Source organism: Meriones unguiculatus, chromosome 4, assembly GCF_030254825.1.
Source record: "Meriones unguiculatus strain TT.TT164.6M chromosome 4, Bangor_MerUng_6.1, whole genome shotgun sequence".
NCBI lineage: Eukaryota > Metazoa > Chordata > Mammalia > Rodentia > Muridae > Meriones > Meriones unguiculatus.
The window spans coordinates 15,447,512-15,519,301 of NC_083352.1; the positions used below are offsets into that span (position 1 = coordinate 15,447,512).

Sequence of the window (71,790 nt, forward strand, 5' to 3'; positions counted from 1 at the left end):
AGTAGACTCCTCTGGGAAAAGGGACTCTCAGTTGAGAAAATGCCCCTGTAGGCAAGTTTACAGGGACTTTTTCTGGATTAATGATTGATGTACGAAGGCCTAGACAACTAGAGGCAGTGTTGTCCTTGGACAGGTGGTCCTGAATTGCTAGGAAAGAAGACTGAGCAAGCCACGAAGTGGTAAGAAGCACTCCTCCATGGCCTCAGCTTCAGTTTCTGCCTCCAGGTTCCTATCTGAGATCCTGCCCTGACTTCCATCAATGATGAATTTGATATGGACATATAAGCAAAACAAATCCTCTCCTCCCCTAAGCTGTTTTTGATTATGTTTTATTGCAGTGATAGAACACAAACTAGGAAAACCACAAATCTGCCCACTCTGATGAGTCACCCTAATTCTCGGCAAGGGACTTAGCACACTCTGTGAGCAGGAACAAGGAATATTTAATTCAGGATTGTAACCCGGATGCCGTCAGCTGTGCCTCTCACTGTCTGCCCAATGCACATCTGTTTAATGGAGAGGATAAAGTTACCCTGGAGAATACACCTTACTTGAATGTTAAATGCTTTTGTTTAAAGAGAACCTTCCTTTCTTTTCACTACTGGATTCTCTTGGCAGTGATAGAAATGTCACTTGTTTACTCTCTGGTCATATTATGTTAAGTGAAAAATCTGCACTGGCTGGGCATGGTAGCTTTAATCCCAGCTATAGGGAGGTAGAGGAAGGCTGATCTTTTGAGTTCAACCCAGTGTAGTCTACGTAGTGAGTCCAGGGCAGTCACAACTACCCTGTCTCAGAAAGAAAGAAAAAAAGAAAAGAAGAGAAGAGAAGAGAAGAGAAGAGAAGAGAAGAGAAGAGAAGAGAAGAGAAGAGAAGAGAAAAAAAGAAAAGGAAGGAAGGCAGGAAGGCAGGAAGAGATACACAGGCTGCTTCATCAACTCATGAGCTATCTGTCTTCCCTTCAAGTGTCTTTGTGAAGCAGTTCACATTAGGTCATGTTATACATATCCCTGGATACTGCTGAAATTCAACTTAGGGCAGTAAATGATGATGCTCTGTCCAGTTGCTGGATCATCGACAGCCAGATGGCCTGGAGGCTTGCTGGGCAAAGCTGCCAAAGACACAGGAAGAATCTACTTCATTAGACACCAAGCTGAGAACTGTCCAAAGACTCCTACCACAAGCCTGACATTTAACAGTGGTTTAGTTAGCTGTTAAGTTTCTTCAGTTATGCATGAAAGAAATTTGTTCTTAAGTTCAATATTTCAGATTTCAAAACAATAGGTCACACATTAATAATGTACAGAAGCAGACCACAACTGTTTGCTTTAATCTGCTCATATTGTCTACTAGGAAGACTACAGGAATTCTCCCATCACATCAAGTTATGCCCAATTCGTCTCCCCATCACAAGTATGGCAGAGAAGCCTCTTCATGACCTCTCCTGAGCTCAATAAAAAATAGAAAAAGAAAAGGCACACACCTGACAGCTGATTTATTTGCTGAGTTTACAGAGCAAGGGCCCCATCTGTTGGTACTGGCTGAAACAGGAAGTTAAGAGAAGGGTATGGTGATGAAGGGAATCCTGCATTGACTCCTCCATGTCCAAGTAATACACATGTTGCTCAGCAAAGCCTACTGCATGGAGCATGACTTCATTATTCTCAGGCAGGAAAGGAGATGGAGTTTCTGCCACTGTCCATGATCCCATGTCCTGAGGCTTGTCTGTTTTATATTAACTGAACAGCTCCAGAAGCAACAAGAGGTGCAATGGTTTTATACCGGATCAAGTGCTGCGAGCCCTCCTCCAAGTCAATAACATAGTCTCTGGAAGAGGAGGAGACGTTTTACATATGGAGTTTAGCTGATTCTCCATGGGGAAGACACACATGTACTCACCTCTGCTCGTCCGCTTCTGGTTCTACTAGTATGTTTTCTTGTCGTTCTTTCACTCTCAGAAACACATATGAATCTAGATCTGGTTTGGGAACTGCCAGGAAAACAAAAATGTAATCATAAAACACCTAACATGTTCAACGAAAGTCACTGGGGTTAATGTCATCGAGACTTGTGATATAAGGGGAGATGTGAGGGAGGTCTGGCTCTTTATAGAAACTACTCATTCAACAAATGACATAGACTTACGACGTGTAGAGGATTCTATGTAGCAGTTTCCTACTTTGAAAAGGGTCTATTCTAAGAACCCCAGTGAATAGTACTGAATCATATATGCACGTACCTAAAAGCTTTAACAGCACTAATCATAATAGAGTAATTATACTGTAATAAAAGTCAATGTGGCTTCTCCCCACCCTTATGCTTGTGAAGGTACAATGCCTATACGATGAAGGTAAATTACTTAGACATTGTGAAATAATTGGGCCACTGCTTTTCCACAAGTACTGAGGTATACTGTCAGTTATCTGGCAAGATTTCATAATACTGGTCAGAACAGTGCAGAATTAAAAAGTATTTCTTAGGTATTTATTCCATGTATATGAGTGTTTGTCTGAATGGATGTATATGTACCGCCTACATGCAGTGCCCATAGAGACCGTAAGAGGCCATTGGCTCCCTTGGAACTTGAGTTCATAGAGCAGGTCTGAACTGCCATGTGGATATGGAACTGAATCCAGGTTTTCTACAAGAGTAGCAAGCACTCTTAACCAGTGGGCTATTTCTCTGGTCCTAACAGTGCAGGATTTAAAAACTTACAAGTTATTTTTAGAATTGTCCACTTTGTACTTTTAGGTCATGGATGACCAATAGGTAACAAATCTTGAAAAGTGAAACCACAGATGAGTGGTTAGATATTACGGAAGTTACAAACAGGTAAAACACGTCTTTCCAGATGAGGAGGTAACTGAGCCATTAGTGAAGCCTCATATTTGTGGTGGACGCAGTTAAGGATGTGGAAAAAAGCAGCAGGTGTGAGCTCTAAAGAAAAGCCCAGGATTTAAGCAGACGTGATGTTGGGATGCCACACAAAGGCTGAGGTAGAAACGTACATGACGATCTAGGGCCTTATCTAAAGGAAAGCTTGGTTCACATGGTCACAGTGACTATTAGACAAAGGACTCTGCTCTTAACCCTGAGGACTCTCTCAATGGTTACAGCTAGGAAATGCTGCCACCCTTCTACCACCACTGGCCAACATCTGTCAGTGTGTGTCACAGATTGGACTGTGTTCAATGGCTCTCTGCTCCTGGAGTTATGGCAGACTCAGTGAAACAGTTGATTTAGAATGCTACATAGTGGTTTGTTCCAAGTCCCACAGGCTAAAGTGTATTCCTTTGAAAGTCACATATGCAAGTTGTCACTTGTATTTAGAATGAGACCGTGGAGGAAGGTATTGAAGTTTAAATGAGGCCATTGGGGTGGGTCCTAGGTCAGTCTGACCAATGCTCTTCTAAGAGGATATGAAGACACAGAAGGTCCAAGTGATTTTAAGAGGAGGCCGGAATGCCTGCTTCTTCCCTTTGGCCATGTAGGACACACAGAGGAATCATGAAGTTCTTACTAGTGACTTCATCTTGGACTTCCAACTGCCACAACTGTGAGCTGTTCCAATACACTAGGATGGTGTTCCATACCGCAGGACCCCTGCTGCAGCATGTGCTGGGGCAAGGGGTAAGCGATCAGGGCGCTGCTGTATGCGAGGCCAAGGAACACTGAGCTCAGTAGACAAGGTGGGATCTGGTCTCCTAGACAAAGGTTTAATTTGGTCTGGCAGTTTTGTCTCATTAGACTTAACTATAGCAGGCTGAGGGATAAGTATTTCACTGAAAACTCTCAAAAGCTCAGCTGGCAGATTTTCACAATAGAGCTGAAAAACACTTTCTAGGGGCAGAAAACTGTTTCCTAGCCTCCTATATAGCCACAACACTTTGACACTTATGAAACCTGTGCGACCTGCTTCCCCAGAGCTCAGAAAAGCCCAGGATGGTCCCAGATGCTCAGAAAGTTTATGACTGAATAAATGAAGAGTCTGTATCTGGAGTAACAGCTATAAGTCCAATCCAACTTTGTGGACACAAAAGTAATGCTGAAACTTTAACCTTGACATATATTTTTGATTACTTTTGTTTTTAACCAGAACCTTTCCTCTTTCCTTCTATTATCTTGTTCCTTATCTGCATACCTATTTTTCCACACTGATGAAAGAGAACAAACTCTCAGGTATCTCAAGATGTCTGGGATGGACATTATGGTCCTGATCTTCATCTGGAAAAGGCAGCTCTGCTTACCTGCCCTCAAGAAGTCCACTTTCTGCAGGTTGGGAGGCATGTGTTTTAAGGCAACATTTTTAAAATAGGTCTCTGTGTGATCCATATACCTGCAACAAAGATGTCAAATTGCTGTGGTGTGCACAAATAGGAGCCACCAAGATTATAAGGCTTTGATAACTGTGTATGAGGCCCATGCTTGAAGCCAAGCACAGAAGCACAAAAATTTTACATTTCTTGTTCACTTACTCTTTGGCAAAAGCAAACTCCTCTGGAGAAAGGATGGAAGGTTCCCCCACTGGGCGCGTTTTCTCCTTCTCTAGAATGTGAGGGAAAAACTTCTCTATCTGCGAAGATAAATAAAAATCATGAAAGTTCATCACTCAGGGCTCACATGCTTGCTGCTCCTCCTCCTCCTCTTTTTTTTTTGGCAGTGTTGGGGATTGACCTCAGTGCCTTGTATATACTAGTCTAGTGCTCTGCCACTGAGCTACCCAAGACCCAGTTTTGTTTTGTTTATATGCTTGTGTGTGTTCATGTGTGTGTGTGTGGAGGGGGCTAAAATTATATATCTGCATATACATATAAGCCAGTAGATAACCTTGGGTTTCATTCCTCAAGCATCATTGACCACATTTTTGGAGATACTGTCTCTTAGTGGCCTGGAACATGCTGAATGAGGTTGTTGCTAATCTTAAAGCTGACAAGAAAGGGTTACAGAAATTGCTCAGTGGTTAAGAGCAAAGGACCTAGGTTCAATTCCCAGCACTCACATACAGCTCACAACAATCTGTAACTTCAGTTCCCAGGCATCCAATTGTACCCTCTTACCTCCATGGGTACCAGACACGGACACTGTGAAAAGACTTATACGCAGGTGAAACTCCCATGCATATAAAATTATCAACAGCAGCAACAGTAAAACTGACAAGAAGCTAGGAGTGTGGCTCAGTGGCAGAGAGAATGTCCAGCATGTGCAAGGCCCAGTCCCCCAAGCACTAAGGGGTTAATAAATCACACAAACAGCAAGCTTCCAAAAGTCCAAACAAAGATACATTCCAAGACCCCCAAAGGAAGACAGTTCAAAGAGGAGAGCTTTTGGTAAAGAGCTTCTGAAAACACAAATGTATCTGATACTAAGGAAAAGCGGGGCTGTATTTAACAGTTAATGTATAGAGTGTCTTCCTAGGAGCTGAAACCTGTACAAAAGCTAAAAAAGAAAGGTATATAGAAGACACAGATATAAAAATGATATTAATAGTACATGGATTATCAGAAATGAGATATATAGCTTGGAAAAAGCTCAACATTAACAAGACTTTTACAACCAAAAAGTTAAATGCTACAAAAAAAAAAAAAAAAAAAGAAGTATGTTTTGTTAAAGGAAATGGCCTTTGGAAGTAAGCAATTGACAACGGCCAGCAGGGAGAGAGGAGAAAGAGGCAGTAGTGACTATCATTTAAAACTGGATATCTATTTTTTAAGTTTTTCTTGTATACTATTTTGTAAAGTTCCCTAACAGTCAGGCATGGTGGAAAACGCCTATAATTCTAGCACTCAGGTGAAAACCAGAAGAGCTCAAGTTTAAGGCAGGCCCGGCTACACAGAGACCTTGTCTTAATAAAAGTAAGATCTGATATCTTTGTGCTACCTTTGTAGACAGACTATAATCCTAGCAATGAACTGGCAGGACTATACATGGATGAATAAAAAAATACTGGTTTATGGATGGAAACAACTCTGTGGTAGGTAGCCTATCTACCACCAGCATGTGTGAGGTCCTAAAGTCAATTCCCAGCCCTGGGCCAGGAGCTGGGTCTGCAGGTGAAGGCACTTGCCATGAACACTGAGGACCTGAATTTGATCCCCTGAACCCACATGATGGACAGACAGAACAAGCAATTGTTGTTCTCTGACCTCAACAAGCACACTAATAAACACTAAAAAAACAAAACAAAACAAAAAATATCCATTGAGCTGGGCATGGTCACCGCTGCTATAATCTCAGAATTTCAGAGGCTTAGGCAGAAGGTTCTTGAGTTCAGGTAAGCCTGGATTATAGTGAGAACTTTTTTCAATCAAAAACCGGAGCTGGAGATGTAGCTTGGTTGGAGAGAACACACAGGCACTGAGTTGGATCCTGCCACTACATAAAACAGTGTGGTGGGAGCACCTGCTTATAATCCCAACACTTGGGAAGTGGAGACAGAAAGATCGTGAGTTCAAGGTCATCCTCGGCTACCCGGCGAGCTTGAAGCCTAAGCTTTATAAAACCCACTACGACACAAAAATCCACAAATAAACACATGTAATAAGACCACAGATGCAGCTGAGCGGGTGCCTCACACCTTTAACCCTAGCACCGGGGAGTCAGAGGCAGGCAGATCTTTGAGACTGAGGTCATCCTTGTCTCTGTTTCCAGTTCCAGACCAAGCAGGCACACATAGCAAGACCTTGTCCCCAAAATACCCCTCCCCTCAGTCAACAGACCCCACAGAAACAGTAACAAAAACAGCACATTATTCAGTGGGTAGGTGTCTATCTGAGAGAAGCTTCTGCTAAAATACTCCTATTATTGGCTCAGTCTTATTAATGAGTCAGATATAAATTTTTACTGTATATGCATTGAACTGTTGATGACAAAGTATTAAGAGATAGCTAATATTTTGAGGGACCAGATCAGGAATCAGAGTCCAGGATAATGGCCCTACTTAATAAGATCACATTTAATGGGATGGGAGGATGGTTTAATGGTCAAGACTATTTGCTGCTTTTTTGGAGGCCCCAGCACTCACATGGGAACTAACAACCATCTGTTAACTCCAGATCCAGGAATCTGATGCCCTCTTCTGGCCTCTGAAGGCACTATGTATTCACATGGCGGACATATATGCATCTAAGACACTTAAATACACAAAAGGCATTTAAATAAAAAAAGATAACACTTAAGAGCTTAATCAGTAAAGCCCTAAATTGAGGGGTCAAAATTCAAGCCATACAAGGACATCATGGTGCCAGGAAGAAGTGACTATAAACACTTCAGAATGGATTAAGAAAGTGCAGAAAGAGCTGAGATGAATCTAGTTGTCAGCTTTACTGATGTGATCCTGAATGGTGTTCTTATCAGTTCTAAATCCAGAGTAATGGATGTGATTGTCTTATCCCACTGTAGTATAACCACTTCTATGGAATAGGACATACAGCCAGAGTCACACAGTGAGACCCTGTCTCAAATAAACAAACAAACAAGTAAATGAATAAATGTTTCACAGTTTCATTTTTGTAAGTCAGGTCGCCACGAACTATAGTAGAATAGCAAATAATCATAGTCCATTTGACATATGCTAAATAATTGGAACTGGTTCTCACTAGCCAGGCAACTCTCTCTCCCAAAGAGCTCTGTCTTCAGTACTGACTCACTCTAACTCCAGAAGGCACCATCTAACATCAAATAAATTAGATTTAAAATGTTAAAAATTTCCTGGATTTATCCAACCTACAGTTTCATCTACACTTCCCAGAACGTACTTTCCTCACTCCCTGGCTATGGGGATGCTGGGCTCTTAGAATCTTCAGGCCCTCGACTTCTCCCCATGCTATTCCAAACGTTACTGTATTAATGCCCATCAAACCTTCATAAGTCGACATCGCAAATAGCTGCTAAGGACGTAGCGGATCCTCTCCATCTCCATTCGATGTATACTGACCTTCAGATCACCCTTTTTGGCTCTTCTGAGATTTTCTTCCTATTATAAGAGAATTTCAATCATAATGTTCAAACACTAAAACACATAAGCACTGGCAAAGTCAAGGAACCAAAATTTATGCAGTTATAATTCAAAACTACCCATTTTAATGATGACCATTTCAATAGAATCTGAATAAGGTCAGCCACAAGGTTCCAAGATTCCAATCATTGTAAAGGAGATGATGTAGCACATAGCAGCAATGTCTAAGGGTCGAAAAACAAAACAAAAACGAAAAAGAAGGAGAAGGAGGAGGAGGAGAAGAAGAAGGAGGAGGAATAAGGAGGAGGAGAAGGAGAAGAAGAAAACAAAGAAAGAAAGAAAGAAAGAAAGAAAGAAAGAAAGAAAGAAAGAAAGAAAGAAAGGTCTAAGGCTCTAAAAACCAGTATCAAAACACTAGTTTGGGGACTAGGGCGATAGCTCCATGGGTAAAGTGTTTATTATTGCAGACACGAGAACCTGAGTTTGTATTCCCAGATCCTGAGCAAGGCCAGGTGTGGTCGTGTGTGCCTATAATCCCAGCATTCATGCAGTACAAAGGGAGACAGAGACAGGAAAAATCCTAGAAGCTCCAGGACCAGCTGGGCTGACAAACCCAGCAGTGAGCGCAGATCCTGTCTCAAGGTGGAGGAGGAGTACTGACATGCCAAGTTGTTATTATGACCTTCACACCCATGCACATATGTGCCTGAGAATCACACACACAGCTAAAAGAAACCAACAGCCAACCCTTATGAGGCTCTTATGAGGCTCTATAAGACACAGACATTGTAAAGTTGCTCTGAAGGTGGTAATAACCTAAGCCTAGAGCATTCTAAGACAAACTTAATGGTCAACAAGGGTCAGGCAAGTTAAGGATGTCAGAAAAGAGAGCTGTCAGGGATTGTAGAAAACAGAACAGCACTGTGAATGGGATGACACTTAGCTGCTCTGGTCAAACCATCTCATGCAGAGATGTAGAGCCGGGGACAGACCTGATACTGCTCACAGGAAGCTGGCATGCTGGTGTTTACAGGGCTCTTAGGCTGACGGGAGGACCCAGGTTTGGTGCCCAGCACCCACATAATGGCTAATAACCAACTGTAACCTCAGTTCTAGGGAATCTGATACTTCCCTCTGGGCTTTGTGGGCACCAGGCATGCATGCAGTATACATACATGTAGGCAAAATATTCACATACATAAAATTAATTAAAAAAATTTTATGGAAACTTTTATAGTTTAAAACATAGATGCAATGGCCAATACTGGTTGTCACCTTGACCATATCTAAAATCAAGTAAAACCCAAGCAGCTGGGCATGCCTATGAGCAAGTTTCTTGATTAGATCATCTGAGGTAGACCGACCTTAAATCTAGGCCATACCTTGTAAGGACAAGCCTACATAAAAGGGAACGGGAAAAGGAAACTAGCTTTTGCCTGCTTGCCCTCACTCTCGATGGCCAGTTCATCTATCCTGCTGCTGAGGCATTACTTCCCTAGTAATAGAACACTACTTCTCTAGGATTCCAACATACATTGAAGATCAGCTGAGGCTTCTATCCTGCTGGACTGAACCACTTATTATCAGATTCTTGGCCTTTCTGTCAGGAGTCAGATATTGTTGGACTAGCCAGACCACAGCCTGTAAGCCACTGTAATAAATATAGATTTCATTTTTTCATGTACCTTAAGAGAACCCCAACTAAAATCTTGGTAACTTTTTTTTAAGTACTGGGCTGAGTCAAACAAAAAGATTTGTCTCATTTCACTATGCTGACCAAAAGCTTTCTCTTCCTCTGCAGCCCAGAGACAAGTAACTCTTACCATGTGCTCTAGCTGTTCCATGACACATTCGACAATTTCAGACTTGTTTTCCAGTAGCTCAGGGGCAAACTTTTCATTCATCCATGCCTAAAAAGCAACACAGGAAAAATAAGTGGTAACTCACAATGGAGCGAAACACACTAGAGACAGTTCAAGGGCCATGAAAATCACAACCATCTTACAGAGAAGACTACCAGCTGGAAGATTAGGAATGCTCTGAAGACAATGCACGGTGACCTTTCCATTTCTTCTTTTAGGAAAAGGGCTTTTAGTCAACTGAAAAAAAAATATTAAAGCACTGCTTACTTCTTTCATCATTACATTAACTTGTAGGCGATGGCCATGAGGGTCTAGCCTTGTCATCGAAGAGGATCAAATGGGAACACATTACTACTCCCTTTCCAAAGGGAGCATCATCAGTTTTCTTCCTTCCTTCCTTCCTCCTTTTTTGAGGCAGGGTCTCACTGTGTAGTCCTGGCTGGCCTGGACTGGCTATACAGACAGGACTGGCCTCAATTTCACCGGTCAATTCCCTACTACTGAGCTATACTCCACAATAATAAACATGTTCATTATTGCTATGAACTGAATTTTGTTTTTCAAAATCTGCATGGTGGCTGGTTCTGACTCAGTAACAAGTTTGTTTACTATTATGGGAAGGTTCTTGCTTTTATCCTCAACCCCCCCCCAAAACAAAACAAAACAAAACAAAACAAAACAAAACGCAAAGATTTTCTATGTTGTAATCTTAATCTGGTGCCTTGAAATCTAACTATTTGGAAATGGGGTTTTAAAGAGGTGAGGTCGATGAAACAAGCTCATGAAGATGGGACCTAAATCATTGTGACTGGCGTCCTTCTCAGAAAACAAAATCTTATTTCAGACACAGCCAGGAGAGAAGACCAAGTGAAGACACCGAAGATAGCCACAGGAGGCCAAGGAGAGAAGCCCAGAAGAAACCGCCCATGTGAGTACACTGATCTCAGCCTCTTAAAAATGGGATAAATCCCTTGGGAAGACACTCAACCTGCATTTGAGTATTATTAAACAAATACAGTCACTGAAATGAGAAACCGCACTGTAGGAAACACCTAATAAACCTTTCATTTAAAATTTAATTCAAGTACAATTACACTCCTCCCTCCCTTATTTCCCTCCCTCAAACCCCAACCATATCCCCCAAGGCACTCTCAACTTCATGGCCTCTTTTTAGTTTGTTATGTATATATTCATATCCATATATGTATAATATGTCAATAGATGAATACAACCTGGTGAATTCATTTAGTGCTGCTTGTACATGCTTTTAGGACTAACCATTTGGTATTGGATAACCATTTAGGGAACTCATCCCTGAGAAAGACTAATTCTCTCTCTCTCTCTCTCTCTCTCTCAGCAGCTGATAATTGCCTGTAGCTCATTTAGGGGTGGGGCCTTGTGAGACTTCCCCTACTGTGTTGGAATGTCAGCTGGTGTTGTCATTCATTGCTCAGGTCTTGTTTACTCAGTCATATTATTGAGCTTTGAGGGGTATGGCTCCCCTGTCATATTTGGAAGACAATCCTGCAGATTTCCTGGTCCTCTGGCTCTTCCTTCTCCCTCCTTAGTTGTCCCCTGAGCCTTAGTTGTAGGGGCTGTGTTGTAGATGTATCCATTGGAGCTGGGCACCCATGACCAGCTGTTCTCTAAACAGCATTCAACAGTATGTGCCATAAATGCCCCAGAACTTGTAGGGCAATGCACTGCATGCTTTTACTGCCTGCACATAGATGGCAGAGACAGGTGATCTCTGAGAAGTCAAGGCCAGCCAGTGCTGCATAGTGAGTCCCCATCAAAACACACACACACACACAAGCATTTGCAGAACTCCTAAACTATCAGTTTCATGAGAAGATATTTAAAGAAAGAAAGAAAGAAAGAAAAAAGCTAAGTTATCAGAGCACATGAAATAATCATTGTTGTTGTGACTAAAAAGTATGTTGACATTTTCTTGCCAAAGCAGACATTGTCCAGTGGGATGGAGGGACAGATTGCAGTAGAGAGGTGCATGCTTCTGTCACACACGTTTATGTCCTGAAAATATCAAAGAAGAGCCTTGCTTTGTCGAACGTTTTACTAGATATGTCCAAAGCTGTCTTTTACTAAGCCATCCCTGAAGACAGAAAAGAGGAGACTCCTAGGGAATGACCTGCTCTCTGGCTTCCTATTTTTATGAAGATGTTGCAAACACTGCTCTTTAGAAACGAACCTTCAGTTGCCTTATTTTCTGAGCCCTGGTATTGGACATCTGGAGTAAGTTAGGGGGTTAAGAACAGGGCATATGGGTTCTATTTGGGGTGCTTACCTGCTCCAGCCTTTCAATGAGCTCTGCAGGAGTTAGGACCACCTCTTCACTACCCCCATCAGAGTCCTGTCCATGGAGATCCAGAACCTCTGACATCGTTTCTGAACCAGGAACCTACCGAGAATAAACCAACATCCTGAAAAGTTTCCCCCACTTACTTGCAAGAGAAGGCTTTTAGGGAAAAGTTTACTGGGACTAGACAGGGCCCACTGACCAGGGCTGGAGAACTCATGGACTAATTTTCAGTTGTTGCAATTAGTCCCTCAAGGATTAGGTTAATTGTCAGCTTCTCTCCTCAGCCCTTCCACTGCATGGGTCTGGAACTGAGCACACATCATACTAAACCTCAGATGGTCCTTTTTGCCCTCAGTAGCAGCTTTTTGCCTTAGTGGCCCAGGTGCCCATTTCCGTTCAAATGTGAAACATGCATCGCGTTACACTTCTAGTGAGCAGCTACAACTGCCCCAGGTCGCCTGCCCATCCCAACGCTCACCTCACAGTAGGCACTTAAAGCGGCCACACAGCGCGGGAATTCGTCTTTCCCACCTCCCTCAGCCCGCACGTTCACGGGGCACCGCGGGCCGAGGCTCCGCGAGAGGCAGGCGCCGGAGCTCACGCCGAAAGACCGCTGTCAGCCGCGCCCCACGGACCCGACCTCCAGCGGTGCAGCTCCCGCGCTCCTTTCCGAAACACAGCGTCGACCGGAAAACGTCAGCACGCTGGGGAGCGCTAACCAATCACACCCAAGAAAACCCGGACAGGCCCCGCCTCCCGACGGCCCCGCCTCCCGCAGCCCCGCCTGCCGGAGGGCGGGCACTCGCCGAACCGCAGAGCGTACTTCCGGGAGGCGGTGGCGGAGGTGGGGTGTGCAGTCCGGGAATGGCCACGCGGGGTCGCTCGCCACACAGCGAGGAAGCCAGGCAGTGCCGCCTTGCGGCGGACCGGTGCGGGCGTCTGCTTCTGTCTGTTAAAACCCGGCGCTTCTCCTGTGAGAGCTTGCCTCACTAGTTCCAGACAACCCAGCTACACCATTGTTTGGAAGCCGGTGAAAAACGCAGATTCTCAGGCTTGACCAAGGCCTCTGCCTCAAACTCTCCGGGAAGGGGTTTCAGCAACACTGCGTGCGTGCGTGCGTGCGTGTGTGTGTGTGTGTGTGTGTGTGTGTTATTGTATGTACCTATTTGTGTGGCCACATGCCACATATGTGTGCGGATGTGCAGACGCCAGAGGCCAACAACACTGGGTTGCCTCTCTCCAGTTGCTTTCCATCTTACTGAATCCAGGATTCTTTCAGTTGGCTGTTCCCGATGACCAGTGATCTTCACCGGTCCCCCTCAGGCGTTACAGACACAGTACTATGTGGTGCTAGGGATCTGTGCAGCAGCTGTCTCCGGTCTGTTAAGGTCTCACCTGTCACTCTGTGAAACTTAGGATGCTCCCACCCTCCTCAACATTCAGTATGGGTTGGTTCCATTGCCAAGCCTATTGTACTATTGTATATATACGAATCTATGAACTAATAGTACATATGTGTACTATAGTATATGTTGAAACTACGTATGGGACTCTTGTTGTCCTTCCTTTACATTCTTTTGTGTAGAAACGTTCTCTAATCTTATTTGAGTTATTCTTTCTGATAATGAAAGAATGCCTATTTTGGTTTCTGTTCCCGACATGGCTGGGGTTATAAGTGCGTAGACTTTTTTTTTATGTGTGTCTTAGGGAATTGAACTCGGGCCACAGTTGCATAGCAAGCACTCTTACCCATTGAGCCCCTTAAGTTTATTTCTCACAGATGTATCTACTTCATTTTCGCGTGTGTATGTGTTTGCACGTGGATGTGGGTGCCTCCTGAAGCCAGAAGAGTGTATCGCATCCGGACGGAGCTAGAGTTACATGTGGTTGCGAGCTGTTGAACATGGGTGCGGACGAGCAAACTTCAGTTCTTTGGAAGAGCAGCCAAGAACTGAATCCAGAGCAAATTTGGAATTGAGAGCAACCGCTCCAAGTCAATGACTATCTGTCCAGTTTCTAGCTTGCTACATTTTTTTAAGTGTCAGACTTCCTAATTAGTTTCAGAGGTGGAATCATATTGCAAGCTGTATGGTTTTATACACCTATAAATTATGCATCATGACATTAATACCTGAAATAGTAAGAAATAACAGGATTAATAGAAAGTTGTAGAAATTTAAATTTTTCATAGCTTAAAGACTTTTGGCATTTTACCTATATTTCTCACTAAAATAATTCATATAGACTTGGGGGTTATAGTGCGTGGCACAGTACAATATTAGCACGTACTCTGGGTCCAGTCCCCACAACTAAGTAAAACAAAAATCTCTTTCTACAGTTTATCACCAATATTAAAAAGTTGTTATTTTTATTTGATAAAGGATCTCATTAACTCTGGCTCACCTGGAACTTGCTGTGTAGATCAGGTTAAACTCACAGAGACCTACCCACTCTTGATTCCTGATGGTTGTAAACATTTTATCGTTCATCCCCTATTTTTTTGAAAGGTGAAGAATAGGATGATTATATTCTGGACCACATATTGGTATTTTACTGTCCAATTAGCATAGAACATAAAAGGTAAATTCCATCTGTGGAGCAGCGCAGAGTGATAGAAATTACTGTACTTATCTTCAGTTAGGAAATTATCATTTAGCTGGAAATAGTGAAGTTGGTCCTTATGTTGTTATTATACTTTCTGAGATGAGAGCCAGAAGCCTTGGCTATTTGGTATATTACAGTAGACCCTGTAAACAGCTGCCATTCTAGAACTGCTCAAGCATAAGCTTCTGACGTGACCTATGGAGCCCCAGGAATGCTAAAATCATCCTGGGCTCTGGCCTGAGAAAGGGCCTTGTCTGCAACGTTTATGTTAAGTGAGGAATGCAGCTTTACCCTGAACACTGGGCTGTTCTTTAATTTCCCTTACTCGTAAGCCAGAAAAAGTTACTTCCCTACACTTCTCCGTTATTTTCATCTCTTCGTCTTTAACATTCCTAGGAGTGATCATTGTGGACATGGCTATTTATATAGACAAGGTGGTTTGCTGCATACACACACACACACACACACACACACACAACCCTCCTAGTCTATGTTGTTCTGGATGGTCTGAAACTCGCTGTGTAGACCAAGGTGGCCTCAGGCCTCAAACTCACAGAGTTCTGCCTGCTTCTACAGGCAGAACTATGGGCAGTTCTATGTGGGAGAATTTTCTAGACATTTTCAAAAGTATAGAAAATCTTATTATTATTATTACAAATACAGGAGCTGAAGTGTAGCTCAGTGGCAGAGAGCTTGCCTGATATGTGAGGCTCAGATGTGATTGCCCCAACTAGTGTTGCTTTTCAAATACAATTCTTCAAATATCCGCGGTATTTGTACGAACTAGATTATACACAAGTGTTACGAGTTACACAAAGTTGGGATGAAGGTGAGTTGCACATGCTAATCCCCCACTGAAAAGGGGCTGTGTCTCCTTTAGGTACATTCCTTGGCATCCACTGGATGCCAGGTTAATAATTACCAAGACTTTTTGAATATGAGTTACTCTCACTGCCTAGCAATGACCTACTCTGAAAACATGAGGTAAGGGGACATAGACATGATCAGGAATGAGAGGGCTAGCGGCCCATGTGTCCACTTTTAGGTCTCCTCTTAGGTGACAGCCCGGAAAGTCTCACAGCCTGTAGCAGTCTGTTCTCGAACTCAAGACCCTCTAAGCACTGCGGGCACAGCCCAGTCACACCTAGCCTCAGAAATTCTTAAAAAAACGAGCTAATTTATGAATCTGTGCTGGGGCTGACCCCTTGGGCCTCATCCATTCTCAGAGCTCTGCTAGAGTCATACCCCAGCTGGACTCTGAGGGTCTCAGGGTTCACTATTAAGTCAAAGAGTAACAGCACAAAGCTAAGCAGCTTACTAGGACCAATACTGGGCATGGTAGTTTGGGCCTGTCTGACCATCTCAGCTGAGGCACAAGGACCACTTGAGTTCCTGTGAATCTTTTTTTGCAGACATGGATTGAACCTAGGATCTCAAATAAGCCAGGCACTCTACCATTAAGCTGTGTTTCCAGCTCCCGCAGGACTTCTTGGTGGTAGACAGACTTAACAAAAATTTTCAAATGAGGTACTTGAGTTAGTGGTAGAAATAACATACCACCCATAACCCTTACTTGGATAACTGCATTCCCCCCAGTTTATTTGGCATGGGGGATCAAGTTCAGGCTCTTAGGCTTGAAATGCCTTTATCCTCTGAGCCATTTGTCAGGCCCACGTTAACTCTACCTTACCTTGAGTAACCCTAGAGCCAGGCAGTCCAGAACCTCATCTTGGCTATGGGCAAAGTATTTTGTTTTTTGTTTCTTTTTCAAGACAGGGTTTCTCTGGGTAGCCCTTGCTGTCTTATAACTTGCTCTGTAAACCAGACCAGGCTGACCTCAAACTTAAGAGATCCACCTGCCTCTGCCTCCTAAGAGCTGGGATTAAAGGTGTGCACCACCAGAGCCCCACTATCTTTGCATTTCTAAATTTTGCTCATTGGAGTGTATGACTCTTATGTCAACACAAAGATGCTGAAATTTTCCTGCTGGGAAGGTAAGCTCACAGTAAATATCAGAATACACTGTATGTTGTATTCTTAAACTGTGCATGCGCCTGCTTAGCGTGCAGGCAGGAGCCAAATTACAACTGCAGGAGTTGGCTCTCCCATCAGTGGGAGTGCGAGACCGAACTGAGGGGTCAGGCTTGGGGGCAAGTGTGTTTGCCCACTGAGCCATTTCACCAGTCCTATTTTGTATTCTCTGTACATCTACTATCTTTTTGAAAAGTCATCAGATGGTCCAAGATACTGTAGGAACTCTGGAAACTCTTTCCCAATGAAAGCTAGATAAGCAAGGGTGGGCAGGCTAGCTCAGCAGGTGAAGTCTCCCGTCAGCAGTCTCGAGGATCTGTGCTCCATCCCTGGTGCCATGGCGGGAGAGAAGTGACTGACCTCCGCATGCACGCCATGCATGCTGCGCACACCCCCACACCACGTTCACACACTCTAAATAAAAACTTAGATATGCTCTATCAGTTATGCCAATATTGCCTTCCAAATAAAATGCCACACCGTTTACCTTTATCAAATCACATCAACCATGACACAGAGTTTATTTAAGAAAAGTTTTACTAATGTGTTAATATTTCAGCAAAGTTATTGCAACAAGTTTAAAAGGCATACAGACTAGTATAGGCTTTAAAGGAACAAATGAGATTTATACAATTAAATTATTACACAGATCTATGGGGTTTATTGAATAGCTACAAGGCCCAGAAAACAAATTAAATCTAAAAGATTAAATCCAGTATTAGCACCTACAATATCTCTAAAAGTTAGACTTTTAACTGTTTCATTCATTCTATTTCTTAACTTTCTCCCAAATACAGTGCTCTCAAAACTCCCAAAAGATAGGACATAAGTGATCCCAATACTAAGAGTGAGAGATAATGAAGAGCTGGAGAAACTGACTTCAACTTGCAAGTTATGTGGAAGCCAAAGCTTACTTACGTCGATCAAAAGATTTCTGAGCCCTGGATACTGTGTGTGAGGAGGCTATGAGTCAGGGTTTATGAGCAGATGACAAATTAGCAACAAACAGTAGTATTCCTATCAGTTTTTTCCTAAGTTATATTTGTAACAAAACTAGCGTGAAGTGCTTAGCACACTTGATTATTACACACAGAGCAGGGCCAGGCATACTGATGGCTGAGCATCTACTTATTGTGCTTACTTATTTGTGTAGTGAACAAGCAACACACACAGCAGCCCCCGACACTTGGAGGTAATGCGCATGAACATAAACGCTTCCAAGAAATAACCCCAACTGCATTAAATACTGCTCTAATAGTAACTGCAATACTAAAACAAGTGACATGTGATTCTCTCAAGGAGCTTCGGCCTCTGAAATCAAACAGCAGAAATCAGTCTTAAGACTGCAGCACATCAAGACTGGCAAGAGGTCCGGGCGGTGCACGAGCCGAACCACAGGTGTAACCCCCCAACGCCCATCACTAATTTTGGGAACTGAGCTAAGACATAACTGTGGAATTGTAAAGCCACCTAGGAAACTGGCCCAAAGGGCATGAAGAGACCCCGAGATACTGCTATCAGTAAGAAAAACACTTTGTTTTGGGTTGACCAATTTCCTATTTTTTTAAATGGCTTTGAATTTTAAAAAGTGAAGTACTTCCTTGTTTTTCTTGGAAACGAATCAAGATTAGAGTCCTACACAATTGGGAGACACAAAGTGGATGCCAAGTGACGAGTGGTCACTCTAGGTGTGGCACCGTGGCTCTGGCAGCAGATACAAGAGAATAACGCTCTGGAGAGGTAGGGACACTCTGCCATCGGCCAGTGGACAGACGAAGGTCCCAGCTGGAGGTGGGATCTGTAAGTGAAAAGTAAACATTTTAGGAAGGAGTGCTAAAATAACCTCTAAAACCGCTTCTTACAAATGATCTGAGCTGTGCTAATACCCAAATGTTTAGCAGATTTGTGGTGACTAATTTCTTAGAATGTGCTGTCATGGAAGTGCTAACAAATGTCAGCTACTTTTATCATCCACTAATCTATTGTGATGGCAATTATATTTCACCTTTTTTAACCTTCATTTCTGTGTACCAGTGTTCCCCAGCATGTATCTGTGTACCACCTGTGTGCAATGCCGATGGAGGCCAGGAGAGGGCGTCACATTCTCTGAACTGGAGTTACAGCCAAGGGGGTGCTGATATTGGACCCCAGTCATCTGGAAAAGCAGCCAGTAATCTAAACCACTGAACCATCTCTCCAGCCCCTATTTCATCTTTAATATAGATTATCTTACAGTGAAAACCTATGTATCTAATATAGATACATATTACAAACGGCTGCTTAGTGATCTTTTAAAAATAAAGGCACCCCATGGTTTATGATTTCATGCTATATTAATTCCCCTTTAATAATACCTCAACCTAAAGATACCTTGCAAAAGTGGCCACCTTATGTGGCAAAACTAAGTTAAGTTATAGTTTAATGTTCTTCTCCAAAATCCTAGCCAACACTGGCTCTAAGCAACACAAAACTACACTGTATCCAACAAAAAAAGTCTGCATTCATGAAACTATCTAGAAGTTCCTAATACAATTCTTTCTCACTTCAAAATTTCACAGTTGTCTTAATATAGATACATTAGGCTCTGGGGTACAATTACTCACAACTTTATACCACCTCAGAAAAACATCTTATCAAGGCAGTAACAACTACAAAATGAGTCATGACAAAGGGCTGTGCCACATAACAAAAACCACAGAATTCCCAGTGGCTCATCTGAGAAATATCAGGCTGGAAACTGCACATGAGAAAATGTATGGACAAGTAACACTTTGTGAAAGAAATAAAACATATGGCAGTCATTACTTAGACCCGGCTTTCAAAACGTTAGGTGACACATTAACTAGAGCTAAAAGGCTTCAGTCCTGGAATGCTGGGTGATTCATCAGATTCAATAAATGAACAGGAGACAAAATGAGTTTTGTTTTGTTTTTTTTTTAAGCCACTGAAGAGAAGGGGGACTAGCGTTAGGACGCTGATGCTCTGTCCTCTCTGTACGTTCCTGTTGCTACAAACACTGAGATGAAGTATGGTATACAAGGGGCCTTGAGCTCAAGCAACACTGGTTAGCGTATGACCTCGATCACTACTCTAATTGTATCTGTTGCCCATTTGTAAGACCTCATGAGATTCCTAAGTTCTGTCAGCAGAGGAGGAGCCTGGCAGAGGAGGAGCCCTGAAATGGTGGCTGCTGGTTTTGTTGCCCTAGAAGATGTGTGCTTTGTACATTCCGTCCTGTGCTGCCTGTTAATCAGTACCAGACAGCCATGAAGCACAGCACAAGATGGAACTGAAATGGATGGGGACAGTCAAGTACCATTTCTGTCCTTTAGAGAGCTGGACAAATACAGGTACAGGTACAGACTGAACTATATCCAACTACAGGTTTGTATTCCAGTAACTAGTTTGCTTCTATTTATTAAAAGGCATCACCTGAATACACAAGAATATTAACATTCTAACTAAAGTATGAAATGTTATGTCATACCCTCCACGTAGAGTTCCTTCCAAAGGCTCTGAAGCCACTCTCCCTCCTGAAATGACTCTGGGCTTCCTTAAAGACAAGGCATTCAGACAAGAAAATCTCTGGGCTAGTTCATATATATACATACATACATATATATATATGTGTGTGTGTATACATATATATACATATATATGTATAATACCTAACATTTAGGAGGCTAGGCCACCTCAAGCCAAAGAAACTGCCAAAGTGTCACAGTATCAGTCTGAAGACAACACAGAGGGGGGAAACTAAAGAAGTGTACAGTCAAGTAGGTTTGGGCTACATACACTTTTAAAATACAGAGTGAGCCTGTGATTAGCTTAAGCTTACACAATGAGTAAAGTACCCAACATGATTCAACCCATTATTTACCAGGCAGGGAAAAGTCATGTATAACGAAAAATTTTTAAACTGCAATAAAAACTGTGTGATTTCATATTCACCTTTAATTCTATGGTTTATCTTCCACTGCTCACACCTCTGTCTTCATAGATGGTGATTTCAATCTAAACAGCATAGCCGTTAAGAAAACACACTAGAATGTAACACACGAACAAGACAGGCTACAGCAGACTGTGTGCATTGTTCTGTTTGAGCAGACTGTTTGCTTATCTCTGAATTAGTAAAATATTTCCCTACCTCAGTTAAACAAGCTTTTTCTGCTTTACAGAAAGTTTTAGTAAGTTATCTGCATTGATGAATATAGCTCTTCTTTTGTTTGTTGGTTTTTGAGACAGTGTTTTTTTTGTTTGTTTGTTTTTGTTTTTTTGTATTTTGTAGCCTTGGCTGTCCTGGAACTCTGTAGACCAGGCTGGCCTTGAACTTATACAGATCTACCTGGTTCTGCCTTCCAGTGCTGGAATTAAAGGTGTACGCCAACATTTCCCAGTTGAGTATAGTAACTTCTAAAACACTTTTTAAAAAGAATTTGTGAAGTATTTTCCTTTTATTACATTTATGTATGTGTATATTGTACCTGCATGTATGTACACACATGAAGTGTGTGCAATGCCCATCACAGAGGTCAAAAGAGGGTATAAGATCCCCTGGAGCTAGAGTTATGAATGTAAACTGCCACATGTGTTGGAAATCAAAGCCAAGTCTTCTTCAAAAGTAGTTACTGCTCTTAGCTATTGAGCTATTTCTCTAGCCCCTGAAATGTATTTTTTTATTTGTTACTAGGTGATTCATAACTGAGAATTCATAGAGATTGAGGGGCTCTGAAATTATATGAAAATGTTTTTTGTGGAAGAGGGTTCACAACCACTAAAAGAATCAATGCTGCAGAGTAAAACAAACGGCTAAAACTCAGCCACAAGATCTAGGATTATGTCACTAGGTAAAAAATTATTTAGCCATTATTTCATTTGGCAAGTAAATGAGGTTTTTTGGTTTTTGTTTTTTTGTAATTTTATGTACTAAGTCCACTTAGTAATTTCTCAAGACCTACTGTCTCTAAAAATATGGGCAATTATGTCAAAGGTGATAGAATTATAATCTGGCAGCTGTAATAGACTTCAGCCAGCCAGATGAACCTGTGTATTGCAATTCATTTGGATGAAGTCTCACTACACACAACTCATAGTTTCTGCAGCTGAGATACATTACTTTTACAGCTTCATTATTACCACAAGATGCCCTCAGAATCAAGAAAGATGGTAAGCAAAGTAAGCAAAATACTAACCAATCCAGAGACCTATACAATGCCAAGTTTTGAGAGACATGGCTTAAGAACATGTTGGCAAAAGGGTGCTTATGGTATATCATTCACATGAAAATTCTGAAGGCACATATAAGAAGGGGTAGGAGCTACATTCTCTCTGGCCAGGGCCAAACAGTACCATCAGGATTTTCTTTTTAGAAATATTTAGAGCTTCTGATCTGGACTAAAAGATACAACTCGGAGTCCTCTTTCAATGGGGTCTGTTAGGAGGAGGCCTTGAGGAGCATATATCTTCTCATTCTGTTCTTGAATGTATTTGGAGACTTTCTTCAGGACCTGCCAAAAGGAAACACCACAGCTTTTTATAGATGTCACTTGAAGCAATAGCTAGATCTCAAACTATTCAGTCAGTGAGTTGGTTTCAATGCAGGTCACACTGATTGTTATAAGGCAGCAGAGTCTGGGCTACCTGGCTCTTATCAACTGCACAGAGAAACAGTGCGCACTGCACGCTGGACTCCAGTAAGGTGCAAATGCACACAAATGTACACTGCAAATGCACACAAATGCAGTGAGAACCAACCCTGCCCCCTCACCTCTCCTGGTTCCAGGGAATAAATCATTTGTATACATACACATTGTCCTTCTCCTGCTCATAAAGTGCCATCAGTTCACATGGCCTCCTCTAATATGAAGGACTGCTTTGGTATTCCTGCTTAAGAACTATTTTTTCTCCCATTCCTGTGTTTTCAGCCATTTAAAGTGATGACTTGGCTTATAACAAAAGGGAGCTCTGTCCTTTACTGGGAGGCTTATTTTTTGGTAAAGCTCACAGACGCCACTGCTCTTGGGGCTTCTGATCACAGGTGTCCTGCATCATCTCTATGCTTGCATACACTGATAATCTGTAGTTTGCTCGTTTCCTAGACAGGAACTTCAAATTGTAAATTTAGTATCAAGCTTGTAAAAGTCAAAACAAATGTAGACAAAACCCAGATAGGACAAAGAGGAGCTTTGAGAAACAGCCAAATCCTCAGCTTTAATAAGGCAATTCCAAGAGAGTGAGAAAAGTGGCTTTATCTAAAGCCAAGGAACATTACTTCAGGCTCAAAGTCATAAGAGCCCTTTCCTGGCTCTAGCACTCTAAGGGAGTGTGACTCAGCCTTTAAGTTACCCTACACTTCCTTAGGTTTATGCTATGAGAAAATGATGAGGTTACAACTTGATCATAGCGTAAAGAGGAAAAGCAATGTGTGAGAACAAAGCAGCACTGGATGCCAAGCACCAGGTGTACAGATGTACCAGGAAAAGAAATAAAGGAGGCACATGTTACAACTGAGATATTGTAATATAAACTAACTTAAAATAGAAAGCTCTTTGTGGTGTGAATAGTTTTCTTATTGAAGGGAAATATACAAATATTTAAGTATATGTTCTTTAGATTCTATTTTTGAGGATAATCTCAGGTTTATTCCTTTTAAAAATTTTTTTAAAGATCTATTTACTTATTTATATATATATATGAATACTCTATCTGCATGTACACCTGCATGCCAGAAGAGGGCACAGATCACATTACAGTGGATGTATTTATTATGCACATAATTGTTCTGCCTGCGTATGTGGGCAGCAGGCCAGAAGAGGGCACCAGATCTCATTGTAGATGATTAGAAGCCACCATGTGGTTCTGGGAATTGAACTCAGGACTTTTGGAAGAGCAACCAGTGCTCCTGACAATCTGGGCCATCTCTCCAGCCCTAGACTTACTCTTTTTTTAAAAAAAAAATGTTCTGGACAGATATTGGACCAATCTACAGTCTCTCCCCTGCCCACTTTTCTAGTTTTTCCAAGACAGGGTTTCTCTGTGTAACTTTGGCTGTCCTGGACTTGCTTTATAGACCAGCCTGGCTTCGAACTCACAGAGATCCGCCTGCCTCTGCCTCCCTGAGTGCTGAGATTATAGGTGTGCACCACCGTGCCCAGCTTACCCTATTTCTAAAAATGATAATTTTAAAACCAAATTACCTGAAGCAATGTGTATATCAGTATCTCATTTCAAGCTCCGAACAACGTGAGCTGTGCCTGGTCATTATGAGCAAACCCCTCAGGCATCATCTTCACAGTCTGTCTATGACCCTAAATTAATGAGTGGAAGGAAGCAGCCTGCAACAGGGCTCAGCTCAGGACTTTCAATCGTTTTTCCACTTTCTTTACCTCAATCACCAGAATGGGAAACTGGAAGCCAAGTCTCCCTCAGCCCCAGTCCATTAATACTAGAGGGGACAGAGATATGTGTACAAGGCTGGTTTCAAGAACCATTAGGACAGCTTCAAGATCGCATTAGGACAGCTTTCCTCCTCAGACACAGGTTACCAGCAAGGAAATAGCATTCCTTTTATTTGATTCAACTGTAACTTTGTTGGGTGAAGTTTCTATTTAAATTTGAGTATCATTTATGTGTATCTGGCTATCAGTTCAGAAATAAATGATACATTCTCATTCTCTCTATTCCTCTACCCCTTCCCCCTCCAAAAGTAAAATTCTAAATCTTGTACTATTTTGGAGATGGCAATACAAGTTGCTTTGGGACTCTTCATTCCTAGTAACAGTAAGCTTTTTCATGAGTATTGGATGTTGGTCTGATGCATGTTACTGGTCCTCAAGATCTGGTTACACCTATCCTTGTTTTGTAAACCTGCCTAAGACATCCCTGACTGGTTGATTAAAGAGCCTATACCTGAGCAGGGCAAAATGAGGTAGGCGTGGCTAAGGTTCCCAGGCTTTTGGGTTCAAGAGAGAATCAAGGGAATCAGAAGAGAGGAGGAAGGGGGATGCCATGATGGGTTAGTGAGAAGGAACAATGTGGGACTGGAGAAAGGACTCCAATGATGGTGCAGAAAGGCCCAGATTAAAAAAAAAAAAAAAAAAAAAAAAAAGAAAGCAAATCATATGAAAGAAGAGGGAGTTAGTATGACCTGCTCGGATGTAGCCCATGGTAGCTCAGTATCCAAGTGGGTTCCCTAGTATGGGGGACAAAGATTATTTCTGACATGAACTCAGTGACTGGCTCACTGACCCCCCCTCCCCCTGAGGGAGGAGCAGCCTTGCTAGGTCACAGATAAGCACATTGCAGCCAGTCCTGAAGAGAGCTGATAGGCTAGGGTCAGATGGAAGGGGAGGAGGACCTCCCCTATCAGTGGACTTGGAAGAGGGTAGGAAGGAGATGAGGAAGGGAGGATTGGATAGGGAGGGAAAAAGGGAGGTGTTTACAGCTAGGATACAAGTGAATGACCTGTGATTAAAAAAAAAAATGAAAGCAAGTACCATGAGATTATGAATAAAACAGTTTAGATGAGGATGATTAAGGTGGATGGCACTGGATGGGCTGAGACGTGACTGGTGAGGTAGAAATATCTGCACAGCCCAGAATAAGGCAATTATAAAATCTAACAGGTGTCTGTGTCTTATTATTTGTGACAGTGGGTTAAATATTACTTCAGTAATAATCTTAGGGCTAATAATAAACATTACATAGCACAACACTTATTTTTTTATTTGCTACAACATATGAGTAGCCATCCCAAAATGCACCTGACACTTCTGTCCCAACAGACCTTAAGATAACATTTTATTCATGTTTAAATTAATTTTTTATATGTATGTGCATGTGTGTATGCCTGAGCCAGGGCACACGTGTGAAAGAGCACAACTATCAGGAGTCATTTCTCTATTGTTACCCTGTAGAATCCAGGGCTCAAACTCAGGTCATCAGGCCTACACATAAGCTCCTCCTCTGCCCACTGAGTCATCTCACTGGCTCTTACACTTTAACTCAATGTCAAACAAACCAAAATATTTAACAAAATTACCTTATTTCCAAACACTCAATACAACCTCAACATTTACAGAATGAACATTGTCAAACCTCCAGAATACACAGGACAGCTGTTCTTCCTAAGAATGTGACACTGCGAACAGGCTGCTAGAAAGACAGCATAAGTCAGGCTGAGTCAAGAACAGGATCTTGGTATTTTCAGAAAATATTCAAGTGTCCTTCTAATTACAACCCACAGGCAGAAGGGTGCTTTCTAGTTGGTAAACAAAGCAGACAGTGAGGAGAACCTTCTGCAAGCTCAATTGTTCTCTAAGAGATAGCAACAGTGGACAAATAACACTAACGTCTTTATCTTCACTGAAAAAAAATGAATAATATATTATAAGCAACAAAGTACGTAACTGTTCAAGCAAGTTTTAAAAGGATTATTGACAATTTCAAAACTTCAACCCACACGACAAAGTGTAAGCATTATATTTGGTTTGCTGCTCATGAACTAAGAAATTTTAATGTTTAAAACACTGAGTCTAAATAAGTCAGTTCTGCCTTTTAATAAAGAACTAAAGGACACAGGATGGGGAGATGGTTTGCTGTGCAAGCCTGATGACTTGAGTTCAGATCCCAGAACTCATGGGGAAGCTGGAAACAGAAGCAGAAGCATCTATAATCCATGTACACCTTGCCAGGAGACAGGAAGCTTGAGGGCCAGCTAGCCTGGACTATGCAGCAGTGAACAATAAGGAGAAACTGTCCCACTCAAACACAGTGGAAGGACAAGGCCTGTACCTCAAAGTGTTCTTGTGTCTCTACAGTGCTCTGGCATGTGCATGTGTGCACATACAATATATAAATGTATAAAACATTCAAAAAAATCTACTTCAAGAAAATGTCTACTAAACATTTACTATATGTGAAGCAATGTATTAACTTGAAGATCTCCTTTATAGTTGAGAGTGTTCAAAATCCCATAGCTAGAATGACTTGTCTGGTACCCAATTACTAATTTCCTCTTACAACTGTCACTCCAAAAGATGAACTGCTACCATCACTGGCAGAAATATGCTTCTTTAAGAGCATCGTTGGATGACCATGTTTTTATCCATGAGAATTTAACGTCCCCTCCTCTTCTAAAGTTAGTTCCCCCCAGAATTCTGGTTCTATTATCAGCACACCCTTTGAAATCATTCACTTCCTTCCACCCAAATGCCTGGCTCCTAATCCAAGCAGTCTCAGCTTGGATTTCTGTGCAACCATAACTTGCCTGTTCATGCCCACTCTTGGGCTCTTTTCCCATGGGCCCAAAGCCCAATTAGAGTCAGTGCTGCCCTATCTATGCGCTGCATAAAATCTGAGTGGCTCCTGCTACAGAGATAAAAACTTACACTTCTAACCAAGTCTGTCTGTTGAAACAAGTGAAAGAAAGGTGGAGGAGATAGAGCTAAAGGTATCCTGATATCAGGTTCAGGAGAATCTTGCCTGATCTTGTAATAACTGGGGAAAGAAGGAAAGTCACCGACTTTGGAGTGGCAGGGGAAGTAAGGCTTCGTTGTACAAAGACAGTGGAAGGCAAGCTGGAAAAGCAAAGAGCAAGGAGAAATGAGTCAGGAGACTTCTAAACAGTCTAAGAATGAAATGGAGGGGCAACAACAGAGATGATGGCAGAGAACATCATGGCAGTTTAACATAAGGGAAAACAGGAAACAGTGTAGTTCTTCACAACTCTCCCCTCTTCATTTCTCATGCCTGAGGACAGGGCTGAAAAGACAGGGTGGTACTGAGCAGAATGGGGAGATGGGAAGTTTATATTCTGAACATCTCAAGTGGACAGCCAGCAACTGGTAGGCAGCTGGTAAAAGAAAAGAACTCATGTTGGAGGGTAAGATGGAAGATGGAAATTTTGGAAAAAAAAAAAAAGACTCTGAAAAAGCTGCAGACAATGAGGACAGATTTTCTCTGTTCACTTTACAAGTGGAGTATGAGCACTGACCTGTCATTCCAAGCACATAGGCACATTTCAATCTGTTTCTAAAACACTTAGGACCCACTATGTGCTCTGGACATAAGAGCAATAACAAATCTGAATAATCATTTTGTAAATGTTTCTAAAGCTTAAAGCAACTGTTCCTATAAAAAAAAAAATTCATCTTCTTTCATGATTTTTAGAGATTTTTCTGAACACGAATGTAGCTGTACCTTCTCGTAATGAGTCTCCATGCATAAGAAGATGGTATACGCTGTTAAACAAGCCAAACAGCCTTCAAGATATGACTGGCCCCCCAGCTTCTCAGCTTCCGCGTAAAGGTTATTTAGCGTTCGAACTGTCTCTTCAAACTGCTGTCTATCAATCTGTAGGGAAGAAAGAATTTATTCTAAATTATAAGACAATAAATAGATCAGATATGGTAGGATACACTGTCACTCCAGCATCTGGGATGCCAAGGCAGGTGGATCACTAGCGAAAGGTCATTCTTGATGTGAAGGTTTGAATAAGAATGGCCCCAGCCCTGATGAAGGTGTGTCAGTGGTGGTGGGCTTTAAGGTTTCAAAGACTCTTGGCACACTAGTTGCCTCTTTTTCTCTGTCTCCAGCTTGCAGGTCAGATGTAAGCTCTCATCTATTGCTCCAGCACCATGCCTGCTGCCATGCTCCCTACTGTGACAGTCATGGAGTCCACTTAACCTTTGAAGCTATAAGCAATCCCCTAATTAAATGCTTTCTTTCATAAGTTGCCTTGGTCATGGTGTCTCTTCACAGTAATAGAAAAGGAAGTAAGACATTAGCTATATTAAATGTGAGATCATGAGACCTTGTCTAAAAAACAAACCCCAAAAGATAAAGAAAATAACTTTTCATGTGACTAAATCTGGAACTATGTTACTAAATTGCCTGGAGTTTAACTATCCATATTATGGGATACTGGATATGTTAAAGGTTCATAATGCTACTTCTCTATACTAAAATTCTAATGATATTCTTTCTAGTCATATATTTTTGTATCTTAAGCACTAAAAATGCTATGACCAGTTTTTTTATACATACGCCCTTAATTGGAAGAGTATTTCTTATTTTTCCAAACAAGGTCTCACTACATAGCCCAGAATGGCCTTGCACTTGTGATTTCCCTGCCTTGGCTTTGCAAACCCTGGGATTAAGGTATGCACAATTTAGAGTATGCAATCTTAAAACAAGCATCTAAATACTGTAATTTAGTAGGCAAAAGGGAAAGGGTATTTTAAGCAGTGATCAAATGGTAAGTTCTATTTTCTCAGGCTTCTCATTTGAAGCAGTTATTTTGTTACTAGATACTCATACTATGGAGAAGAGCAAAAGTCTCAAACTGACACAGTGCTTCACATTAAAGCCATTCCTAACATAAAGTCTAGTGACATTACCCTATGTTCATACTAATACATTTGTCATTCGTCTCACAGTTATATTTTGGTTAAGGACAGGCTGTATGTGTCCCAGAAGACTGTATCATTAGTTCCATGGCAAATACGCAACAAACACATGATACTCAGAGGAGGCAACCGCCTTTCAACCCATTTCTCAGATCATGTTCCACTGATGCCGCTGCCCTGTTTTTCACTTTAGTCATGCCTTTGCCTTTTTCTTTCTTTTTGTTTTAAAACAGGGTCTTATGTACAACAGGCTGGCTTCAAACTCATTATGTTGCTACACACAGGATGCCTTTCATGTCCTGATCCTTATGTCTTCTCCTTCTTGCCAGGATTAAAGGTGCAAACATCACACCTAATTTTATTTGGGGCAGGGGATGGAACCCAGGGCTTCCTGCATGCTAGCCAAGTACTCTAAAAACTGAATTATATCTCCAGCCCTAGAGATATACTTTCTTCTTCTAACAATGTTTTGCAGACTTCAAATTTCTCTATTTTATCCTACAATTTTAAATGTCCATTCAGAGTAGAGCATTTCATCTCACAATATCATTCTGACACAGGGCCTCAAACATGCTATGCAAGTACTACCAACAAGCCACATCTCCAATCCAAGAAAAAATAACTCTGAAAGCAAATAGTATTTTATGATCCTGTCCTTGAGCTCTTAAAATCTCACAGATCAGAACCAGTTGTAATCACTGTTTGCACTTAGTTTTTATGACAAGGGCTAGAAGGACAAGAACACTGAGAGGAGGGGCAGTGTTCCTCCAGTTTTCTCCTACTTCAAGATAGGCTCCAGATTGGCCACTGAGAGCTGGGCACAGTGGTGTAGACCTTTAGTCCCGGCACTTGGCAGACAGAGGCAGGTGGATCTCTGAGAATCTGAGGCCTGCCTGGTCTCCAGACTGAATTCCAGTACAGCCGCTGAAAACCTAAGCCACAGTGTTCCTACCCTGAAAACAAAGAGCAGCTCAATGATACCTAAATTAACCCTTCAGGTAGCCAGTGGGCATTTAACAGTCTAACTTTCATTGTTACTTCAATTACCTACAATGTTATGACCTGATAAGTTCTTTTAAATTTTTTGCATTTCTTTAAAAACAATGAGATCCAACCCAGGATTACCTTATTTCTTCCAGATTAGAACTGCCCTTTGGACTAGAAATATTAATTATTATCATGAGAGTCCCATGGTTTGCAAGAGAGACAAATCATAGGCCAGTTTAATAAACAAATCTAAAGCCAGCAATTCCTTTTATAGCTTATACAGATGAGAAATAATAAAGTTTTTTAAAAACATATTACAAGAAAATTGAGTTTTTATGAAGCCCTGGGCTCCAAACTTAGTGCATGCACATATGCAGTATATGTGACTTTTAAAAAGTTAGTATAAAAGAGTGTGGTAGGATGGGAGCAATTAGAACAGAGACATTAACAATTATGGGCTCCATAATGTTCTGAGCCCATGATGTGCATAAACAGTGGCCCCATAAGACTGTAATGAGGCAATTCCTACTGAGTAGTGACATGGTAGCCAGCAGCTCACTGCATCCCTCTCTGTTTGTGGTAATATCAGTACAAATAAACCTAAGCTTCCAGCCTTACAGAAGTACAGCATATGTAGCCAATACTTCGCAATGGCAGAAAGTGATTATGTTACTGATCCACTATATACAGTCTTTGCTCTCGTTTTCACCATGCTTTTGGACTGCAATCCTGGAGTTATACACCTAATGTTTGGGTAAATATATTGTTAGCATAACAGGGTTGCCTTAGTGATTGGTGTTATTAAGGGACACATGACTGGAATTAAGTTCAGTTTTTAAAATCTGTTTTAGCTAAGCATATTAAGATAATCATCATTTCTCCTAAGGTCTTTGGACATTAGTTCAGAAACTGTATTGGAAATTGGAGATAGGCAAAAATGGAGCCAAATTAAAAATATGGCCCAATAAACACCATTCAGAATGGAAATAGGAATGATTTTCTCAGTTTTGTTGAAATACATACTCTGAAGCCTTAAAGTGATTACAAACACAAGATGACAAGTCAAAGGATTTTCTGCTGACTAGATTAAGTAGAATTCGTCTCTACAACAGTTCATTTTGGTTTTCTTCTGTTCAGAAGACAAAGAGTGATTAAACACTTGCATTTTGGCTAGAATGACAACAAAGCCTCATTTGAAGAACTACTGCATGAGGTAACTAAGCTCTTAGGCATCAAAGCGTCACATTGTAACAGGCAGGGAGAAGTGCACTTGTTAACACACACAATTCATCTGCACTCCCAAACAGCATAGATGAATTTTTAACCTATGACAAATGTGATATTCCCACAGAATAAAAGTCAGGTCTACTGGCAGGGCAGGACAACCATTAATATCTCTAGGTTAGTAGAGAAATAAAGAAACCTTTCTACTTCCCATCACACAAAGTAAGGAAAGCCTAAACTTATGTTCAACATATACACATAAAGCTTTCCAAGTGGTTTAAGCTGAGTGTTGAACTCAAACACTAAGAAAGCCAAAGGCACATGCCATATAGCGGTTAGTACCAAAAGGAACTCTGGGTTATCAAGTCAAAGAAGTACCATTTTTGGATGCTAGAATTTAGCAACATCAACTTCCTGTAACAGTATATGGAGCGATGTCACTACATATTGTTTTTAACTTAATATTATTAAAGAAAGGTTATCCCATTCACAATGAAAGGCTAATCCTGATGTTGCGTGTATGTGTCTGGCTCAATCCAGAGAGAAGTTTGACTTTTAAACCAACAAACAAGGGCACAGAAATGGCATTTCACCAACAAACAAATCAGAACCACACTATCCCCTTCCTCCTTACAGTCCCTGAGATAGTCTTGATACGAAGTCCATACTGGACTACAACTCAGGGTCCCAAGTGTCCATGACCACACCCTATTTATACAGTATCTTTTTAAAGCCTGTTTTATCTTTCGCAGCTTAAGAAAGGCAAATGGGCCATGAACTTGCCTACGGCCAGAAATCAAACTTCAGGAAAAGTAGCTAATGAATGATTTTTCCAGCCCTGAATTATGGCCTCAGGATCCCCACCTTTTTCAAGTCATTTTGGAGCATGGTATCAAGCTGCCCATGCTGGCCTTAAACTTGCAATCTTCCTGCTTTTGGCTCTCAGTACCAGGATTACAGGTCTAAGTATCTAGTGCTGGGGCCAGAACCCTGAGCCCTCAGCTTGCTAAGAACAGGGTCTACACACTGAGCTACACACCCAGCCTAGAAACCAACAAAGTGATTTCAAACGGCTGGTATCCATTTCCCTAGCACACACTCATCTCCACCCACCTAGTCCACAACCAGCATTTCTTAGCCCCACCCACACCATGCTTAATTACCTCAAAGTTCCTCATCATCCCAGTTCAGTTTCTAGAAACTGACTTATTAACAGGAAACAGAATCTGAGCAATATGGCTGAACAAATGAATCACACTGGGTAGACACAAGAACACATACTCACTGCATTAACATTTACAGTAAGAAAAGTTGTAAGCAAATCCTGTCTTTGTTTACGAGGCTGTCCAAAGGACCTATGTCCCGATGGCAGTTTTGATGTGCAAGGTAAACAGGAAGTTCCCAGGGATTACGACTGGGAGTTAAGGGCTCAGCTATGAGTTCCTTAGCCGTTCCTGCTCAGGCCCATGTACATTTTTCAGGTTCCAAGAAGGCCTGTCTGCCTACCTTGCACATCACTAATAAACCCCTCTGGCTGAACAGGATGACCAGCACAGCGACCACAAATATCAGTCATGAGAAGGATGACGCTGTCTTTTGCATGGAAAGGCGGTAGGGTATAAGTTACCACAGGCTGTATGAAGTGGCCTGGAATCCCAGGAATTAGCACCTCATCAAGGTGCCAGTAATTGAGTGCGTGTGTGCGCGCCTCATCAAGGTGTCAATAATCGCTCGCGCGCGCGCGCGGGTCCTGTTAGGGACAGTCCTCGGTAGACTGCGCAGCGGCAGGTATCTTAAAGTTCTACAAGATCACTGTACTCTGTGCATTGGCCTTAGGAGTCTTTCTCCAAATACTAGATCTCTTCGAACATCTTTTGCTAGAATATGGAGGTCTGCTGCACCCCAGAACCGTGAGACAGCGGGTGGGATGGTAACCTACACTCCCTCCCCAGGGCAGGTTCCAGGGAGCCAGGCTGCGTACCCTGTTCTCCAGCTCCGCGGGGAACTTGGTCTGGAACTGGCAGCGCGTGCCACTGCTGTAGTCTCGCTGAATGAACACCTTCCCGGACACCGGCGCCTGCTGAGGCCTCATGGCGAGGACAGGACCCGCCGCTCTGCGAGTTCGGGGATGACACGGGTCAGACCGGCCTGGAGCCGGCTCTCCGGCCCGCCAGGCCCTCGGAGTCACCCACCGCCCAAAGATGCCCAAGGCCTTCCCCCGGCCGTTCCCCTTCACTCATGGCTGTAGCTGAGGTCCTCCAGCTACCCAAGCCCAGGACCCGCGCCCCCCTACATCCTGGTTCGGCCCTGGAAATACAAACCCGCCTCCTCGGCCCTCCAGCAGCTGTCGCACCACCTTCGCCGTCACTTACGTTCTGTCGCAAAAAGCCTTGCCTCTCCTAAACTCATTCTGCGCCACAAGCTTACGCCCCGCCCCCTAGAGCCGTAAAGCGCCTTTGCGGCTGCGCGCTGCGTTGAGATGCGCCGTGGCTAGGAGGCTTCCTTCTGTAGGCCGGTGAAGCGCTTCCGGGAGGAAGAAGTAGACGGGGTGGACGGTCTTTGTAGCCTGAAGTTCCGGGGAAGACGCAGGATTCCTTGTTAGTTGAGGTGAAGTGGTTTCTGGTCACAGCAGTATTTCCCTTCTCGACTATGCGTTCCAGCTTTTGTGTGGGCTACCCGAAAATCCCAAAACCACAGCAAAAACAACCGTCGTTCTCCAAATCCCTTAGACACAAACGGCTCACCTACATAACAACAAAGCAGGCCACTGGGGATGCTTTTGTCCCTTGGCACACTTTTGAGTGCGAGGGGGAGGATAATATTCCTGTTCTGCATTCTCATGCATCCCTCCTCCAACTCTTCCTGGAGGCGTTGGCTCTTTTCATCCCAGAGACCTTAGTACGCGAGCTACGCCCGCTGAGGTAACCGGACTGGACCTACAGTCCTCTCTGGTCCCCGATTCACTGACCATATCTTTGCAAGACAGCCAGAAAACCCCTATCCGCGTCTGCTGGTGGTGGTGCTTTTCTAATACAACTTTTTAGTATCACTGATGGTGGTCTAGGCCCGTGACACGTGTCACTGATGAGCAGCTTGGTCATAATGTGGATCCCCTAGGCAAACGGAACGGTTGTCGAATCTGATATGGGACTCTGTTGCCTCTAACTTTTTTGTTACTAGAAATTAATCTGCAGTTCCTTAACTTTTTCTTAAATTAAAGCATAGTTTTTCGTCTGGCTCTTATTGTATAGATTATTTTGAGATTCCTTTGTTGTGTCATACATAATATCATTGACTTTCTCCATTTATTCATTCACTTAATGATAGACCATGGAAATTTACAGTTTTGGAGTATTTAAAATAAAGCTCCTATAGACATTAACCTACAAGTCTCTACATGGTTGTTTCTTTTTCTTTTTGTTTTGTTTCTTAAGACAGTTTCTCTGTGTAGCCTTGGCTGTCCTGGACTCTCTTTGTAGATCAGGCTGGCCTTGAATGCACAGAGATCTTCCTGTCTCTGCCTCACTGTGTGCTGGGATTATAGGCTGTGTGCCACCATGCTGAGCTTGGTTTGTTTTTTTTTTTTTTAAGATGTTGGCATTTTATTTTACTTCTATCAGTGAATCCAGTAAAGACATTTTTCTTTTTTAATTTTATAAACTTTATAATTAAAAAGCTTGCAAGTAAATAAAGACAACACACACCAAAATTAGCCAGACCCAAATCTATACAAATGAACTTCTACACAGTTAAAACTGGCATTCAGAACAGAAGCTATGGAGCTTCACATTAAATTTCACAATTTTAATATTTCATGCATTTTATGCACTTATTGCCTACTCACAACAACAACAAAAAAATCCTTGGTAGATTTAGGATAGATTTATTTTTCATTGTACCTTGATTTGACTTGTAAAACACTTCAGCTGAAGCAACTGATGCTGTCACTGGAAAGCTGTCAGACTTACCTGAGAGGGCATTAGCCAGTTTTTCCGCTGCCCTTACTCTGGCTTCTGTCCTGGTCCACAAACTTCATATCAGGAAAACAGGAATACAAGCAGGGCAATAAAAAAAAATTAATAAAGTGATTGAGGCTGAGCATACAAGAGCAAAACAGCCCAGGAAAGAAGTGACTTAATTCTGCTGTTACTTCTGTCTTGCTAATGGAACAGGAGACCCTCTTTTCATACATTTCTTAGTTGAAAGTACTTCATATGATATATTCCCATCATGGTTTCCCTTCCCCTGCATCCTCCCAGATCCTTTCCAACTCCCTACCCATCCAACTCCAAGACCTTTCTCACACCCCAAAACAAAACAAAACAAAACAAAACAAAAAACAAAACCAAAAATAAGAATGTACACACAAAATTCACAAAAACACAAAATCAGGAACCATAACATGCAAGCTAAAGGCCAGTAAGACAAAACAAAACAAAACAAAGCAATATGATACAAAAAGTCTCCAAAAATACCACTGAGTTGGTTTTAGAGTTGGTCATTTATTGCTTGGCACGAGGCCTGCCCTTCAGTGTGGTTAATATGCCCAATGAAAATCCATTGAAGAAAACGGATTTTTTTTTTTCCTTTGCTAGAGAGTGTCAGTTGCAGAGAGCTTCTCAGTTAGGGTGAGAGCTCATGTCCACTTCCCCCCTGAGGGTTGGGACCTGTCTGTTTTGAACTTGTGCAGGTCCTGTGCATGCTGCCACAGTCTCTGTGAGTTTGTATGTGCACCAGGTCTTCTGTATCTGGAAGATGCTGTTTCCTTGGAGTCATCCATTCTGTCTCTTAAAATATCTCTGTCCCCCTCCAATAGCTCCCTGGGCCCTGAGGGGAAGGGTTCAACGAAGACATCCTCTTTAAAGTTGAGTATTCCAAACTTTCTCACTGTCTGCATCTTTGGCCAGTTGTGGGTCTCAGGGTTAGTTCTCTGATGGTGGCTGAACAAGGCATTGCTCTATGGGTATACCAGAAGGTCATTAGGAGTGAGTCATTATTTTGTTACATTCCCTTAGCAGAACAATAGAATTTGGTTTTATCCTAGGCCCATGGTCTAGCTAGATTCAGAATTCTGTTACCAGATTAGGGTCAGGTATAGGTTCCATTTTGTGGTGTGGGCCTTAAATCCAATCAGAGAGTTTGGTTTGTTATTGCCAGAGAGCTTGTGCCACTATTGCACCACCATATACCGTGGGGGCAGGTCACCATCGTAGATTTAAGGGTTTGCAGCTAGGTTGGTGGTTACCTTTCTCTGGTAGTGTACAGGGTACATTCTAGTACCAGGAACATTAGTCCATAGGGGAAAAGGCACCAGCTCTGCTTCTCTGTGTCCAATGAGATACATAAATATTGTCTTCAGCAATAGAACTTTACCATCAGTGTGTGGAGAGCAAACAAGCCTTAGAAATAGCCAGAGATGTTTGGTGGTTTCCATGAGGTCTTTTTGGCCACCAACTCAGTTAGATGTAACCCATTCCCGCCACTGGATATTTTAGTTGGTAGGGAAAGCTGTCCTCGTTGGGGCCTTGTATCCCCCATTATTTGGTGACTCTTTTTAGATTTCTTTCATGTAAGTATATATTTTAGGAAGCTTCTATAGTAGTAGGTGTCTGGGTGACCCCTCTCCATATTCCCTTTCTTACCCATTTATCCCTTCTCACTTCATTCTCTCACTCCAGTCTGTACCCTGTCTCTCCATAACTATATATTCTATTTTCTCTACCTTGGGGACTCCACCCTCTCCTCTAGTCCCTTACTTGATACCTAACCTCTGGTTGTATGGGTTATAGCACACCTCTCAAATGCTGAAAAGCCATAGTATGGATGTACATTTTATTCTACATTTTTGAGGAAAGGTCTCATTTAGCCCAAGCTAACCCCCAATCGCCATCTCTGCCTTCCAAGTGTCAAGATTACAGGTATATATCATTCTCTACTGGATGTATTTGTTTTAAGATTCAGTTTTATTATTTCAAATTATGTGTGTCTGTATGTATGTGTGTGGCCAGAGGTGTGGAATCCTCCTGTATCTGGAATTACAGGTGGCTATTAGTCTCCTGATGTGATGTAGATGCTAGGAACCGACAGTGGATCTTCTGCAAGGTCTTAGTTCTGGCTAGTTTTATGTCAATGTGACACACACTAGAGCAGCAGTTTTCAACCTGTGGGCTGATACCACATATAGAAGCTGCATGTCAGATATTTACCATATGGTTCATAACAGTAGAAAACTTACAGTTATGAAGTAGCCGTGAAATAATTGTATTATGAGGGTCACCAGAACATGAGAAACTGTATTAAAAAGTCAAAGCATTAGGAAGGTTGAGAACCATTGAACTAGTGTCATCTGAAAGGAAGGAACCTCAGTTGAAAACAAATGCCTCCATAGTCCCCAACTGTAGGGCATCTTCTTAATTAGTGAGTGATGGGAGAGGGCCAGCCCATCATGGCTGGTGCTATTCTGGGCTGATGGTCCTGGATTCTATATGGAAGCAGGCTGAGAAAGCCATGATGAGCAAGCCAGTAAGCAGTATGACCTCTGCATCAGCTCCTGCCTCCAGGTTCCTGCCCTGCTTGAGTTCCTATTCTGGCTTCCTCCAATGATAGACTACAACACGGAGGTATAAGCCAAATAAACCCTTTCCCTTACAACTTACTTTTTGGTCATGGTCAGGTAGCAATCATAGTAACCCCAATAAAGTCAAACAGTGCACACTTATTAGCTGGAGCCATCCCTCCACTCCTCCACTCTGAAAACTTTAGGAATGTTTACATGTTCAGGTTAGCATACGTATTAATAGGTTTGCTCTAGCATGGCATTTCATACACAGCTGTCATTATGCTGTGCTCTCGTTTGTTCCCCTCCCCCACCATCCTCCCTTGTGCCTCTTCTTCTCTCTAGCCAGTTTTCTTTGTTTCTGCACTTCGTTCCCTCTCTGCTTATATTCCTTCAGCTTATTTCTCACTTTCCTAAGTCCCCTTGCTTCCCTCTAAATATCCCCCTTCTAGTTTCATGATCTACAAAACACATATTTCTCTTTAGTAAATGTTCATGAGCAGATAGCTGTCTCAGTTGTGATGAGTAGAGGTTTAACTTTTTGTGAAACTACTCGACTGTTTTCCAGTTGTGCATTTCCACCAGTTGTGTCTGAGATCTCCACTTGCTCCTCATCTTTGCCTGAAAGTGTGATTTTGATTTTCATTTTTCTGTGAATAGTCATTTTGAGTATCTTGACATGTCCTTATTTACCTGGGCTATTTCTTCTCTAGTGATGTGGCTGTTCTACCTTGTGGGGGTATATCTGTATAGCAGTCAGCATTCTCTCAATGCCCTGAAATACGTGGCAGAGGCTTCTTACGCAGTAATGGCCTGTTTATTTTAGTTATGATTCTGGAAGGTCAAGTCCAGCATTGGGTGGCTGCATTGGTTCAGCTCTCTTCTCTCGTTTAGCCTTACAATGTGCTTAGATGGTGCATTCTAAAGCAGAGGTTCTCAACCTTCCTAATGCTGTGACCCTTTAATACAGTTTCTCATGTTTGTGGTGACCTCCAACCATAAAATTATTTTTTTTGAAGGGTCAAATATTTTATTTTTTATTTTTATTTTTTATATTAATCACAGGTTATTTACTTTGTATCCCAGCCATAGCCCCCTCCTTCATTCCCTCCCAACCCCACCCTCCCCTCCATCTCCTCCCTGTCCCTTTCCAAGTCCACTGCTAGGGGAGGTCCTCCTCCCCTTCCATCTGACCCTAGCTTATCAGGTATCTTCAGGACTGGCTGCCATGTCCTCCTCTGTGGCCTAGCAAGACTGTTCTTCCCTCGGGGTGGGTTGGGGGGGGAGGTAAAGGAGCCAATCATTGAGTTCATGTCAGAAATAGTTCCTGTTCGCCTTACTAGGGAAACCCACCTGGTTACTGAGCTACCATGTGCTACATCCAAGTAAGAGTTCTAGGTTATATCCTTATATGTCCTTGGTTGGAGAAACAGTCTCATAGAGGGCCTCCGTGCCCTGATATATTTGGTCCTTGTGGAGTTCCTGTCCTCTAGGTCATACTAACTCCCCCTTCTTTTGTATGAATCCCTGAACTCTGCCGAAGGTTTGGTTATGAGTCTCCACATCTGCTTTGATACACTGCTAGGTAGAGTCTTTCAGAGGCCCTCTGTGGTAGGCTTCTGTCCTGTTAATTGTTTTCTCCTACTTCCCCTGTCCATCCCATTTGTCTTTCTAAGTGAGGATTGATCATCTTACTCCGGGTCCTCTTTCTTGTTAATCATAAAATTATTTTTGTTACTACTTCATAACTAATTTTGCTACTGCTATGATCCGTAGTGCAAATATCTCTGTTTTCTGGTGGTCTTAGGTGAATCCTGTGAAAAGGTATTGACCTCCAAGGGGCTTGTGACCCAACCATCTTAACCTGAGAATCTATCTAAACCTGGAAAGCAGATGAAGAGGATAGGTGAGGTCCTATAATCCACCTTGAGGGCACCACTCTACTGACCTAAGAACCTAAGCTCCCCCTCCATGACACTTCTTGATACACTGAGGACCAAATCTTTACACATAGATTTCTCAGGGACAAGACTCATTCTAAAACCACGGCAGCTTGTTTTTTTCTTTATTGAATTTGGGGGTTTGTGTATTTTAAAGAAAAGACTTTCATCAGCCACATGGTTTGCAGGTTTTTTTTTTTCCCTAGACTGTAGACACTGTATTTTCCCTTTCTTAGCATGTTTTTAGGCGTGAGAAAATAGAGTGCATATGTCTTGAGGAGGGCATTATTCTGTCTGCCACAAATATGGATTGAAGCACTCTAGTCTAGTATGATTGCAGCTTAATTTGGCTATGCGGTTTGTATTTGAGAGGGGTTGCAGCTGGGCTCCAGTTCCTGGCTCTCCCATTTCCTTTACCTCTGCAGAATAAGAACTTATTGCTTACTATCTTGACTATTTTTTTCTCTGTCACTGAGTTTCTGTGTTGTGGCTTCTAATCTGCCATCTTACCCAGAAATATTGACAAAGATCTATTTCTTATAATGAGACAGGGTCTCCTGTATCCCAGATGCTGGCCTCAACTAATGTAGTTAAGGATGACTTTGAACTTTGGATCGTCCTCCGTCTACCTCCCAAGTGCAGGCTACTTGTGCCAGGCTTATGGGCTGCTAGGGATTGAACTATGTGTTTACTAAACAAGCAATAAAGCAGCCAAGCAACATCCTTAGCCCTTATAATGCACACAGTAATCACAGAGATGGATATCGTAATAGAAGCGATAGGTTTCTAAGGAATGAAAATCAAAGGTGTTGCCTGCCTACTTCCCGTTCTGCAGAGAAATCCCCTCTGTAACCTTTCCTTAAGCATCTGGATTAATTTTCTGTTGTTTTGCTAGCTTGCCTTCAAACTGCCTTCTCAATGTTTATACCTACAGAAAAATGCAACTATCAGTCTTCATCAGAGAAGCTTCTTGACCTTGAATTCAGAGACCCAGGGCTGTTCAGGATGCTGAGAATAAGTGACTTCTGAGTGCTCAGCCCTAAACAAAACACTTAACCACTCCCAGAAGGCTGGGAAGGCACTGTGGAAGAGCTGGGTGACAGGGAGAAGGGTTGCACAAGGCTGCGTTCTGAATAAGACACAGCCATGGAAATAATGAGCTCACAGCAGCTGTGCTTGTAGGCATTGGGCTTGCACAAGACTAAACCTGCCAGCAGTCAGGCTCATGGGGCCCTACCCCTCCCTGGGGAACCATTGGTTATTCATGCTTGATCAGGAGAGGGAGTCATTGTCTTCAATTGAGTATCCACTGATGAGCCTACTAAGCTCCACTGGATAGTTCTATACCCATGATATATACACATTGTATACCATGGTATGTAGATACATGTATATAAACACATATACATATATTGTATAAATATTTTATAATTCTATCAGTTCTAACATATTCTCTCTATTCTAATGACTATATCTATCTAACTCTATCATCTATCTATCTATCTATACGAGATTTATTAGGGTGGTTTACAGGCTGTGGTCTAGCTGGTTCAGTAATGGCTGCCTACTGATAGAAAAATCCAAGAATCCAGTTCAGTCCACGAGGCTGGATGTCTCAGCTGCTCTTCAGTATATTCCAAAATTCCAACGAAATACGCTCTCATGTCAGCAGAGGAATAAAATTGCCAGTGAGAATGACAGCAAAGAGCAAGTGCTTCCTTCTTCCACGACCTTTATATAGGCTGCCACTAGAAAGTGCGACCCATGTTAAGTGTGGATCTTCCCACCACAAAAGATCTGGATTACGAGCTGGTGAGATGGCTCAGCAGTTAAGAACAGTAACTGCTCTTCCAGCGGTCCTTGAGTTCAATTCCTGAGTTCATGGCCATCTATAAAGGGATCTGATGCCCTCTTCTGGCATTCTGGTGTACATGCAGACAGAGCACACCTACACTTTAAAACAAAAGTCTGGATTAAAGGTGGGTCTTTGCTCAACCATGTTTGTAGCAGCTTTATTCATAATAGCCAGAACCTGGAAACAACCCAGCTGTCCCTCAGTTGAGGAATGGATACAGAAATTGTGGTACTTTTACACAATGGAATACTACTCAGCATTTAAAAATGAGGAAATCATGAAATTTGCAGGCAAATGGTGGGACCTAGAATTGATCATCCTGAGTGAGGTATCCCAAAAGCAGAAAGACACACATGGTGTATACTCACTTATATAGACCTATAAGATAGGATAAATATACTGAAATCTATCCACCTAAAGAAGATAAACAAGAAAGAGGACCCAGGGTACGATGATCAATCCTCACTTAGAAAGACAAATGGGAGGGGAATTGGATGTAGGAGCAAATAAGTAACAGGACAGGGGCCTACCACAGAGGGCCTCTGAAAGACTCTACCTAGCAGTGTATCAAAACAGATGTGGAGACTCATAACCAAACCTTTGGCAGAGTGCAGAGAATAAAAAAAAAAAAAAAAAAAAAAAAAAAAAAAGGGGGTGGGGTGGGTGGGGGGTGGGGTGAGGTTAATACGACCTGGGGAGGACAGGAGTTCCACAAGGACCAAATATATCTGGGCACAGGGGTCTTTTATGAGACTGTTTCTCCAAACAAGGACCATGTATGGATATAACCTAGAACCCCTGCTCAGATGTAGCCCTTGGTAGCTCAGTATCCAAGTGGGTACCCTGAAGAGGGACTGTTTCTGACATGAACTCGATGGTGGGCTCTTTGATCCCCCTCTCCCCCCAGGGAGGAGCAGCCTTTCTAGGCCACAGAGGAGGACTTTGCAGCCAGTCCTGAAGACACCTGATAAACCAGTATCAGATGTAAGGGGAGGAGGTTCTCCCTTATCAGTGGACTTGGAAAGGGGCAGGGAGGAGATGAGGGTGGGAGGGTGGGATTGGGAGGGAAAGAGGGAGCGGGATACAGCAGGGATACAAAGTTAACAAACTGTAACTAATAGTAAAAAAAATAAAAATAAAAAGGTGGGTCTTTCCACTTCAAGTGTTTTGATTAAGAAAAATCCCTCACAGGTGCACTCAGCTGCTTCTGTTATAGTTCATTCCAGATGTAAACAGTTGACAATCAAGAATAGCCATCGCATTACTCTATATTGTGTAAAACTGTAGGTTTTCAGGCTGTGCCTTGCCCTGAGAGACTACGTTCTGTTCCTATCAGCCTGCACTGAACACCTCTGTACCGCAGCCTTAAATTTATTCTTGTGACCGCACACATAATAGTATTTACTGTGTGATATGTTACGAGAGAATTAATACTAGTAATTAAGATTAAAATAAAACAACCATGTCTTGGTCAATTACCAACATAGGCGGTTTTATCTGACAAATTGTTGCCAGTCAAAGCACTGTACCTTGTGACTCTGTTGTTATTCAGCAAGCGCTGACACTGTGAAAAGATGAGCACATCTGTGTTTATGGCATAGTGCTTTCTCAGCACTTCTGATGCCCCTCCTTTAGCAACTAGTAACTGTCTATAGATTCTTGGCAATATGGGTTGTATGTGTCTTACTCATGAGCCTCTCTCTCCAGTTACTGTCAACTACCTATAAATCCCCAGAAACACTTTCTAAAAATCGACCCAATCTTAGCTACTAATATTCTCAGATCACATGTTACATATCACACAGTAAATATATCTCTTCATGTGCATATGTGTGTGTGCGTGTGCGTGCATGCATGCATGTGTGTGTGTTACTGAATGTCCTACAGAGAATTAAAGAGGTTGCAGCATAAGCTAAGAAGTTAAAAAAAAAAAAAAAAGCTTTACAGGGATGCAAAGAGCATCTCTGGGGAGCTTGGGGGGCAAAGAGTCCCTGTTGGAGATCTGCTGGAAATGGCTGCTGCAGAGTCAAACTGCTGGGACACAAGTTTGAGTTGAGCCTCAAGATCCCGTTGATCCACAGAAGCAAGGTATAGGATTAGGAAGGGCAGGGAGGCCAAGGGTAAGACCGGGTCCCGGTGGACAAACACATGGAATAGAAAGCCAGCATGTCTAAATGGACAAGCAGACAGCAATTGAAGTAGACCATGTCAGCAATGGAATTGTAGCTAAGCAGAAGCCTGTAGGACAGTTGGGAGTTCTCTGCCTATAGTTGGACTCTCTCTGTCTCTGTAACTCTCTCTGTCTCTGTCTCTCCCTCCCTCCCTTCCCTTCCCTTCCTCTCTCTCTCTTACACACACACACACACACACTCACACACACACACAGTCATGACAGGTCAATGGAGGTCGTTGCAATCACAGAGTTAGGTGTCTATTTAAGGGGTTCAGGTGTTTTCATCCTTAGTTTGCTTAGTTTCTTTAGTCCTGGTTTCCCTGATGCTTTAATATGTCCACGTGCTCACATTGTCCCTGTGGTGGTTTGAATGAGAACAGCCCCCATATGCTCATATATTTGAATGCTTAGTCATCGGAGAGTGGTACTATTTGAAAAGGTGTGGCCTTGTTGGAGTAGGTGTGGCCTTGTTGGAGGAAGTGTGTCCCTGGGGTGGGATTTGAGGTTTCAAAAGCCCATGGCAGGCCCAGTTCTCTTTGTCTGCTTGCAGCTCAGGATGTAGCTCCCAGTTACTTTTCCAGCACCATGCCTGCATGGTGCCACGCTCCCTGCCATGATGATAATGGACTAAGCCTCTGAAACTGTAAACAAGCTCCCAATTAAATGCTTTTTTTTTTTTTCCCCCAGACAAGGTTTCTCTGTGTAGCCTTGGCTGTCCTAGTCTTGCTTTGTAGACCAGGCTGTCCTTGCACTCCCAGAGATCTGCCTGCCTCTGCCTCCCTGGGTGCCGGGATTACAGAAGTATACCACCATGCCCAGCTAAATGCTTTCTTTTATAAGAGTTGCCTTGGTCGTGGTGTCTCTTCACAGCAAATAGAACAGTGAGTAAGATAATCCTAGTTTACTCTGATAAGTTTATAGGCATTTAAAAGGTCGAATCCTGTTTACTTTTAGGAGTAAATTTTTTTCTCAGTCTGTGCCTCATTGGTGATGCCAGACAGATGATGTGCTTTTGTAAGCACATCAGCTGCAAAAATCCTGCACTCAAAATGGGATCAAAAGCAGCTTATAAAATGGCGTTTCTCAGGTAACGTGTGTGTGGAAAGAACATTGTCTTATATAACGTGCAGCGACTAAGAGCAAGGGCAGCCTGCCTGGACACAGACACCCTTGGGATTTCTTGGTTTGTGGCAGTCCAGTTCGTATTTCTGCCTCCGTCTTCGCACACATTACTTTCTCATGTCTCCTTTGTGTCTTCAGATTTTTCTTTCCTGGAAAAGAACAGTAAACATTTGATTTAGAACCCACAGTAATCCGGGCTTAACTTGATTATATCTGCGAAGATCTTGTCTCCAAGAGAAGGCCTGGCATTCTTGGCGTACACGGCATTTGGGAACATCATTCAGTAAATCTGTGCAGTTGAGTGGGGGATTTGACATGTAGCAAATATCTGAAACCTTAACTTAGGAGGCTGAGAGAGACGGTTCAGTGGGTAAAAGCACTTACCGTGCAAATCTGATGAGCTAAGTTCAGATTTCCAGAACCTATATGAAAATCCAGAGGTGTGGTTTGTATCTGTGATGCAAGCACTCCTAGGGAGTAATGGGAGGCAGGGACAGGAGAATCACCGAGAAGCTCATGGGCCAGCTACTCTGCAGCAGGTGGCACAGTGGCAGCAAATAAATAGGGACCCTGTCTCAAAAACAAAGTGGGAGATGAAAACCAGCTCCTAAAAGTTGTCTTCTGCCCTCTCCAGGTGCGCCGCAGCCCCTGCACATGCTACATATGCATGTAGGCACACATGGGAGGAAAAGCAGAAAGGGGTTAGTCTGGTTTATGGTTTGGAGGTTAGCTAGCCCGGGATGTCATTGACTTCAGGCCTTTGGTATGGCATTGAATGATAATGGCGGAAAGTACTCGGAGAACAGAAATGTTCACCTCATGGCCAGGAAGCCACGAATACGAGGGAAATGGACATGGTGTCTCCCCTTACTTGTTTGAGCTTGCACCCCCAAGGCCTAAAGACCTGCCACTAGACTTCACCTCTTAAAGCTCCCACTACATCTCAATAATGTTGCAGTGAGTCTGAGGCCTTTAATGAGTGGATGTTCAAGGCCCAAACCAGAGCATTATTGATTGCTTGATACTATTGGAGATATGCTCAGCCATTAACCCACTCTTCATTTCACTACTAATGTTAGGAATGAGGCTAAATAAATTATATATACAGCCTCCTGTACCACCTACTTCTTGACCCCTTAGTCTAATAACTCCAGTCAAACAAGATTATAACAGAACTCTGATATGATCTCAAACTCATCTACCTATGTAAGATTCAAAATTTTTTCTAATTCTCTTACGGTTTAAAATATCCTTTAATAGTTTAAGGGTCAAAGTTAGGATATGAGTCTATATTGTTGAAAATACATTCTTTCATTCCTCTTGGAATTTGACAGTTTGCGTGTGTTCAGTTTCTTTGAATCGTACATATTTTCTATTACACTGTTTTGTCCCTAATATTCCCAGGAAACATTTTTAAAATGTTATTATTTATTTATTAATTACAATTTATTAACTTTGTATCCCAGATGTAGCCCCCTCCCTTGTCTCCTCCCAGTCCTTCCCACCCTCCCTTGACTCCTGCCATGCCCCTCCCCTAGTCCACTGATAGGGGAGGACTTCCTTCCCTTCTATTTGACCCTAGCCTATCAGGTCTCATCAAGGCTGGCCGCATCATCTTCCTCTGTGGCCTAGCAAGATCACCTCCAGGAGGAGGTGATCAAAAAGAAAACCACTGAGTTGATGTCAGAGACAGACCCTGCTCCACTTACTAGGGAACCCACTTGGAAACTGAGAAGCCTATGGACTTCCTCTGAGTAGGGTGGCTAGGTCCTTTCCATGCATGGTCCTTGGTTGGAGTATCAGTCTCTGCAGGCTCCCCGCTCCCCTGGGCCCAGATGTTTTGGCTCTGTTGGTCTCCTTGTGGAGCTCCTGTCCTCTGGGTCTATCTTCCTCTTCTTCCACAGGATTCCCTGCACTCAGCCCAAAGTTTGGCTAAGAGTCTCAGCATCTGCTTTTATATACTGGTTGGTAGAGTCTTTCAGAGGTCCCCTGTGGAAGGCTCCTATCCTGTTCCTTGTCTTCTCCTACTTTGGATGTCTATCCTGTTCGCCCTTCTGAGTGAGTTTTCAGCCTCTTCCCTAGGGTGTTCCTTGTTGTTTAGCAGCGAGCCCAAGAAACATTTTTGAAAATAAAGAATGAATTCCTTTTTTGAGTAATTCCAAGAGCTGGTGCTAAAAGTAGAGGCAAAACACAAACACGTACACGATAGCCGCGTTCATGTGAGAAGGAGGGTGGTTGAGATATGACAGGCACATAAGCTAGGGAAGAGCAGGGAGTCTAACACAGGGAGAGGCTGTGAATGGGGATACTGAGTATTCCTGAAGCGGGTTGAGTCTGGGTCTCTTGGATGAGGGGGATGGCAGCATAAAGGCCCGTTAGCAGAGGAGAGAAATGGTGGTAGACATTGTATTAACCCAATTACATTGTCTTCAGGCTAAATGGATGAGTTTTCATGATCCCAAAGCTTCAACCTTTTCATATGACTTTCATAACTGTTTGGTGTTTAGAACTAGTTACCCCAGTGAGAGCATTACCTGCCCAGAATATTGCTGTAGAATTCTTTCTGCCCCTTCATTTGAAACTAAAAATTTCCGTATCAGAACAAAGTTAGCTTTTCTGCATTACAGCCTCAAGTTCCATTGTCCGCCTGGGGGTTATTTTCAGCCTTGCTTTCAGCTTCCCTCTCTGCAGATTTTTCCCTTCTCTCCAGCTACCCTCTCCTCACATTTTGTCTTATTAATGTCAAATTCCCTCCTCCCATATTTTTCATGACAGTTTAGGTCAAACTAAAAGACATGCTTGTACTAAGCATGCTTTAAACTGCCATTCTTGGCCAGGCTTGTGCTGCTATCTAAAGCAACCTCCCTGCTTCATCTAATATTGCTTCTGTTTGTTCCCTTCCGAAGAAGACAACAGAACCGTGTGGGCCGAGCACATCTATTTTCGGGTTTGTATTTGTGGTATTTTTAGGATGTACAGTGGGCAAGGCTCCGAAAATCACTGCCTTTTTGTTTTTATGCATCTGCTGGTAAGTTCAAGTCAGCATCTATTTAGCAGCCTACCTGCCTTCGCTGCCTTTCCAGATAATTTTATTAGTGTGTATGAGTTGAGAGCCTCTGTTCTTCCCCATTTAAACCCCGCCATCCAGAACAACCTGTGTCCCAGTTTCCGGAAACAGATTCCACGGATGTCTAGTGGTTACACTGAACCCTTTGCCCATGAAAGAGCTGCCTGTGCTGCGTTTTTATGTTTCTTGTGTTGTGAGAGGCAAGCAGATTGAGTGACGCCGCTGGTGAGGGTCCTTTCATGTTGGTCTGAGGTTCAGATGGGAGGTCTATCGCGTCTGAAGCGACTGGCGGAAGGCTGTTTAGAGATTCCTATCTCTTGACAATGTATGCCAAACCACAGAGGCAGATTGAGAGCACATTGCACATGTGCGCTCTACTTGTATCCCACGTGAATTCAACTCCGCCGAATTTTTGAACATTAGTCTAATTGGCTCCAAGCTCCATTTTATGAAAATGGGTTTCTACTCCCATCATTTAACTTGGTGGTAGCTGGGGGTCATTGGGCATTAGAGGTTCAACAAAAACCATTGTTTAGCTGCAAACAGTGCTGCACCTCAAAACAACTGTTAGCTCTGCCTTTGATCACACGTGTTTTTCACCGGGAAGTCACAGTTGACGAAATGCATACTTCTCTCACCCAGGGCATATTTACATTTATGAAACAGCCTGGGGTGAGCCTGCAGCTTTTAGGAGCTGGGAGGGCCTGCAAGAGTTCGTGAAGAGGTAGAGGCATTTTCTTTCCATGGAGAAGTGTGGAGAGGAAGAGTCTGGGCAGACAGGACAGGACCAGGGAGTTTTCCGGGAGGGGCATGTCCGGAAATGGCTGAAGACACATGGTACCTCTGACAGGCCACAGATAAGTAACACTGCCACTATGTACTCATCATCAGTGACTCATAGCATCCTTTTTTGTCTTCCTCCCAAACAACCCCTGAACTCTGCTTTTTAAATTTTTACCGCTACGGCCCGTGTTTGACACTCATTCCCTCACGTCTGAACCTATGTTGGTACCACTGCTGGGATTTGTAACATCCCATGAAGATTCATGTGGACTTAATCCTTAGCTTGTCAGTACCAGGAGGATGTAGAACATTTAGGAGGCAGACCTACTGGGAAGTTTGGGCGTCATTGGGACTTTTACCCTTAAAAGTGATATTGGAATATATCTTTCTCTCCCTTTAAACCATCAGTCTGGCTGGGATTTTTCTGTTGCATAAAACAATTGTAATCACAACCATGGCATTCTCCTGAGCTCAGTGTTAGGGTCCTTACAGAGTCAAAAATAGGGTCAGGGCTGGGCGTAATGGGGCATCCCTATAATCCTAGCACTCTGAAGGCAGACACATGTGGTTTTCTGCGAGTTCTGGACTAGCCAGGGCTACACAATAAGATGCTGTCTCAAGAAAAAGTCATTTCAGTTGGCCTTTATTCAATGTAACTGGTGGGAAGGAAGCCCTTTCTAGATTCTGCAGAGGGGCAGAATCCTGCTGACACTTTGAATTCTGACTTACAGCCCCCAGAACCATGACACCATAGTTTCTGTGATTTAAGTTTCTGTGGTCAATTTGTGGTCTTTCTTAGGGTTACCCTAGCAATGTAATATAATATAATGGGCTCTGCATCATCTTCCAGCATTTCACACGTGTATCTAATGTTTGCTGAGAACTGGTCACATGCCAGATGCTGTGTTAGACTTCAGGATACAGCAAGAACCAATGCTAGCAGTTTCACTGCATATATGCCCTCGTGTAGGCAAAGGTCGGGGCTCAGACATTAGGATTCACAGAAAGTCCCTGATTAGTAGAGGGGAGCATACAAAAGCACGGCTACCTGGAAGAAGTGTCATTCAAGTTTGATGATGCTTCGGGTGAACTGTAAAGAGGACAGAAAGAAGGAAGGTAAGTCCTGGCAAGCGGTGCTGCCGTTTCCAACTACCCTCCTGAGATAATGCTGCATGCATTTGAGCACTATATGCATTGTGGGCATGTGAATCAGAACATGACCACATAGGCCAACTGTACCAAGCACCACATTCCCCTTCTTTGCTCCTCCACCACACCCTAAAGTGATAGATTTCTGATTTTTGTCTGCTCTAAGGTCACCCTTATTCTAACCAGAGACTGTCTATTGTGAAAGTATGAGCAAGAAAATAAGAAAACTGCAGACCAGGAGAGAATGTTTGCAAAAGATATATCTGCTAAGGATGTTATCTAAAGCATATAAAGAGCTCTCTTTTTTTGTGTGTGTGAAAACATCTTTATTTTAAGAAAAAAATTAGTTAAAAAAAACTTTAACAAGTTTCACTTAGAGCAAAAGGAAACCACAGGGCAAAGAAAGGCTTAAGCCAAGGCCTCACCAATTCCTACAGTACTAGTATTGTGTCTCAAGTCTCAAAACCAACTTTTAGAAAACTTAAACTTAACCTAAAGAGTTTAAATGAAAGTATAAACTAGAACGAAGAACTGAGTAATGCTTCTCTTTGCATCAGGGATCTAGCACCTTTGAGTTCTCCAGAAAAGCACACGTCCCCAGCGTGTCCACTGTGGTGGGCTTCAAGATACTCTCATCATACTTAAAACTGCTTGACCCAGATAGCCTCACTCTTAAGTTTACTGCCAAAAATGTTAATGGAGAAAAGCGGAAGAAAATGGTTTTAGTTTGCTTGATGTTGCATGCTAGAAGAAAAGTTTGCATGAGAAACACGGAAGAGGCAATTTTTTTAAAAACCCAGATTTCACACACTCATGGTGCAAAGTGGGTGCCCGGGCTTCCTCTAGAGTCATAGACTGCTCTTGGCTGCTTTGTTGGCTACCTGTGAAATTTTTGATTGAAACACTCAACTGTTCCTATAGTACTAATCATAGCCACCCATGCTGTTCTGACCATTGGAGCCGGCAGTAGCAGCCACTCACTGACTGGCTCTCCAGGCTACTGTAGTTGCCCGGGCAGCTGACACTTCCATGCCCTGCATCACCATGCTGCTGTAAGCCCACTCGCTAGGCCCCTGTTGTTGAATTAGGGAGAGTTCTATGCATCTGTGCTGAGGGTTGGCCCTGTCTTTCCACACAGCTGCCACTGCATCATCCTGGGCGGCAAACTCAGCATCAACTTCTCCGTCACTCCCTCTTCCATCAGGGCCAGTCTCATCAGGGACTCCCACGGGGCTGAGGGGAGAGAAGTTGTAAATGCCGCTCTCCGTCGCTTTGTGGGGACGCAGTGGCTCATGGCGCTCTGCACTGTGGACTTGCTGTCTCCGTATCTGTGGTCCTGCCTTCCCTAGAGACAGTAGCTGAGGTCTCCCAAGCAGGTCAGTGGTGAAGCCATGACCAACCATCGCTGAGGCCACTGTATTCTTCACAGCCCCCCTAGCCTGTACTATCGGCACCAGACCTCACCCTATCCAGGCCTGCCTGTTTCACAATGCCAATATACCTCCTGGCACTGTCAGGCGGGTCAGAGGGCCCGGGCCTCTGCACAAACTTCAGAGGTGGATCTGAGTATGACTTAACTTCCTCCTGACTGCTCTTGAACACTTCAATATACCTGTGCCCTCGTCTTTCCTTGTGCTTCCTTAGAGCTTTCTCAGCTAACTCTTGTGAGGCAAACTGAACGAAGGCCTCCCCTGTAATCATGCCCTCCGGGTCCACAGGTAATGTGATCCTGTTTGGCACAATTTCCAACCCTGAGAAGAACTGAAAGATGTCTTCCTTTTTGCATCCAAATGGGAGTGCCCGAAGCCTCACAAAGCCGTCCTTGGCACCGAAAGCACTGTTTGGACCATCGTGCTTCAACCCCCAATCCATCCCGGTTCTGTGTGACTTGAACATCTCCATATAACAGTGTCCATGCTTTCCCTGTCTTTTTTTTTTTTTCAGAGCCAATTTTACATCATCTTCTGACTTGAGTTCAACAAAAGCCTCACCGTTCTGCCTGCCTGCTGTAGTATAAGCGAAAACGAACACCTACGACCCCACCATGAGTTGTGCAGAGAGGAAGTTTTATATGTCCTCAGTTGAGCAGGACCAGGGTAGGCCACGGAGTTTGACCACATCGCCTTCACCTCCCTCAGGACCCAGCATCGTGAACACTTGACAGGGCTGGTGTCAAACAAGCTTGTGCAATTTTTTTTTTTTTTTTTTTTTGGTAGCCTAAAGAACCGCCACAGATGCCTTCTGTAGCAAATGCTTACGGAAGATGACAAGTTTTCCACGGGAAGAAGGCAGAGAGGACTTGTATTTTTCAATAAGGAACTCGGCTTATGAACCAACTCTACTTAATGCCTTAAAACAAAACAAACAAACAAACAAACAAACAAACAACGCAGAGGGCACCAGGAAAGTTCAGGTGCATCTTCTTTCTGTTCTCAACCTTCAGGAAGACCAGGCACAGGCTGCACATTAGGATCTCTTAACACATTTTTTTTAAATAGATTTTTTTTAAAACATTCCTGAAAGGGATGATTATTTTGAAATTTTTTCTGATGGAAATTTTGGGATATCTTATGTACAGTATCATAGCATTGCAGAAAAGGGATAATGTGACATCTTTTCCTGTTTGCATCCCTTTAATAACCCTCTCTCCTTTTACTGCTCAAGCAAAGGCTTCAAGAACTACTGAGAAGGAATGAGGAAAGCGGACACCCACGTCTTTCTCTTGATTTAGTGGGACTGGGTCAGTTTTTCTCCACTTAGGATAATGATGTCGCCTATGGGTTTGTCATAGATAGCCTTTATTCTGCTGTGCTATGTTCCCTCCGGTCCAATTATCTCTACAACTTTTATTATGAAGGCATGTTGGACTTCGTCTATGGAGATGATCATGTGGTGTCTGTCTTCAGGTTCGCTTATACAATTGATTATCGTTATTGATGTATGTCTGCTGAAACATTGATGAATCATCAGGATAAAGCCAGATTAATTGGTGTGAATGACCTTTATTCATGCCTGTATTCAGCCTGCAAGTATTTCACTGGGATTTTTTGCATCTATGTTCATTAGGACATTGATCTGTAGATTTGGTTTCTGATGTAGTTTTACCTGGCTTGGGTATTGGGGCATCATATAAAGAGTTTGTGAGTGCTCCTTCTCTTTCTATTTTTTGAATACCTGAAGAAGAATTCCTTGAAGATCTGGTGGGACCTGCTGTGAATAGATCTGGACCTGAGATTTTTTTTTTTAAGTGTAGAGCATTTGTTTATTGTTGCTTTTCAGAATTCTTGAGTTACATCAAGTCACTTATTTGTGACCTTTCTAATTTCTATAATGTAGGTACTGAGAGATATAAATATCCTTTTTAGGGTTACGTCTTTAAATTTTTTTTTTTTTACAATTTATTCATTTTAAATCCCAACTGCACACCTATTAGAATGGCCCAGCCCCCAAACTCTATCAATACCAAATACCTACAAGGACACAGAACAATAGGAACTCTCTCTCATTCATTGCTGGTGGAATGGCCAATGGCTAATAGTAAAGCTGGCTACCTTTTTACCTTACAAAACTAAATATAACCTTTATTATGTATTCTAGCACATTAGTTAGAATTTTATGTCCTCACAAAAATGTGCACATAAATTCCTACTTACAACTGCTAAAGCTCAGAAGCAAACAAGATAGGTAGCATTTACCTTTTAGAAGGTAATTGGATAAATCAACTGAAATAAATAGAAAATAAAGGATAACTTATCACAAAAAGAAGTGAACTATGGAGCCATGGAAAGATATAGAAGGACCTTGAATACATACAAGTAAGTGACAGAAACTGATCTAAATGTGCCAGACACCAAGTGGTCCCAACTCAGTAACATTAAGGGCAAGACAAACCTCTGAAGATAGCAACAGGATTTGAAGGGAGGAAAATGGTACAAAGGACTTTTAGGTCTATGGAACTATTCTGTAGGATGTCAAAATGGTGGAATCGTGACATTAGACGCTTCCGGATACTAGAAGGATGTACAAAAGCAACAATACGCCCAGGTGTAGAGTATGTACTTTGGGTGACAGGTCAATTTATGCTCCTCAAAAGTTCACCCCTAGTATACGAGACACCCGTGCTTTGTGCTCAGTTTTGTTCTGAACAGAACACTGTCCTGAGAAAAAAGGACCAAGCACAGGTGAGTCATGTCACATGCTCTAGATTCTATACTCTTCTCTCCCACACCTCGTGGCTGAAGCCCAACCATTTCTTTGATTTCCCTCTTGGTGTCTGTTTTCCTATTTCCCTTTTATATTCTGTCCACATGTTAGGAATGTCTGTTTCCTGTAATGATGTTTTCACTAACAACCAGTTTCCAGGGAAAATATTCTTCCTTTTCTGGTTCTCGGTAATCTTTACCTTCTTGCTCAATCTTTCAAAGTTTGTGTTTCCACCATGCACCGGCTTAATTCTAGCTAAACCAATCTGTCCTTTGTATGTTGACATATGGCTTCAATATGCATGTTTTCAGTATCTCCTAGTGTGTATCATCCAGAGCATTTATAAAGATGTCCCAAATGGAATCTAATTAAAAACAGATGGGTCTTCTTTGAAACTTCTTATCAATTAACAATACCCAGCTGCTTTGCTAAAACAATCCCATGCAAGACAGAGGCTATCCTCTCCTAATTTCCCTTTGCAGATTCAAAACAAAACAAAACAAAACAAAACAAAACAAAACAAAACAAAACAAAACAAAACAAAGGGTCAGAGATGTTACCATGTTGCTAGTTATGAAGGTCATATTGCAAGACAGAGGAAAGCCCGTGCTTTTACCAGAAGGCCTGTGTTTGAGGACCCCATCTTTGTGTGTCCTCTGTAGATTACTTAGCTCCTGTGCAGTATAAATGCTTACATAAGGCAAAGCTGATTCATTTCCCCATCTTGCTCCTTTTCTGTCAGCCAGCTACAGCTTAAATATGTTTTCTTTAAGGTCACATACGGGATTCCTTAAAAATAATGATACAGTGGCCATTGCATAACTACAGTAGTTTTTGAGTCTCACCAGGTAGTCTTTAAGAAAATTAAGGACCATGGCTGGAGGGCTACAGCTTGTCTGGCTAGAGTTCTTTCTTTGCACTTACAGGGCTTGGGTTTGATTCCCAGCATGGCACAAACCTGGTGTTGTGGTGCAGGCCTGTGATTCCAATATTCAGTAGGCAGGAGGATCAGAAGTTCAAGGTTATCTTTGTCTACATACGGAGTTCAAGAACAGTTTGGGATATATGAGGTCCTGTCTTTCTTTTTTTATTAAGAGACCCAGTGAGTTAGAATAATTTCCCTGCCATAGCACAGAACATGGTAACTAACCATTGTACTTACCAAGGGAGGAGTGTAAGTGGATGAAGAGCAACAAGAAAGGAAGGATTTGAAAACCCAGCATTAGTTTTGTATGAAGAGACTCCAATATGTATAAAAACTTGTCCCTGGGTCAGAGGTGACAGTGGATGTCCTAAGCTGATCAGAAAGTGGAAAGCAGAAGTTTGTATTGGCAGTCATCTTTAGACCCCCACAAAAGGAAATGCTCTTTGGTTGGTGCAAAGACTGCTTGGCTTGTCAATTTAATTGTTTTTCTAGGAAACTGAGACAATGAAAACACACTGGCCTTCACTCACATATTATTTCTGGGTTTATTTTGCTAATAAACTTATTATGATTTCTAGACCATTTAACCTTTGACACCTAGTATCCTGCCTTCACAAGACACGAGCAACATGGAAGGATATTTTGTTCCGTGAAACATCAGAGAGATGTTTCAACTCTACTGCTCCAAAAAGTAGTATATTATCCCATTTTTTTCATAAACGACTCTGTAGATGGCTTCAGCTTCCTTTTAGAAACCCAGCATTTGTGAATTACAATTTACTTGAAAACAATATTTTAAGTCTTTAGCCTTAACAATACTTAACATCATTTTCGATTTTTCTTTTCTCCTTCTTTTCTCCCCTTTCTCCCTCCTGATAAAAAGAGACTAGGATACACACACACACACACACACACACACACACACACATACAATCATATGGAGTCATATGGAGAATATTATTGCCTACAAGCCAAAAGCTCAGGAGGAACCAGAAACTTGTGGATGCTTTTGTTAAGGTGATAATCTCCAGTTTTCTCTGGTCTTGACCCTACTACAGTCTCCTTAAAGGACACTACAATAGAGGAAGAAGTCAAGAGTTCAATTAAAGCAAAGACACAAGAATTTGCTCTTTAGGAAAAGAGCTGAGATGCAGGGGCCTTGTTCTTAAAAGACAAATATATATATATATATTCCTGTTGTCCTTTTCCTTGTGCCTTCCGCAAGATGGCCATTTCCAGGAGAGGGGTCTATTCTTTGAAGAATCCATTTTACCCAGAATTCAGCCTAAGTCGCTATATCAGATACCAGAACATGTAAGGTTGAAAAGGTCGCCGGGGAAAAGGTGACAGTACTTGTGTGTGCCCCCAGGTGAGGAGGTCCTGAAGCTGTTTTAATCCATCCATCTAGCACTGCCCACTGTTGCCTGTTGTTTCTTATCTCTTGTTCAGGGGCCTGAGATGACACATCTTGAGTTTGCCATCACTGCCTTCTATCTGTATTTGACCACTATTATTTTAATTTCTTCTTTGTAGATGTCACCACTATCTATAGCTCGGCTGGAGTGACTGCCACCTAGCATTGCTCCTTTTGTCTGATCATGGGAGCTTGTTAGTCGGTCCCAGAGCTAACCTGCCTAAGACATTGGCCTTGGACTTTTAATCACCAGGACTTGAGACAGTAAGGATATTTATTTAACTCAGTTTGTGACCCTTTGCTAGAACCCAAACACAAGATGTGCTTAGAGAGCATGGAATTCTTCCTTTCTATGGGATGTTTGGCCTCTCATTGACCTTTAAAGATTGGCCAAACCAGATCTGACTATATAGAAAGCTGTAGATCACTATCACCTAGCCACAGAAGCCTGATATTCAGCTTTAAAAGAGGAGAGACTTAGCTTGGCTGACACTCTTAGAGGTTTTAGGTCATGGGAGGTTGGCATTGAGGATCTGGGGGTCTGCGGAGAGATAGGACACCGTGATGAGAATGCATAATGCAGGAAGCCATTCAACTCGTGGCTGGGAATGAAATGGGAGGAAGAGACTGGTATCCAAGTGTCCCCAGGGACCTGAAGATAGTCCATCCGGCTATCCCTTTTACCCTGTCTACCTTCTTTCAAGATCCACAAACTGGAGGACAATTCTAATACATGGGCTTTCAGGAAATGTTCAAGATCCAGACTGTAGCAAGCACTATCTAGCTGTGAGATACTGGTCAAGTCTCATTGGTCTGTGGAAATCTTTTTCTCCACAGAGAGCTCCTTGACATTCTGATATTTATCAAGCCTTCCAGCATATTCGAATGGGAGGCAACCCTTGGGAACCACTAGGATTAGATCATCTCCAAGATTTCTGCCCATTCTAGTATTCATTGTTTCTATGGAAAAATCTCAAGCCCTGGTCTCCAAGAATGAGGCTGGAACCTGGATGGAAATGAGCAATGGAATCTTTTTACCTTTGTCACATCATGATTATGCTCCCATTTCTAGAAGTTAATGAATTTTCCCAGGACAGCACGGGTTGTAGAGGACTAGTTGGACAGAGATGTGGGCAGAGATGGCGTTGCTGATTCCTTGAGGTTAGAGGTCAGAGACCAGGTGTGACTCTGGAAAAATGCCTCTGGGGTCCTAAGCTGGGCTGACGCCTGGATTCATGGACTCAAATGAGCTTCCAGATTTGCAGTATACTGGCGATGTCACCTTGCTCAGCATAGTTTGAGCCACAGTTTTCCCACTTACAAAGTTTATGTTTTTCCATCCTTTCTATTAATGGGACAAACAATTGAGAATGATTATCAAAGCACATTGAAACAATGTGAATCCTTTTTGTTAGTTGCTTAGGTTATTGTTAGACTACAGTATTAAAAATGAGCTGGGGCTAGGACACTGAAGGGAGGAGGGTGGCTGAGACACGGGCCACCTAGCTAGTTTTTCCTGCATGTTAGACTTGCAGCTTTGGTTAAAATCTAGCTGTAGTAGTTACTTCTCTGTTGCTGCGGTAAGACGCCATGACCAAGGCAGCTTAGAGATGGAAGGATTTGCTTTGTCCTATGGTTTTAGAGGGATGAATTCATAATGTTGGCAAGGCATGGCGACAGGTCGCAGACATGGCGGCAGGAGCAGGAAGACACGTCTTCAAGCACAAACAAGAAGCAGAGAGAGAGGAAGAGAGAGAGAGAGAGAGAGAGAGAGAGAGAGAGAGAGAAGGGGGGAGGGAACTGGGGCTGTAAACTCTCTAAGTTGTCCCCAGTGGCATATTCCCACTAGCAAGGCAGCACCAACTCCCCAAACGGTGCCACCACCTCAGGACTGAGTGTTCAAATACCTAAGCTGATGGCATTTAAAAAAAAATTTAAACCCCTACACTAGCCAAGACTTGTAGTGAAATTAAACATTAGGAAATGGATTACCGTATCAAAATCTGGTTTAAAGCTTCCCAGCCAACCTTCATGGCAGGATCTACATCTGTTCTGACCCTATAATTTGGTGTTCATTTCCCACATGGCACTACCCTCCTGACAGCGAATGTCAAGCCACCACTTGGCATTTTGCTCCTTGGGTTTCCCGAGGAAGCTCCATATGATGGTTCTGAGATAGCCAAGGTATCACCCTCTCCTTGGGGATCCTGGGCAAAGTATAAAACATTGCTAAAATCAGTTAAAATTGCCATGTCTTGTGCGGCCTTGGGAGCTACCTGACTGTGGCTGTGAGGGAGTGAAAAGACAGTATGAACACACAGGAAAGGTAGGACCAGGTGGTCCGAGCTCTCTAATGGAGAAGCCACAGCACCTTGAAAGCTCAGTGTTTATTTCATTCAGTTGAATAAAAAGGTGAGGTTACTGTGTACAGCCGAATAAAGAAAAGAATCTAGGATTTATAGTATGCAGTTGGATCAAGGTGGTAGGCTAAGCTCATATTGGTAGGAGCAATCTTTAGGCAAAAAAACTATTCAGGGTAGAAAGCTACCATGAATCTAGTCTGCAAACGCTGTCAACATTCACACTTGGATCCCTGAGGAAGGCTTTGCCACTCCCACGGGGCTGAGGGATTAGAGTCCTTGGCATGGCCATACATGTCAAAAACACACATTTACTTAGCATTTCATTTACTAAGGTCTTTCCATGTAAATCACTGTTAGTGTTAAGTTCTTTATATCCTTTTTAAATTTTCCACTGTGTGTGCATGAGAGAGAGAGAGAGAAAGAGAGAGAGAGAGGGGGGATATACAAGTGCACGTGGAATCGTCCCCACTCGCTCTTTCACCTTATTCACTGATGTACTCAGTAGAGGAGGGGTTGGGTCACGCTGAGGGTTTTCACACTCTGTTCCCCACTGGGAAGACCTTATTTAGGCCACATCTCATGCACACGGGGGCAATCTTAGGCATTCTTACCTTTTGGTCTTAAGCACTGGGACAGAATCCAGCACCTTGGGGATACTATGCAAAGAGCTCTGCCACTGAATGACACACCAATCCCAGCAGTATTAGTTTCTTTAAAAAACTCTTCAGGAGGTTCCAGTGCACATTGAATTTGAGGCCAGAGGGTTATTTTTGTTCAGTTTGTTTTGTCTTGTTTACATGTGCACAAGGACATGTGTGGGAAAGTGCAGGTTCTACTCCAGCAGGGTTGGGGCAGGCTCAGATTCCACACACCTGATTATCCCCAGTGGAGGCTAGTGTTGGTCCTAGATCACATGAGTGCCACAGACCAGCTGACATGCCCCCCGCCTTCCAGACACTTCACATGACCCTGTCTGCTGTGGTAGTGTGGCAGGTTTCTAGTCGTGATGGAGTGTGGGGGAGGTGACATCTGTAACAGGAAATAGCTTTTGCTGAAAGACAGTTCAGTTTGGAGATGGTTTATACATTAGGGAAGTCTCCAAGCTCCAGATAAATGGAACTCTGGACCTAATGACATTATTTAGAAACAGTTTAAATGAAAATGAGCAGTTGGTCCTGTATGTGCCTCTTCCTGGGTCCTGGAATGCCTCTGTTTAGTGTAACAAGGGCTGATGTGGCCTCCTCATGGCCTCTAAAAAGGGCCAGTGCTCTTCCAGCAATTGAAAACTCCCGAGAAACAGCAGGAAGGCTGTAAACAGTTTCCAGCTTCAGATTTTAATCTGTCAAGTGTGGATCCTATAAAAACAAACCTCTCCCAGTTTGGCCTCAGAGTCTGGGATATGCCAAATTCTTCACTGAGCACTTTTCCCATGTCACAAAGGGTGAGTGGGAAAAGAAGTAAAGATGAAGCCAAGGTCTGAGACTGGCTACTATCTGATCCTCGGATAGGCAGAGAATGCTTGCTTGCTTTGAGACTTCTTTTTATAAGGATTTATTTTCTAAGTGTGTGAGTGTGAATGCAGATGTTCACACAGGCTAAAGGAATTGGAGCATTGGATGCCCTGGAACTGGAGTTACAGGTGGTTGTAAGCTGCCCAGTGTGGGTGCTAGGAACCAAACTCAGGTTCACTGCAAAGGCAGTATTTGCTTTAATCACTGAAGCATCTCGTTAGCCCCCAAGGCTTCTTGTTAGATTTTCACCAGGACTGTCATACAGCCATATATTTGCAGCAAGTAGGGAAATTCGGGCAGGATTCTTATTTGGGTCCTCACTAGCTTAAGAATTTTCTCCTTGGGAATGGCGTTAGGACAAGTAAGGTATGTTTTCAATCTCTCCAGGTGATTTTAGTGAGTATCCAGGTTGTAGAAGATGGTGTCGTTTACTTTCAGGGTGTTTATAGAGCCTTCACTGAGCGTACATGCTTTAGTGTCTGTGAGCAGCGTTAACAAAATACCTTAAACCAGTGGCTTATGAACAAGAGGTTTTGTTTCTCACAGCTCTGGAGGCTGGGAAGCCTAAGAGCAAACTGCCAGCAGAATACGTGTCTGTTGAGGCGTCATTTCCTGGGCCATGGACAGTCGTTCTCCTGTGGTGGAAGAGAGCAAGAGTCCAGAATCTCTTTGTTATGGAAACTAATCTCATCCATGAAGACTCCAGTTCTGTGGACTTAATCGCTTCCTAAAGTCTCCACCTCCAATACTTTAATTTAATAATGAGAATTAAGTGTCAATACTTGAACTTGGGCAGGCTACAAATATTCAGACGACAGCAGTAAGGCAGTGTTCAGCCTAGGGAAGACCTAGGTAGTCACCTTGGTGACTACAATAGAAACTGAGATGGGTCTTTGGGCCATCTGCCATCTGAGCAGCCTGACTCACCACCACCCCATGGCTGAGTCCTCATCTCTGCTCGAGGTAGCTGGTTCCAGTTCTGTGTTTTTCAAGTTGGTACACGAGCGGCAAGCCTGGTTTCCTTAAAATTAAAACCATTGTGAAATACCTTCAGCATGAAAAAAATGCAGAGTATATTTGTGATTTGAGTCAAAAGACTCATGCTGTGTGAATTTTTCTAGTGTCCTAACTGGAAATAGCTTATTCATTCTGGATAGGATACCAACGACAGCCCATACTACTGATTTCAGCCAAGTACAGTTTTGTGAATTACTGAGTTTATTCAGAATATGCTTACAGAAGTGTGGGCCTGGGGTTGGGTTCTAGTTTAATTGATTCTGCTTTGGTGAATAGTTTGACAAAGAGTGACTTGTGGGAGAAAGAATGTATTTTATCTTACAAGTTTGAGTTAACAGTTTATCACTGAAGGGAATTCAAGGGGGGAATTTGAGCAGCTAGTCCCATCCACAGACAGAGGGAATAAATGTTTAATACTCAGCCAGCTTTCTTTACCTCTTTACTCTTATACAGTCCAGAGCCTCAGACCAGAGAATGGTGACAGCACTTATAGGCTGAGTCTTCCTCCATTAACTAGGACAATCAAGGCAATCTCCCTCAGATATGCCTGTAAGCTATAATAATATAGATTGTATCTCATTGAGACTTTCTTCTCAGGTGATTCGAGTTTATGTCAAGCTGATAAAATTAACCATCATAGGTTATTTTTAGGAACATGGATGGCACAAGGTAGCTACATCACCAAAAAGTCTACCCTTGCATGGAAAATTATTCACAAAAGCTGCGTCTCTGGAGCATTCACAACTTGTAGGCAGCCCAGCCACTCCACAGCAGTTGCTACCGATTAGAAAACTTGCTGGGGGAGGTGATCAGAGACAGGGGGATACAGCTTGGATACAAAGTGAATACACTGTAATAAATAAAAATAATTAAACAAAAACAAAAACAAAAACTTGCTGGGGAGGAGAGTGTCTTGTGGATCTTGTAGGTTTCAGGAACTTCCTGAAACTTCTAAATTGTTTACACACTACCTCTTAAGAGCTTCCATCCAGGACTCAAGAGTCTTCCAGGAAGGACTACTTCCATTCACAAGAAATAGTCACACATCAACTCATATGTTGAAGCTTGATCATTGGCCTGTGGAATTACTGGAAAGTGTTAAGACAGTTAAGATTAGGTACAGCAGAGAAATTTAGATCATTGGGGGTGGGGCATGTGTTGGAAGGGACATTTAGAGACTACAGCGCCTCTTCTTCTTTTTTTCTGCTACCCACTGCTGTGAGATTATCAGTTTTGCTTTATCAAGAGGTTCCCACAGCTTATGATGTTCTACCTAACAAGAGGCTCCGAAACAAAAGAGACTAGTGACCATTGGCTTAAACCTCTGAAACAATGAGCCAACATATATACTGCCTGAAGTTGTTTCTCTCAGGTATCTGTGATAAAGAGAATAGAAGCCCACTGAAACAACACCAATGTTCCTACCATTTGCACTTGCTAAATATTAATATTCTTCTATATTTACTTTAGCATTTACTTTAAGAAGAGTTGAAAATATAAGTGCTACAGCTTCTTTTATAAGGCCGTATATTAATCAGGGTTCTTTAAAATAAAAGAACTAATTGAATGAATATATATGAATACATAAATACATATATGTGATTTATTAGAGTAGATTATAGGCTGTTGTCTGGGTAGTCATAAATCAATGTTGGAATCCCAGATAAGCAGGTTCTAATAGCAGGAAAGGAATGCCTCAGCAACAGAATAGTTGAACTTCCTAGCAAGAGAGAGGGCAGCTAGGCAAAAAGCAAAACATTGCTTCTCTCATGTCCTTCTATGTAGGCTACCATCAGAAGTTTTGGCCTAGGCTTGGGGTGGGTCTTCCTATTTCAAATGATCAAATCAAGAAAATCCCTTATAATTGTGCACAGCTGCTTGGTTTTAATTGATTCCAGATATAGTCAAGTTGACAAAAGATTAGCCAACACAAGTCTATTCTTTGACATACAATCACATCTCCTTGTGTCATGCTTGATTTCTGAATGAAAACAACAACTAGGTCGTGTTTCTGTCTAACACGATATAAGTATCTCATATACAAGTACAAATGTGTTATATGTTTTAGAAAAGATGGCAATGTCCCTTTAGGATTGATTAGTCTTTTAGTATTTCAAAATTTAAATGCAATAATAACCACTGTTACTTATTTCAATTTATGTAATATTACATGAGAAGAGAATAGAGGAAAGAAAACACAAATATCTGCTTTATATGTATGCACAAAAGAGGTTCTTAAACAAACAAGACAAAAACACTCAAGGAAGTTATAATCCTTGTTTCTGCAAATGGTCATGTGGCCTCAGCTGGCATTTAGAACTATTTTCCTCCGCCACCCATTCTGTATTTCCTCCTCCTTCAGTAAACACTTCAACGGATCTTGATTCTTTCTCTAGAGGAGTGACCCATACCTTCATTCCTGAAGGATCTGGGCCCTCTGTCATTCTGCATGGATGGGTGGATGGGTTGCTGTAGTTCCTCATTGACCTTTATCAGAGGTCATGGTAACATCAACAGATAGCCTAAAGGATCTCCTGCACCCTACACATCATCTCCCTCCGTTCCTCCCTCCCCCCATTGTGGAGAAGCAATCCAGTCTCCCCTGGCAGTCTGGATCTATCAGCTCCTCCCAACACTGTTTTTTCTTTGTTATCCTTTTGGCTTAATGGCATCAGAAGCCTAACGTGGCCAGGAGGAAGTCTGGGTTTCCAGTTCAATAAAATATTTGTTTTGTCTCTGCAGGAATGTTTCTAGTCTGAAATTTCTAAGCCAGCAGAACTTAAGGTCTCAGGGACAGGAACCAAAACGTTTCCTAGTGGATCACTAGGGGTTATAGTGAGTATAAATACTCTTATTTCCAGCCCTTGATCTCTGAAACCATGAATCCTGGCTATGGGAAAAAGTGTAACAGGGTCCCGGACCTTAATAGGCCCCCAGACATTAGTACAACCGACTCCCTGGCGGAAGTGTTATTCAGGCTATAAGACTCAGCATGTAGATAATTCTACCTGCCAAAATGAAAACAAAGACCTAATTCATCATAGTCCACAGTTCTGGGAAAGTCTCTAAATGTACTAACCTTGCTTTTTTGGCTTCTATAGTTCTGCTTCTGTCTAATTGCTCTTGTTAATTGAAGTATGTCAACCCAGGATATGGTATTTGTGCTTAAAAGCTCACGCTGAGAGAGGCTTGTGGCTAAAATGGGATCCAGAACACACAGTGTAGTTGCAGGCTGACTAATAAAGACTTTCTATTGGCTTAACCCCATTCATGAGCAGTCTTCTTTGGTAGACACACCGCAACAAAACCATACCATAGACTGGACATTGATTCAAAGTACACACTGATCTCTGGAGAACACTGCACCAGCCCCCAGGATACTGCCACCCAGTTGGCACTGTAACTGTCTTCAAAAAGACATTCCACCATTCTATTAGGCGAGATGCTTCAGGATAGTGGGGAACATTGTAAGACTCATGGGTTCCATCGGAGTGATCCAACCATTGCATCTCTCTGGTTGTAAAGTAAGTACCCTGGTCAGAAGCAACTTACCCTAAATCTAGGGCACACATTCTGGTGGCAACCCACACATAAAGACTTCTAAGCAGAAAGCTTTTCCTTTTTGATTTTCATTACAGCTTTGAGACTCCACTCTGTGAAAAGTGGGTTTGCAAGTTTATCATGGTTGACAAAGGACTTCTTCAACACAAAATTACTCATAACGGTTCTCCTTGTATTTAGCAGAACTTGTACATTTGCAAGTCATTTGCAATTCAGCAAATAGGCAGGATACATTGAGCAACATTTTAGGAACAACAATTCTTAAGAGACTCAACAGAAAACAGCCAGGCAAATTTTATAGTTGTCTTACTTAGCCATGACAAAGACTGCACTCTTTAAATGAAATAATTTTTCAGGGGGCCTGGAGAGATGGCTCAGAGGTTAAGAACACTGGGTGTTCTTCTGAAGGTCCTGAGTTCAATTCTCAGCAACCACATGGTTGCTCATAACCATCTATAATGAGAGCTGGTGCCCTCTTCTGGCCTGCATGCACATATGAAGGCAGGACACTGTATAAATAGTAAAAATAAATAAATCTTAAAAAAAAAAAAGACATCTTCAGGAAGTCTAGACCAAAGTTGGAACTCCAAATGTTTTAACAATCCATGAGAACAAATGAAAAACTGTCAGGTCTTTAGGCAAATTTAGCCATGTGCCCTCACCATGTGCCAAGAGCATGATGCTGCCTGAGAAAGAAGCCATGGCTTCCGCCATTTTGTGTCTTAAAGCTTTAGCAAAGGATCAGGTTTTATATAGTATATCAAACCCTAGCATTGCAACTTCTCAGAGCCTTAAAATTCATTCATCAACACTAAGCCAAGAGATGTCAGGTATCTCCAGCTTCTTTTCAGTGGACCATCTTAGGTCAAATACTTCAGCCATCCAATCAAATAAATTTTAACATGTTGCTTTTCAAACAGTGTGAATTTCTGTACTAAACTTAGAATCTCCACTCAGTGGGTCCATATTGATTAGCTCAGCCTGATCTAGTTTCATATTTCTTCCACCATATCTCATACTCTTAAAATCCATTCCTATACACATTCTCTAGACTCCTGCTTGAATGAATTATCGAACTCATTAAGCTCCCTAGTGTCATAGCATACTTCCTCATGGACTACATCTTCTATCTCCTCTCTAGAAGCCTTTTAGCCTTGACTCTGGTTATATGTCTAGAGGAATCCACTGGTGGGGCCATTAGTATCATCCTGCCTGGGATCTCTCTTAGAGAAAGACATTGATTATTGGACAGATAACGATAGATTAATACCCCTAGTTGAAGGTGGAGAGGACAATATGGCCAGGTATGTGGGTAGGAATTCATCCTTGGTTAAGGGTGTATTGACTACTTCCTCAGGTGAGATGAACCCTCAGGATCTGAAGGGTCAGGGTCCTCTGCCTCACTAGGGTCCTCTCAACACCTTTACCCCAAATCACAGGATCCCACTTTACCTATTAGTGCCTTTACTTTAATAGTCTGTGAGGCTGGGACTCGAATCTTCAGGCAACCATAATGAGGGCTTCGGTTTGGTTTTCCACAGCCTGAACTCTATGGCTGCTGGAGAGAAGCTTCTCTTCCAGGGCACACATAGAGAACATGGTACTCTTTAGGTGACTCTGATGCTGGTTTGTTTCTCATTGAGCTCATGCTTTTCCTCTGCCCGTTTATCCAGAGCTTCTAGAAACAACCAGCCAGCACCCAGTTTCCATATTTATCCACAAATTGTCAAAAGCCTTATGTACAGAGTAACTAAATTCCTTGTTCTCTACAGTAAACCCTTCAAATATTTTTAACTATGGGCTTGCATAGAGAGTCATCAGGAAATGTAGGTGCTGGTGATTTGCAAATTTCCAGACATTTGAAACACTCATCCTGACAATTCTGTTTCTAGAAACACTCTTGGTATCACAACCTGTATCAATCAGGGTTCTATAAAGGAAACAGAGCTCTCTCTCTCTCTCTTTCTCTCTCTCTCACACACACACACACACACACACAGAGAGAGGGAGAGAGAGAAAGAGAGAGAGAGAGGATTGATTAGAGTGGTTTATTGGCTGTGGAACGTGTAGTCAAAGAATGACTATCTCTGGATGGAGAGACCAAGAATCTGGTAGCTGCTTGGCTCACAAGATTGGATGTCTCAGCAACCCCAGTCTGGTGCTGGAGTCCCAAAGGATTTTCAGAGAGTTCAGTAGTGTTGGGATCCTAAGAAATCGGGTTCTAATACCAGTAAAGGAATACCTCAGCCTCAGGGTAGAGGAAGTTGCCAGCAAGAGTGAGGGCAAGCAGGCAGAAACAAAAGCTTCCTTTTGTTTAGGTCCTTTTATGTCTACAGAAGGTGTGGTCCAGGTTTAGGGTGGGTCTTCTTGCCCCAAAGGATCCAATCAAGAAAATCCCTTATAGGCTTAAGTTTTAGTAAAACCAGATGTAATGCAGTTGACAAGCAAGATTAGTCATCACAGGCTATTTTCATTATTCTAGGTCCTTTGCATTTCCACATAAACTATACAATATAATTATCCAGTGAATTTTTAAACAAAATCCTATTTTTAGACATTTTCCTCATTAATTTTCTATGGCCTCTCATGCTATAACAACCACTAATCTTTGAGTATTTCTGCACATTGTTTTTAAGTATTGGAAATTGAACTCAGGGCCTCAGGCATGCTAAGCTGAGCTGGACCCTAAGTCCCATCATGTGCGCTTTGCTTACTGCATCTGCTGCCTTACTAGATGCTATTGGCTGTCTTTTGTTTTCCCGGGACTCTGAGATGCCTTTTTAATCTTATAACAAATACTTGTATATTTATTCTTTTTTCTTGTACTGCTATAGTGGTCTGAGTAAGGGGTGGTCATCTAAGGGGTACTTCTGAGTATGTCCTGGTTGGGGTTGGGGGGGGGTGAGATGGTCTTATTTACTTTCTCCCTGCTGTGACGAAGCATTATGACCAAGGAGAACTAGGAAAGAAAGAATTTAATCGGGAGCTTGCTTATAGTTTCAGAGATGAGCCACAATCATTGTGGTGGGGAGCATGGCAGCAGGCACACGGGCACGAGACTGGAGAAGTGATTGAGCACTTACACCACATCCATAAGCATGGAGGAGAGGAGAGGAGAGAGAGAGAGAGAGAGAGAGAGAGAGAGAGAGAGAGAGAGAGAGAGAGAGCGCCTCCTGTGGACTTTTGAAACCCTAAAGCTGCCCTCTAGTAACACACTTCCGACAAGGTTCTTCATCCTCCCCCAACAGTTCCACCAGCTGCAGACCAAGTATTCAAATATATGAGCCTATAGGGGACATTCTCATTTAAACCCACACTTTGCAGAGAAAGCAGAGCAGAGCAGGACCAACGCAGCAAGGAATGTGGGGTGGCCTCCCCTGGGAAAGTTAACTGACAGCTAGAGAATGCAGGCTGCAGATGCCATGGACTTAAGAGTGGCCACTGCCCTAATGCGGAAGTGACATTCAGAGATCTGGAGGGTTACAGAGAGATGAGAAACAAACAAACACGAACAAAAACCAAACCATTAAAATGCACACACAGCTCCCACCAAGAGGGTGGGTGGGGCACCAGTGTTGAGTGTCTGCCCTGGAGCTGCGGGTGGGAATTTCTGTAGGATTCCACCCCACCTCCCTTTCTGGACTTCCTTCTCTTCTGTACTGGGTGGATTTGTGTCAACTAGACGTAAGCTAAAGTCATCTGAGAGGAGGGAGTCTCAAAGGAGAAAATGCTTCCATGAGATGGGACTATAGGCAAGCCTGTAGGGCATTTTCTTGGTTAGGGGTTGGTGGGAGAGGGCCCAGCTCATTTTGGATGGTGCCATGCCTAGACTGGTGGTCTTGGGTTCTGTAAGAAAGCAGGCTGAGCAAGCCATGAGGATGATCCAGTAAACCATATTCTTCCATGGCCTCTGGGTCAGTGCCTACCTCCAAATTTCTGCCCTGTTTGAGTTCCTGTCCTGACTTCCTTCAACGATGGACTATAATGTGGAAGTGTGAGCCAAATAAACTTTCCTCATCAAATTGCTTTTGGTCATGCTGTTTTGTCACAGCAATAGCGACCCTCACTAAACACCTTCCTGCCGACTGGGCCTATTCCAACCACTGGCAATTTGTAACATTTCCATGTGTTATTTTTTGCAAACTTGGTGAGGATGAGCAACCTGAGAGCGTGGAACCTCTCTCTTAAAGGGACCAGTTTCTGTTTTCCAGAGGGGCCCAAGTCCCCTGACCCTCCTTCAGTGTAACCTAGTTTGTGACATTTATTTGCAACACATCATTTTAGTGAGCTAGTTATCATAAATTCATTATGTATTTCGTTTTTATAATTATTTATCTAGCTACTCATTTGTATGTCTGTATGTATGCATGCATTGTGCCGTGACATGCATGTGGAGGTCAGAGGAGGACAACTCTGAATATTCTTTTCTTATGTGTGTGCTGGTCAGCGTTTTTTTGTCAACTTGATACAAACTTGAGTTATCTGGAAAGAGGTTGCTCAACTGAGAAAAATGCTCCACTACACCAGCCTGTGGCTGTACATGGCATTTTCCTAATCATTGACTAATGGGGGAGGGCCCAGCTCATTATGGGTGGTGCCATCTCTGGGCAGGTGATCCTGGGCTCTACAAGAATGCAGGCCGAGCAAGCCATAAGGAGCAAGCCAGTAAGCAGCACCCCTCCATGGCCTCTGCATTGGCTCATGCCTCTAGGTTCCTGCCTTGAGTTTCCACACTATCTCCTTTTCATAAAAAACTGAACTGTTAGATGAAATAAACCCTTTCCTCCTCAGGTTGCTTTTGGTCATGGTGTTTATTACAGCAACAGACATTCAATTAATGCACGTAGGCCCTCAGACTGCACTCAGGTCTTCGGGCTTGGGGGAAAAGTGTCTTCCCATGCTGAGCCATCTATCAGGCTCTCATTATGTCTTTCATAACTCATGATATGACATTGTTTTAATTTTTCAAATTATTATTTATTATATGTTGTAAGTAGTATTCTAAAAAGTACTATTTAAGTATTTCATAGTGAAGAGGTAAAAAGCAATGCATGTTTAGAGCTAAGAGTTGAAACAGTTAGGGCATCAAATAGTGAAGTCCACTGAGTTGGCCTGTGCCATGATAGCTACTTTTGGAGACTGAGGCAAGATGACACTTGAGCCCAGGAATTCAAGATTAGCCTGGCCACAAAGCAGGGTCCACTTAAACTGTTTAAGAGGATAAAACATTTACAGTAAGACCTGGGGTCTCACAAAACCTCTTTTACTTTCCTAAGGTCTCTGGGAACACCGTTATTATCAATACACCTAGAGTGTTTTCTATATTTAGAAAGCATGTATTCAATTACGTGTTTACCTAAGTGTGATCATGTGGTATGTACTTCTTCATAGCTGGCTTTTCATTCAACTATATTGGAACATCTTTCCTTATGAATACACAAAGTTATAACTCATTATCATAGCTACTTGATAATTATCCATTGGGTGAAGAAATGAGGTGACTGCTGGCTTTTTCTGACTGATTGATATTTAGACTGCTCTTAGTTTTTTGTCAGAGAAAATTATTTGTTCATTTTCTCCTGATTAGTCTTAGAACATTGTTTCCTATTTTAAATATAGGAAGTGCATTTTACCTGTTGGATAATTTAGAGGATGCTTGTCATCTTCATTAGTTTTGAGCCTCTGCATCCAAACTGTATCCTTTAATTTACTTTGAAAAGCTTTGCAATTATTTTCACATTTAAAAATGCATTCTTTGGGAGTTGACTTCATCTCTATTAGAGGTTAGAATGGCATTATTTCTGCTTGATTTTCTCTACAGTAAGTGGGCAAACCATTGGTTTTGTATATTAACTCATTTTTACTTTATGAATTAGTGATTATAAGAAATGGAGCTATTTCCATTGTGTTTCATAAAATAATAACACCTTCATAAATTGTTTCCCTGTTGTCTGACAGCCGTGTTTGTTTTCACACAGGAAAAGTTCAAGTCTTAACTCAATGGCTAGTGTACCTTCTGTGCAGAACTGCAATCATGGTCTTGTTGTTTATTTTCTTTCATTATCTTGATGGATTGGAACATTCTGAGTTAGTAGTTGGATGGGCATATTGTTTGCAGTATGTTCTGGCTCAAGACATACAAAAGCGTTATTTTGCTTCATAAAGCTATAGATCTTAAAAATTAATAACTGTTAGGTCAGATAAACTTCAGACTTACAGGAAGTTGTAAGGATAACACTCTATTCTGTGGCTGGGATGGCCCCCAAGCCCTGTGTGTTAAAGCTCTGCTTCCTGCTGTCACTAACTAAACCGATTTGCTGTCTGCTGTGATGTTTCGATTTGTCGTGAAGCAGTGGAGCAGAGTGACCATGAGCTGAGACCTTCAAAACCGGGTGCTACACTGAACCTTTCCTCCTTTAAGTTGATTTTCTCGGGTGTTTTGTCACAGTGGTGGAAAGGGAGAAATAACATCTTGGATTCCCCATGTCCAGTTTCTTTTATTGTTAATGTGTGAATGTAACCATCAAAGTTCTAGACCCTAAAACCAACACGGTGCATTCCCATTGATTCAACTCTAGGTTTTATTAGAATTTTTCTGTCTTTGCAGCTAATATCTTTTCTATGTTACAGCAAGTTCAGTTATCATATGTCGGTAAGTTTCCTGTCCATCATAGCTTCTTAATCCTTACCTATTTTTGAAGGGATGTTAGCCAAGTATGTTGTAGAATTTCCCCCGTTTGGATTTGTCTCACCTTTTCTCAT

The 71,790-nt window shown here is 42.5% G+C and overlaps 2 protein-coding genes and 1 pseudogene across 6 annotated transcripts; all 3 read right to left on the bottom strand.

Moving 5' to 3' along the window:
- Nucleotides 1–1,311: 1,311 nt before the first annotated feature.
- Gins4 (GINS complex subunit 4) lies at nt 1,312–12,812 on the bottom strand. Of its 4 annotated transcripts, none has more exons than XM_021634827.2 (8): nt 12,615–12,812; nt 12,122–12,235; nt 9,778–9,864; nt 7,859–7,972; nt 4,476–4,573; nt 4,248–4,336; nt 1,900–1,990; nt 1,312–1,827 (listed from the first exon to the last, which is right to left on the bottom strand). In XM_021634827.2, the coding sequence occupies exons 2-8, from the start codon at nt 12,215–12,217 to the stop codon at nt 1,731–1,733; spliced, it is 672 nt and encodes a 223-aa protein (XP_021490502.1). In that variant the 5' UTR covers nt 12,218–12,235; nt 12,615–12,812; the 3' UTR covers nt 1,312–1,730. The 4 variants fall into 4 exon arrangements, with proteins under 4 accessions (XP_021490502.1, XP_060237472.1, XP_060237471.1 ...); XM_060381489.1 differs by having other exon boundaries at nt 12,777–12,804; XM_060381488.1 differs by lacking the exon at nt 12,615–12,812 and adding an exon at nt 12,336–12,460.
- Nucleotides 12,813–17,290: 4,478 nt separating this feature from the next.
- Golga7 (golgin A7) lies at nt 17,291–33,836 on the bottom strand. 2 transcript variants are annotated; one of them, XM_021634823.2, is made up of 6 exons: nt 33,711–33,836; nt 33,371–33,503; nt 27,971–28,123; nt 22,177–22,278; nt 20,723–20,785; nt 17,291–18,569 (listed from the first exon to the last, which is right to left on the bottom strand). In XM_021634823.2, exons 2-5 carry the CDS (start codon nt 33,479–33,481, stop codon nt 20,738–20,740), a joined length of 414 nt encoding a protein of 137 aa, XP_021490498.1. In that variant the 5' UTR covers nt 33,482–33,503; nt 33,711–33,836; the 3' UTR covers nt 17,291–18,569; nt 20,723–20,737. The 2 variants fall into 2 exon arrangements, with proteins under 2 accessions (XP_021490498.1, XP_021490499.1); XM_021634824.2 differs by lacking the exon at nt 33,711–33,836 and having other exon boundaries at nt 20,723–20,790; nt 33,371–33,704.
- A 17,121-nt stretch (nt 33,837–50,957) lies between these two features.
- On the bottom strand, nt 50,958–52,182 carry LOC110547343 (heterogeneous nuclear ribonucleoprotein F-like; annotated as a pseudogene).
- Between the last annotated feature and the right edge of the window lie 19,608 nt (nt 52,183–71,790).

Coding starts and splice junctions, on each gene's coding strand:
- Golga7 (XM_021634823.2), bottom strand. CDS start 33,481: ATGAGGCCTCAGCAGGCGCCGGTGTCCGGGAAGGTGTTCATTCAGCGA. Junction 22,279..27,970: donor TGGAGACTCATTACGAGAAG/GTACAGCTACAT, acceptor TCCTTTTGGCAG/GTCCTGAAGAAAGTCTCCAA. Junction 20,786..22,176: donor TTGAAAGAGGACTCCGAGTT/GTATCTTTTAGT, acceptor TATGCTGTTTAG/ATTGAAATCACCATCTATGA.
- Gins4 (XM_060381488.1), bottom strand. Junction 4,574..7,858: donor TGCGATGTCGACTTATGAAG/GTTTGATGGGCA, acceptor TTATCTTCGCAG/ATAGAGAAGTTTTTCCCTCA. Junction 4,337..4,475: donor GAGTTTGCTTTTGCCAAAGA/GTAAGTGAACAA, acceptor TCTTTGTTGCAG/GTATATGGATCACACAGAGA.